This window comes from Anomalospiza imberbis, chromosome 3 (assembly GCF_031753505.1).
Source record: "Anomalospiza imberbis isolate Cuckoo-Finch-1a 21T00152 chromosome 3, ASM3175350v1, whole genome shotgun sequence".
Lineage (NCBI taxonomy): Eukaryota > Metazoa > Chordata > Aves > Passeriformes > Viduidae > Anomalospiza > Anomalospiza imberbis.
Window position 1 is genome coordinate 59,490,902 of NC_089683.1, and position 72,089 is coordinate 59,562,990.

Consider the following 72,089-nt stretch of genomic DNA (forward strand, 5'->3'; position numbering starts at 1 on the left):
AATATAAGATTAACATGAACTTCTTACTGATTAATTTTTTTTGGTTTCTTAATAAGATGCAGTATATTTTCTCAGTGTATGTCTATATTTTTCTTCTGTCTTATTGCTTTTTTAAATTGACTAAGATGGTTGACAGGATTATCTTTCAGATTACAAAATTTGACATTAACTGAAGAAAAAAAGGAAAACCCCACAAGATAAAAGTTTTCAAGCCACTAGAGGTTATTTTTGTTTAATAGGCAAACCCTTCATATATTTCACTAGTTGAAGATAGATTAGGTAAACATAAATTAAAAGGAAAACACAGAGGGCCAAATTGCTCTACTGAATCTTAAACTTTTTAGTAGGGTTGTACTGAGCTTATATATCTGTAAAGTTTACATGTATTAACCTTCACTGACTGTGCTGTACTGCAGAGCAGAATAATTGCAGACTTAAATTTCTTTAGTAAAGAACCTGGGACCGGATCTGACACCAAAGCTGTATACTTGTTTTTAGAATCTGTACATTGTTGTGAATCTGCACAGTATCCCACTGTCTTCCCTTTTCTCCTCTCATATAGATGCCAAAACTTATCTTCGGCTTTAATTATAAACTTCTGTCTTTGTTTGTATTCTATTTTATCTAATAGTGATTTATTTACAAGAATCTGTTGTAAGTGGTTAGCAGCAGATTATGATGCACACTCTAATGATAGTACATACCTTCATCTGGCCAAGACGAGTTAAATTCAAGAGGGTTCATCCATAAAAATTTTCCAGGTTGGGTGGCAGATATATGTGCTTTTGAGTAGATTATGAGCCTACACTTCTAATAGCTGCCTTTTTGTTTTGAAGTTATAAGAGACATTTAAAGATAGAGTCTCAAGGACTGAATGTAATTTTTGAACTTGTTTTGCACATATGTGTATGTAATAACAGAAGGTATGATTAATTGCTTGTCTGTGCATTTGATATTTGAGCACGACTTGGCTAGAAGAAACTGAAAGAACCCTTCTGGATGTAGCAGTTACTCTGAGGTGGAAAACACAGTTCAATGACGATCTCAATCCATTGTCAAGAAAGTGCAGTAGTTTTTCAAGGAAGTACAGCAGCATTTATGATGTTTAAGGGGTCTCTCAGTTTAAGGATTAGAGGCTACAGTTTCATGTGGAATCACTCTAAAGCAGAATTTGTATGGAGTTTATAACTGTAGTCACGTGAATGGTAGTAGGAAAATCATAGAAGAATATAATTTTGTCTGACCAGTGTCTTGACATATTATACTGTTGAAGTTGCTCAAAATTAAATGCCTCATTTGACTAGATGGTGATAAATAGTGTGCTGGTTGCTGCCACAACTATATTTTGCTAAATGATTCTTTTTCTACTCTCGGGCACTCTGTTATCACTTAAACATCAATTATTTTTCACAGGAGAACATCTGCTGTCTATATTAAAATTCTGAAAAATAACCAAACAACAAGAACAATAAAAACAAACAAACAAAAAACCAAACATAAAAAACCCCAACCAAACAAAAAAACCCAAACAACCGACAACAAAGAAAAAGGAAACCCACAAAAATTTCAGGACTCCCAGGCTCTTCACATTCCAAGAAAGCCAGATCTGTGGGCTTCACATTCAAGACTGATGCAAAAGAAGTTTAATGGGCAGTGAGACATCCACACCCACCAAGATGCAAAACCTACAATATTACAAAGAGAAACAACTGAATCAGTTCTAAGCACCATGGAAAACTATTACCATCTCTGAGTAATGGATAGTATGCCTCTGGTACACTGATTTCATAATCTGAATAGCAGCAGTGATAACTTTGAGTGTCTGATACAAGAGGCTATACTGTCAGTATACTTTCTAAGATGAAAAATATTTACTAGGAGGTCACCTCTGAAGTTTTCATCAGATGATGCTGATGACTATTATTTTATTGGCAGAAACTTAGTGCTGACAAGTAAAAAGGAACTGTGATTGTGGGGTTAGATTAAATTTAATTCTTTATTTGAGAACTGAAGAGAAAATTTTTCTAAATTTGTAATACTATTTTTGCAATTTCCACATTTTGTAATGTTACTAATAGGACAGCCACACTTGGAGGGAAGTGTTCAGACAAATTTTGAACCCTCATAATTGTCAGCTTTCCTGGAAATACAGAAACATATTAAATGGAAGAAGGATTACCTCCTTTTCTAGATATTTTCTTTAAAGGATTTTTCAAAAAAAAAAAGTATTTTCCTCATCTTTCTGTCAAATTAATAATCCAAGAACTGTTTTGTACCACACTGACAGATTTTTGTTGATGAGTTGAATGTGCTCTGAGACATGAAAAAAACCTCCAAAAGTAATAAGAAATCAATATTTAAATGAATAATTGTTTTGGGGGAGGGGGGTTGTTTATTTTTTTTCTTCTTCTCTGTTTAAAAATTAGATGGAAGAATAGTGCAATTAGTGCAATAGTGTAATATCTTTACAATTTCAAAGATATTAGGAGGCAAGTTTGAAATGGTTCTATGTCTTTTTTTAATTTAGCTGATTATATCTTAGAAAACTGACACTTTTCACTTTCACATAATATTGACTCTGAAGCAACAACATCTAAAATGGTTATATTTAATAAAATGAATTATCAGAATTATAAATTAGGCTGCACCATGCTCAAGTTTGCATATTCAGGACTACAGGCTATGAGTGACAAAACCGCCTTTCATTGTTCTGCTTTATCTTGTCATCACCCTGTGATCTTATTTATTACAGCAATTCAATTCTTCTCTTGCTCTTATTGTCTTTTTCTCTCCATCAATATTTTCCAAAGTTTAAAGCCATTCGACTTTAAACATCTAAATTTAAAATAGCAAATTCTTAGACGATCTCAGACATGGACTTATGAAGAATCACTAAAACCTATTCTGGTCCCAAAATCTGCAAATGTACAATAGCTGCAGAGCTGTACAAGCTACACAGTCCAGGGTAGAATTAAAATATTTCATCCTGAGATTAATTTCATCTTCCTAGGAAAAATGGTTTCGTTTTTTAAATAATTCTCTCCTATCATTAGGTGAGGATATCACAAGCAACAACTTTCCTACAGATGAGGCAGCTCATCTGCAGGTGTGCTCTGCCACATGCCTGTGGGAAGTCAGCTTATCAACCTGTTGATACTGAACTGCTTATCTGAGATGTGCACAAAGGCTTAAACTAAACATTTTGCAGACGTTTGTCATTTGACATCTTACATTTCCCAACATTAATATTTTATGTAATATTTTAATGTGATACAACATCTGACACAATACTCAGTTATTCAGTGAACAGGTCAGCTTAATGACATTATACTTTCTGCAAAGGAAGTGAACCAAAGCACTATTACTTTTATTGAGTCCCCAAATATAATTTATGCTGAAATTTGACAGATACTAGTAAAATCAGCTGAATCTATTTTATTACTGAATGTGCTTTTTTCTTACTTCCCCCAAGTAGAAACAATCTCTATTAAATAAATGTTACAATGCAACAAATCTCTGCATTTGAAGATTTAAAAACTAAATCAGGAAAGAATAAATCACATTCCTTGTACTTCACTGTTCTGAAAGGAAACTCTTCTCAAAAAGTGTGCTGCACTGATAGTGATCCTATATTTATTATTTGGATTAAGAATCTTTTTATGCTCCAGACAACTTTCACTTTTAAAAATACAATACAAAGGAAAAGGACTTTTGCATGTTTTTCCCAGCCAAGAATATTATTTGGTAGTACAGTGGCCTAGTAAATTTGAAGGCTTATCTATGAGGCATCTGTTAAAAAATTTTCTTGAATGAAGCATCATGAGCATACAGCAGTCTCTAATAACCTTCATGGTCCTGTTTCTTAAGAAAATACTTCTAAAAATTAATGTACCAGACCCACTGCACTTCCTCAAGCAGCACACCAAAGATAGGCAAAGATCACGACATAATGAGTATGCATGAAGGTTTTAAAAGCTTGAGATAGGAAACATTCTCTTTTTTGACAGTAAAGGGACTGACAAATTATTTACAAAAATCTTCAGTCTGAGGAGCAGACGTAGATAAAGAGAGCAGCAAAACCCACTCTGCACCTTCCCTAAAGCAGCAAAGACAGGCCAAAGCTAGTCTGATCCACATCTGCAACATCATGGTGAAACTTTCAAAGAAAAAAAAATTCAAAAACAATCCAGTGGTTTAGTGAAAATGAATGCTTTTTATGTTCACTTCTCTATTAGGTTTCCTTGGCACTGGGACTGGGAAAACAAATGAGAAATATCTTTTCTCTGTCAGTGATTCACCAGTTCTTACAGCAACTCCATTATCTGCATTTTCTAGAGCTTTTGTAGAAGACCACAGCTATATTGCCTGATGTCCCTGAGCACAGCAGTGAAAAAAGGCTTTGTGAATAGGATTATTTATCCAAGGTGAATTACTGATTGCTCCTATCCAAATGATGGTTTTATGTGGGTTAAGCTTTGCTGCAGGACATCTAGAACTTCTGCATAAGTATCTTTTTTACTCCAAATCAATGGCCTCATTTCCAGAGGGAAAAGTCAGACTAACTATTAATACCTGGTAGTAATTTGTGCAGTAAAACCTAAATAGATCATTTGCTTCAATTTGGTTTAAAAAATAAACATAGGAAATAGGACCTCTCTGGATGGGTTGATAGAACCCAAATGATGAAATAAGTACATTGATTTTTCTCAGAACACTTGTTTTACAGTGGGTGTCATAATTTCAAAAATATGCTGCAATTATTGTGTAGACAGACCCTCCCCAAGCTTTGCAGTAGATTTTACTATTTTCAAGAAGTTACAAGTAATAGGGAAACTTTTTAAATTAAGCCACTGGCAGATTAGCAGCAAATTCTATGTCTTTATTTCATGTTTTTAACCCTTTTTTTGGAAGAGTTTCCCCTAAGGTGTGTCTTTGAAGCCTAAACAAACAAGTCATGAATGGTGAAGAATTCAGACAGGTTACAGGATTTGATCACTCTTTTAACAACATGATGATATCTGGGATACCTGGGCTGCATTAAGACATTTCTTGAAGGAAGAAAATGCTGTTCAGACACAACTTTTGGCCTAATACTACTTGTACATTTACAAATTTGTGACTATCCTCAGTTTTCCCTCACCTGAAGACACATAGCAGAGTGGAAAGGCTATAAGGGTCCTAATGCACCTAAAGCCCTGTAGGTGGCTGATTGACTGCTGTTATGCCTCACTGTTGTTTAACAGTACATTTTCCTGGATAAATAATTTCAAAAGATGGCTTTCAGCTGGCACTAAAATCCACCTGGCACATTCTGAACAACAGACTGGGAAAATGCTGATAAAAACAAATATGCCATCCGTGAGATGAATGGCATAGTAGGAAGAACATATATATCTCTGGTCAGGGTGTTCAAAAATTACATAATCTTGCATTATTATAAATACTGAAATATTGTTCAAAGGAGAGGGATAAAAATAGAACAACATTTTATAAAAATATTTTTAAGGGGAAAAAAAGGAAAACCCTTCGTTCTGTTTAAATCTTATGTTTTTCTGAACACTCACTAGTTCCAACGGCAAATAGCCTTGAAATCCATGAAAAATTCCTTCTGCTAGGATACCTAAAAAGCTGTTGATAACAGATAAGTAGTGCTCTCTGCACACTGAACTGCATGAGCAATAACTGCCTCAGTTATTCATCTGCTGTTGCCTGTTTCTTGTCTTGTGACTGGACTGCAAACTTTCTGGAGCAGGGCTAATTTATATGTTGTGCCTCAATTTAATGCTAACAATTTCTGTTGCTGGCCTAGACCTAATGTCTCTAGTTTGCTGGACTAACATAAATAATAATTGTCTAATTAATAATTAAGAAATAATCAAAGAAAATATTCCTTTTTCCTGTGCCACTGGGAGAGATGCATCTCAATAAAAGTAAAAACAGAGAGTCAGAAGAGTCACAGAGAAGTAGTAACTCAATATGCAGTGTTAATGCAACAATAAAAACCAGAATTGCATGGACAAGTCTGTTTTTAAATATCAAGTATTTCAAACTCAAATACATAGAATTTTTCTGAATATACCTCCTCCTTTCACTCTCTCAGTTACTCTGTCCCCATTCCCAGTTAAAGGAGAGGGTAAAAAGCAAAAGAAATATTCATGTAATTAACATTAAATCCCTACCTCTTTTTCCATATCCAAAAAGTTGTGTATTTAAGTACTTTAAATAAAGCAAGACCACATTTTGTTCAGTTATTATGTAACCTTACTTTGGGGAGGCATTCTTCTGCCTGCATCCAAAAAAGACATGGAGACTGAGTCATCCTGTTTCTTTTTTCATCTGTTAAGCCCAAATAGAGCAGGATAGATTTCATTGCCCTCAGCATACCCTCATTACACTTCAGCTTTACATTAGGACTGTGATTATAATCAGATCTCATTCTTCAAGGCTTCAGCTGATCAGCTGTAGGAGTCAGGGCCATAATTTGACTTTTAAATTCTCCTCTTCCTCTACACATGCATCTTTTCTTTTGAAGGACTTGCAATTGACTGCAGCTGGCTGTTGAGCGAGGGGTATCCATATTTGGGGTGGCACTGTGCTTGAAGGTGCTTGACTGATGTGTCTGATTAGGCACTCAAAATCATTTTGATAACACAGTTATCAAAAGGAAGGAACTGTTAAAAAACAAAAACCAAACCAACACAAAACCTCCATGGGGCTATTTATTCAAGATTGATTAAATAGATTTATTTTGGCAGATTAAAATGTCACTAGATGAACATTTATATAATTTATATGATGCCACAGCATTTGTGGAAGAAATTGATTAGAGGTTTTCTGGTTTAGCTTTGCTTTTTCATGAAATATTCAGTTTATATTCTTAAATAACACTGAAATTGACAGCATCTAAACTTTTTATTATTTGCTTTGTACTCAAATTTCCTGAGTACTGTGTGACCAGGCTACCCACTGAATTGTGCTTCATGAAATATGCTCATGCTTATCTTGATGAGGTACTCAGCTGTGCTTCTCTGCTGGTGCTCTGAAATGCAGCAACTGTTCTGGGGCTGGTGTTAAGGTCTCTCTTTTTAACAGTAGATACAGATGGATTTCTGAGTGAGGGACATAAATTAAGTGATCACATAAATTAAGTATTTTTTACTAATCTACAATGCTGAGTGAGCAGTAATGAGTATTTAACATGGTCTGTTGTATTTTTCAGTGTTGTGGTCTCAGAAACAATTGCACAGCAGCTCTTCCAATTTTTCTGAGAATGAAGATGGTGAAAATAAGTCTTCCGCTTTAGTTACTGTATTTAGCTACACAGTTATCTTTGGTGTAGAAATCTTTTTCATCCTTATGTCCTGTTAGAATTTCCAATGAGGTGTTTCTGCTACGGAAGCTCCAAATCATTCCTCTCTATTTGCTTCCACTAGCACTTTACCAAAGTGCACCAGAAAACATATAGAACTGATTGTCTTCTTTCCATGGAGGAAGGAAAAAAAAACAAGGGGAAAGGGGCGAGGATATAAATTTCCTATAATTGTTAGCTTTCCACAACTGTAGATACTTTAAAAAGAAATGCAAAAAAGATACCAAAATCACAAACATTTGTTGTGAATTTTTCCTATTTATTTAATTAGATTACTAACCCAAAATTTATCTGTGCAACTGAAAATGAAGGGGAAGAGAAGGTAGCTGTCCTTTATGAAGAAACTAGGTTTGAAGAAGAAAGCTTCTGGTCTTGCTAAAGGCAAAATGAGACCGTGTAGAAAGGGCAGTGAGGGGTTTGGATCCTGTTGGTAGCTACGAACTCATAAATGCATGCTGAAAGCGGAGCAGCACTTGAAGCTAAAATGAAGTCAGGACACAGGAAAGGACAGTTCATTGAAATGCCCAGAGACACAGCACATGAAGAGGTACCATGGCGATCCACAAGTAGCTGAATACACAAGAAATGGAGATAGGACTGGTCAATGAAGTGCTGTTCTGTCCAGGATGATCATGTATATTTTATTTTTAGTAAGGTGTCTAGATCTCTTAGCCTTACTTATCTTACGGATGGTGTGCAAAGGCAGAAAAGATTCTCAACTAAGTTAGAGTACAGCAAAATAAAATTTATTCACCAACAGAAATGGTAACATCCACATCAAATACATTTGGTAGACCGTGCTTTTCTTATCATCAAATATAAAACTCTAGTGGAATCCATGGAAGTCAACCACATAAAGAATTTCCCAGATAAGAAAACCTAGAAATACAGATAATTACTACAAATAATTAGGCTGAAAGACCATTATTGCCAATTGATGAGAACAGCAGTAGAAGAAAACCTAAACATGTCTTTTCCATCTTAAGAAAATTTTTCTACTGCCTAGAGTATCCAGCCAAATTTATAATAATGTTTGCAGTTAATGGAAAAACAATATTACAAAAGCACTTGGAATTTTAAATAGGAAAAATAAAATGCAATGTGATTTCTAACAGATCTGGGCTTATTAGGGCTCTTAACCTATTTATGTGGGCTTTCTTTCAATGCACTTTTTTTTTTCACTGATGAAAACAATTGTCAAAGCACTTTTATTGTGTTAGAAATCCTGACAAATATATCTGATGTAGAATTCCTAATTTTAAAGTAGCTGTTCTATTCTGAATGGTAATTATATGTCTCACAATATGTCTTCTAATCTGTAGTTATGGTCCTTTATAGAAATAATTGCATCTGTTTAGCTATCTAAAAGCTGCTATATTAATAATTTTCCATTTTTCTTTCTTATCTTTAATATTCTTCTCTTAAATTTTCAGTTTAGGTGAACCCCAAGCAGCAAAACTTCAAGTCATTGCTCACACCTGGCAGGCAATTCTCTCAAGACTGTCCACTGAGGGCTCTGCAGGGTCGGCACCAATCAGCAGAGCTCTCAAGACGCAGGATGGCTATGCTGCATTTGTCCCAGTCATACTGATTTAATGAGATTGCAGAATGATCCCAAAGCCTTGTAAACTTGTCTTTCATATTAGTTGTGTATGTGGGCTTCATGTTACAGTTTGTTTTAGAAATTTCTGTTAAATTCTGAGTGTTTCTGCTATTGCATTTAAATCAGGGACAATGCCTTAAAATTTTCTTCTATAAAAGTTAAATGAACAAAATATCCCACATTTGGCACTGGCTTTACCCAAGTGAAATCTGTGAAGAGTGGTATTTAGGAAAGCCTCTTTGGATACAATGTATGGTGCATTTTTTTCCATAAATAAATGAGCTGCTGTGAAGAATGTGCATGGGTTTTGAGTCATGAACCAGACCTTTATGTGTATGCTCCAAAGGACTGCAAACTCTGTTCCCCTGCTGCATTTTCCAAGCTCATGTTTTTATCTTAAAACAGCAGATTAGGTTCTTGTCATCACAGAATCCATTACAGCTTTTAGACTGAGATGACTTTCCTTATGAGTTCTCTAATTAATATTGCCAAGACTATATTCAGGTAAATAAACAGAATTTTGGGCTTTCCATTTTTCACCTTGTTTACTTCCTATCAGTGCTCAGTAGATGAGTGCATCCATCTGCTCAAGCTATGGATACTTCCATCTCAATTATTCTATCCTCCTATTACAGCTCTTATCTTTCTACAGCTCTGTTGCAATCTAGGCTGCTGTGTCAGACCTGGGCATCAGATCCATCCTTGGAGAGGAGGGGAGAAATCTATAACAGGAGTTAGAGACTGCTATATGATGCTGAGCAACAGAGATATTCCAGGGCATTCAAAAGGCACAGGATATATGGTCAATTGATTCATATGCCAGGTGTTTCTTTATAAAACCAAAACACTTTCAGAGTGTCTGGGAGAAATGAAGCAAGTCATCGACTGTTCTCTTCAAGTATAAAATCCTTCTCTTTATTTCTTCAGAAAAAACCCACAAAACACTCTCACCAAATACATATATCTATATATCTATATATCTATATATATATATATATATATATATATATATATCTAATAAATTTCTATGTAATTTGCAGTAGATTTTACCTTTGAATGTTTGTGGTTGAGATGGGGGTTGTTAAATTCATTTTACCTGTAACTTTTTTTCTGCATGTTGTTACAAAGCATATTTGTATGTTCTAAATGCAAGACTTTCCAACCCCAAAAGAAACAAAACCCCCCAAATAGCTCCTTGTATTTATTTTTTCAGAAATGTAGTCTTAAAAATCACTAAATAATGCCTTACTCTGATTATGTATTTTGCTGTAATGTAACATATACTTAAGTGATTTATTTCTGTCTTTTAGACATAATATTTTGCAGACTTCTTGTGAGCTTTTTTTCTGACACTGCACATCTTAAATGAACTAGTCAGGTGTTTTTTTCCAAATTTATTAAGTAAATTCCCACCATTTACTAAATTGCATGTTTATCTCTTTTTTCCCTAATTCAGAAAGTCTTGTCAAAACCGATTATCAGAATGATGAGCAGTGTCTATGCCACAAGTTACTAACAGAATTCACAAGTCATCTCACAGACCTTTTTTTCTAGAAGCAATTTTATGTTTATTCCTTTGAAGAAGTGTGAATAATGTCTGTTGTGTTTAGCATGCAGAACAATGAAATGTCACTTCCTTTGGGCTAATGCCTGAGTAACCACTTGCAGGCACAAATAGTCTCCATCTCACAATGCACTCAGGAACATTATGGTGCTGGAAATCTCTACATTTCCTCTGCATGGAGTAGTATCAGTGTCTTTATTGGTGCTTACAAAATACTATCATTGGTAACTAGAAAAAATGTATCTGATTGCACACATTGAATTATTATGATTTATTAATACAAGGTTGTTTTCTGTATTACCTTTTAAATCCAGCTAGTCTGAGTGACCTTTATATCATGTTCTCTGCAAAATGCTTAACAGTAATGACAAGCTGAGTGTAAGCCAGTTGAGTAAATATAACCCATATGGCATTGCTCACAAAGTTGATAGCACTTGAATGTTTTCCATTTCTTTAGCAGATGTGTTACTGTATTGCCCAACAGTCATAGGCATCAGTAAACAACAGTGAGAAGTGCAAATTTTGCTACTAATCTTGCTAATCTTCAGCTGGAAAATGGAACAATGGAAATTTTCATATATTTTCATATTGGCTGAATGCCTGGTTATGCTAATTCTATGTCAAATAGTTCAGACACAGCCTACGAACTATTAGTTTTAAATACTGTTTTGATGATCACATGGACTCTGCAAAAATATCCTTAAAATGGTTGTAAGCTTATCTGTATGAGTCCAGCTGCCATGGTCTCCCAAGGAGTGCCTGAAACACTGTATTACCTGAGGAAAAAGCATGTAAACAGTCCCAGGATCCCACTCTTCCTACATGCTGTTCTCATCTTGGCTTTTCTGAAACCCCCAGTGGCCTTGGCCACCAAAGACACTTAAACACAGGGCATGGCCTATATCAGATTCAAACTCTGTTCTTAAAAGCAGTATAGATGTCATGACACTATACTAGATTAGAGTGACTTGAACCAAATCCCCAAAAATGTCTCAGGAGCTGTGAGAGCCCCCAGCCCATATCGCTGCTCTTTCTTGCACGCCCATCTCCAGCAGTGAGCAGCCTCAGAAACTGCCTGTGCCAGCTTGGTCAGCTGTAAACCATGTGTTCTGCATCAACGGGATCTCCCCACCCCCTGCCTGCTCGGAGGGCACTCCAGAAGGCACCTTGATCTCATTTAAATTCTTTGGATAATCCTCTTTTTTGTGGGAAGCTCCTTTGGACATCTCTAAGGTATACAGCACTCACCACACCAGAGACTTATGCTGCAGGAGACTTCTCCAGCCAGACTCAGGAAGGAAGGACTCTTCCTAGAAAAAAAAGCAAAAACCTTTTACAGTCTGCTTGAACCCTTTCTTTCTTATCCATTATCTTCCTTAGCTCCATGGATTTTTTTTTCCCTGTTGCCCAGGACCAGGATTGCTACTAAAATAGGACAGCAGAGAGAAACGGGACTACACATCTTGAAATATGATCTTTCCCCACAGCTCACAAGCATGTTCAAAGTCCTGCCTGTGAGATTTATACCTGTATCATTTTTATAGCTATCTAATTCTAGGCACTCAAGAAATTTGCTGTACAGTAAAAGAAGCCCAGCCCTAATTTTGCATTCACTACTGAGAAGTTTTATGAAATGTGCTTCCTCATAAATAAGTTAATATTTTGGGGCAAATATCATGCACAGATGCTTCAAAGATAGCAAGATGTCCACTAGCATGAAAAATAACAGCAATAGCAAGTTTCCTTCATGTATTTAATATGAATTCCTGTTTAAATTATGTGAAACCCTTACATTATGCAATATTCCTGGTAAATGCAACAAACTGGGATTAGGCAGGCTCATCCCCACCATCTGCCACTATCTCTTCAGCTCCTTCGTACTCTGAAATAAGTTTTAATGTTTCAGCCAGGATGAACCCTGATCCTGTTGAAGTAAGCAGGAGTTTTTCCACCGATTTCAGCCAAAATTAAGTAGGGCTGCCACTGACAGAAAAAACATGAAGAGTCCTGGACTCTCAGTCAACCGCTGCTTTACATAAAAGCAGAGACAAGCATCACTGGGGCATGGTTGTAAATGACAGAGGCAAAGAGTCTGACCTGAGTATGCCACAGGGAGAGACGAGGGAAGCTAATAATTGCATTTCCCTGTGACACACTGAATAATTCAAATTAGCAAATAACCTCCACTTCTCTGGTCATGAGTTACTGAAAGACTGACCACATTCCACTATAGTACACTGAAGAGTGCAAAAGAGTCTTTTGTTAAATCCCAGGGTTATGCCTCTTTAGTTCTTTATATTCTTTACTACTGCTCCACTACTGTGACAAAAGACTGTTTTCCTAATTTTTAAAAATTATTTTTCTGCTCTAGATTGGGCTCAGAGTTGGCACAAGAGGCCTGGTAGCAAAGCAGACCAGGGAATCCAAGTGTCAACCTTCACCCCTCATGCCATTAGCCCTCTGATAGCATTTCAATATGTGGAAGTGTACTAAAGTAGTAAAAAAAAGTTCTGTCCAAGTGTTTAGGTTTCAGAAGTTTTTGTCTTATGTTCTCGATATCTAAATTTCAAATCTTACTTTTTAAAGTGAAAAATTATATATTTCTTTATGAAGATCATGGTATTATTAGAACTGCTCCTACAAAAAACCTGGTTGGAAGGAGTACATTGTCTGAGTTGTGTCAAGTGTCTAATAGCAGGCAGTTAACCTGAACACACATGGAATTCAAATTAAAGCAGTAGAATAATTTGTTTATCTCTTCTTCCTGGTCCCAACATTTCCTTGAAAGAGTAACTATTTTAACTATTTTAAAGGTATTTCAAACCAAATTCTTTCTTAAACCCTTTTTATTGGAGGAAGCCACTACAACAAGTTCTGAGAAACATTATAACACACCATTGCAATACAACAACAGAATTGTGAGTTTATGTAATTTACCTCAGTAAAACAAATCTTCTTTTCTAGTCTCCTTTTAGTTATAATACTCTTGATCATATTATTAGCAGAGCTGCTAGCACTGCCTAGTCTCATTTCTCCCTCATTACTTGAGAAAGATCCTGTTTTCAGTAGGATAGGTCTTTTCTAAAATTGAACAATTTGTACTGAAATGTTCTATGCCAGAAGACTGTCTCAGCATGAATTGGTAATTATCATAAAGTAGTGTTGATGACAGTAATTTCAACCAATATTCTTCAGAAGGGAGATGGAAAAAGTTTATTTGCATTTTAAAATTTCAGTCATTTGGGTTTTTTTTTTTTGCTGTGAAGCCTGCCCAGAACCTTTTCTTTTCCAGGCTGAACAACTTCAGCTGTCTCAGCCTGTCTTCATAGGAGAGGTGCTCCAATTCTCTGATTAGCTTAGTGATCCTCCTCTGGACTCATTCCTACAGGTGCACATCTCTCTTATGCTGGGGACCCCAGCGTTGGATGAAGCACTCCAAATGGGATCTCATGAGAGCAAAGGGGGAGAATCACCTTCCTCAACCTGTTGGCCACACTGCTTTTGGTGCAGCCCAGGGCACATTTGTTCTTCTGGGCTGCAAGTTGTTGATGCATATAATCTCCAAATGTCATTAAATGAGTCAGTATTTATATTTAATATGGAATAAAAATGAGCTGAAATAAAGAGCCCCTTTTTTAAAAAGGGAAAACATTGTATATAAATATATTATATGTGCAGGAAGATACAAGTCTTAGAATATCCAATGAAAATTTCCAATTTTCTTTCAGAATTGTTTTTTGTCCAGTTGTACAGTTTTACATACTGGGATTCACATACACTCATAGTATTTTGAATGAATACAAGTGCTTTTATGAACACAGGGAACAGCTCCAAAACATGAACTTGATCCAATTCATAAATAGACTTTGAATGATCTTGAGAAATAAACAAGCATTTCGTAGAAAATTCTTCCATTAATTTTAAACAGTTAGGACACATATTTGTAAATTGGAAATCTGCAAGTTATAAATAGCAGACAGATTGATAAGGTCAGGAAGACATAATGTGGAGGGAAAAGTCCAAAAGTCAAGAGAAATTTGATACCAAAGTTACTTGTGGAATTTTCAAGAAGCCTTTTCAGAGAAAAAATATTATGTACTGCTCTCATAAATGTTATCATAAATAAATATTAATTTTTGTTCTGAGAAAAACTATGGAGCTTTTATCATTATAAAACAGCTCAGTGCAATGCTATAAATGACAAGAGTTTAATTATTCTTTTTATTCTCATCTCTTCCATTGGATGCCTCAGAGATTTTTCAATCCAGTAAATTAATGAAAATAAAGTGAGTCAACAAACATGCAATAACACAGCTTGGATTTACACATTTTGAAACTAAGTAGATTTATATGAGAAAATAGCTTCACAATAAATTCAATTAACAAGCCCATTCATGTTCTGTATTATTATTAAATGTAAGGCACTCTATCCATACTGTATGAAAGAGGAGTCTTGCATTATGCAAAACCCATACTTAGAAAACATTTCCATACAAAACTTTTTAGGCAATTCTACACATCGCTGACTGCTGGAACTGTGGGGTAAAAATTATAAAAACAGGTGTTAGGATGATTTGCAGTAGAATATTTTATTTCTAGGGCTGTCCCTAAACAAATCAGTACAACTATCTGCCCTTCATAAGAAAGGTGTAATCAAGGAACAGATGAGCTTTCATGTGTTATTATGTTTCAACAGGTATTTTTATTGAACTTTGGTGAAGGAAAGTATCTTGACATGAAAAATTAACTCAAATTTTAATTTTAAATTCAGAAGTTGAATCAAACCTTTTTCCATTTTTGATCATTATAGGTGCATTTTACCAATGACAGACTCTACTAGGCTTCATGTAAATTGTGAAGCTGGCCTGTTTGCTCTTAACACATACTGTGCTTTAACTCCCTTTGTTTCTATCAAAGACTGACAGTGTCATCTGATGAGTCAAGTGAAATGACATGCCACTTCAGACAGACTTAGCCTGCAGTGTTTCAACAAATTGAGAGCTGGACTATTCTGTGTGTTTCAGTGCCTCTCTTCTTCAACTCCCTTGAGGAGCATGGTGGGTTGAAACATCTCAGCACTCACTTCAACTGCTCTATTTCTCTCATGTGACTGAAAAATAAGTTAGAGAAAGAAAGCCAGGGCTGTTTCCTGAGTACCAGAGAAACTGAAAGATGCAATAACTTTATTTCTGATATACATAATTTACTATAAGTAGGATTTGTGCTAAACCCACTGTTCATGTCCAAAGGTGCATCAGAAAGACAGCAAGTCAAAACAAAATGTTTGAGTTTCCCACAGAAATTGGTCTAAGCACCATGTCATCAACCAGAGTAATATAAAAACTTTTGGTCTGGCAGGAAATATCACTGCCTTCCAACCTCACCACATGATGGGACATTGCAGTGTATTTTGGTCTAGTCCCTGAAGGGTCTGCAGTTCTTGGCATTTTGCCATTAGAACTAGGAAGGCAACATCTTCTGACATCAGAAGTCATCTTCCAATGGCTTAGTAGCTAATTGTGACAGCACTTACCCTACTCTGCAGTGTCCCTAAGCTAGGGATGCACACTCAGCACTGCTGCATCACTGCTGCCCTGTGCTATACACTCTGCTGTATGAAAAGGTCATGGTACACTTGTACCTGCCCAGTTCTGGTACACCACCATAGTCTGCAGAGCTCCACCAGTGGATATGAAGACTTTGTCAAACAGACCTCACAAATAATGGTCCTTGTCTGTGCTTGATTTCTTCTCTGCCTTTAAAAGGAACCCTACTGTGACAGCCCTGGGTGAATATCAGAATATTCAGAGTTCAGCTACATCTCTAACTCAAGACAATGCCATGAGAGTGAACCATCAGGTTTTTTTGTTGCCTTCAAATGGACAGGCACACAGACCACTATAGATTTCTGCATTCTGGGCTATAGCTTGATTCATGGCCTTTGTATGGATTTGATTTTCTTTTCCTTTATAAGTTTGAATTTCTATGAGAAAAACAACATATAGCCTTGTGCTGCAACACAGTCCTAAAGATTCAATCAATTTACACAAATTGAGGACAAATTCAGAAATTATGGTAAAATTGTAACAAACTGTCACATGGACCAACTCCCCACATTCTTTGGTGACATAATTCCACAGACTTAAGAAAAGACTGGCTTAAGTGAAGTATCAATGTCTTGATCATGTTCTTCCACTCAGAGCAAGCAAATGACTCACAGCAGTTAGCTTAACAAACAAAATCACGTTTTGCAGTCACGAATAATTAGTGATTAAGCTTTGGTGATACATTTTTTATCATCTTGATTCAAGGTATGGTTTGTGCCTGTAGAGCTTAGCCTGGCATTCGTTCATGTAGTGCCTCTCTCACAGATAATTTTTTAAATGTGTACATAGTAATTTGTTATTTATGCTGTGTGGTACTTAATTTACATTGTGTTATTTCTGCTCTCCGCTTCACTACATTGGGAAAAGATTAAGACTAGAAACACAAATACCAATGCAAACTGAGGCTAGAACAAACATTTCTGACATTTTCTCTTACAAGAGAGAGTCTCCTGATCAAAAATCATGATTCATATTGTGTGAATAAATTTACTCCTAAAGAATATTAGAACAAAGATTGTTTTGCTTGAGCAGATGTTCATGAGTAGTTTCTCTCTGTTCTCTCTTCACAGAATTTTAGCTAAAACGCTACTCTATGGAGGTGAAAATATTTTTGTTTTTATGGAACATGTGATATGTACTTCAAGACAATTTCAAGAGGTAAATTTAGATTTTCTTCATTTTAATATTTTTTAAGAGAATCCAATCTCTCCTACTTCTTACTTATCACTATTTTAGGGACATACAAATGAAATTTGAATATTTATGTATTGTTACTCGAAATTAGCTCTTCTCAGTTATTACTTCACAGTCATAATGAGGTGATAATGTGTCTTTGTATAATTCAAGAGCCAGCTGGATGATTCTTGTCCTTCCTGCAGTAGCCTGATGTTAATTCAGCCAATGATTTTTGATGTGAGGAGAGCTGTATTTGATGTTTGTTAATTTATTCTGTGTGACTTGCCTATTATGGCATAGTGAGTTTGGATAACTGCTACTTCAGAATTAATGTAGCGCATTCTTGTATCATTTGCTCCATCTAAATCATGTCTTACTAAATCCTATTTAAGTAATCATAATGATTTCCTTTTCATTAGACATATATATTCATATATATTACCCAACTGCTTTTTCTCTTTCTCTCCAATTTATGAAATCTCAAACTAATAAAGTCAGCAAACAGGAAGGTATGCAAACAAGGTTTCTAAAAACTGTAATTGTAATTAAAGGAAATAATGAAGTGTACCAGACATAGATGATCTGAAATGCAAAGGGAAAGGAGAAAAATAATGCTTCCTGACATCAGGGTAATTAAGCATATCGTAGCCCGAAGAGATGAAGACTGGAGTTAATAGCATACCATGGCTGTTCCTTCAGCTTTATGTTTTTACTAGCAGCCTCATTTTACCTTCTTGCCTCATAGTCAGTGAAGTCTTAATATGCTGATGTATTACTGATGGTGTCTCTGACATGAAGAACTTTTAAATAGGATGGAAGTGGTATAATGTGAGGAGACAACAAAATAAATTCTCTTGTCTGGTATATGTGCTTGAGTTGGGTTTAGAGATGGGATTTTTAAAATCTTTGCTCTATTACCAAGTAGGCTTTTTTTTTTTTTTTTTTCCCAGCCTGTGGTCTGAATTGGTGCTGTGAATTGGTCAGAAGAAGGAAATAAAAGGAAATGTCTAAACTGTGAGGTTTGAAAGAGTGTGAAATTCCTGCAGCAATTTTTAAATTTTATTCTTAGGATATTTGCCTGATTTTCTTAATTTATCTCTTTTATCTTTTCTCTCATCTTCTCTTTCTTTTTCAACTTTAAAGTTTCTTTTGCAAATGAAGGAGGATGATACAAAATTTAGGGGGAAAGAATGTTACATCAAAAATACTTTAAATTGCTTTTCTAGTGGTTTATAATGAAAAAGAAAACATTTCAAATTTTTAATGCCTTTGAGTGTTCATTTAAAAAAATATACTTTCTCTTTATTCTTCTATGTGACCATTGTATTCCTGGATTTGTGGACTCTGTAGTGGTCCTAATCCATGGCTGTCATTTTCTTTGATATCTATTTTCCTGAAATCCTCCTCAAAAGTTTCTTAGCTTTCAGATGGTGTATGGCAGGTGAATTGGTGGGGCAGAACTGCCAGAAACCTGATAGTGGAATTCTGAATACAAAGTTTAATAAGCATGGAAACACAAAGCTGTCAAGTGCAATATTTTACCAGAATTTGTAACATCTCATTTTAGTGCAGCAACATTATCACGTGTGTATCTTTTCCTTACATTCACCCTTCTATGCAAGACAAGTAAAAAAGTGAGGTTTTTAAAAGTGGTTTTGAACAGAAGAAGGTATCACATGTTCAAACTTTTGAAAAAGAAGCAAAATAACCATGGCTGCATCTATTTTACTAAATAAAATATAGCCAGGGATCACTCTTTGGCCTTGAAGCCAAGAGCCACAAACAGACCAACACTGAGCCTCCCATGGGTTCTACATATCACTCACCTAGGCCAAATATACTGTCATTTTTTGAGAGTAGTTTTGTCAATTTAGAGCTTCTGAGGTAAATGTGACTAACTTGTCATGATTTCTACCATGAACCTGGGACATGAGTTTCATTGATGCTTGGCATGTAGATTAATCTGGGTATTAATGGGTATAAATTCTGATGTTGGAAGAGAGTGGAAAGAGACCATTTGGGTAATGTCTTGGTAGTGAATAGCTGTGTAGGGTATTTGCTCTGACTCAGGCCTGTGCACCAAGACAGTGGAGTTAGTCCCAAACTGTGTAGAGAGCTTGAACAATCAGCCAGACAGTGCTTGAGCCTTCTGTCCTTCCCTTTTTATTCAGCAGTTGTTGTGTAGACTGTAAGACAGTCTAAAAATACTTCCCAAGATCTATGTGAATGTAATGGGGTAAAAGTTTGACTTGTCTGATAGCACAAAACACAGTGCTGAATGTCTTAGTGATCTGCTGAACAGTCCCAGGAAGAGGTTCTTCACTTAAAAATCCACTTTCCCATATTCTGGGCCTGCTCAGTTTTCATCACTGCATATGGTTGTACCAAAATCTAATGATGGCTTTAAGGCAATGCTACATACCTCAGCACTGAGCTCTCAGGTGTTGTTTCATTTGCAGGGACTATTCACTGGGCACTGCCTTTAGATGGAATTTGAATCTTTGCTCATTTGATACTGAACACTTTATGAATATTTCTAAATGAAGAGCTGTGGACTCATAAATTTGAAATAAACATATTTTCTTGCCATTTAAATGGCATCAGTAGATAATTTTAATATCTTTTGAAAATTTGCTTTATGATTTAAAACAACTCAGAAAAATGTATTTGCTTTAAATTCTTTTGGGGTTTATTACAAGCTTTATTCAACTCTGTCCCAATGTATTTTTTACCTAACAGGTTAGGGGCTTTTTCCCCAAATTACCAAACCAGATGCATTTTTTTTCATCTAAAGGGTTTAATTCTCTTAGCATGACAATTAGGTTGATTAGTTCTAAGTGTAGACAGATCCAGCCATGCTAATAGAGCTAATTACTTCTGTTGCATTAAAATGGTTTGGAGAGATTTGCCTAGGCACTAGCTATGCCATTTGCCACAGCTGTCTGTGGGCTGGGAAGTGTTGGACAGTCTGATTAGAACAATGATTAATGTCTAGAAGAACCCTGTCAGACACACAAAAGCCTTTGTATATCGAGATATTTGGATAAAATTACACAATCTGGCATATTTGTCTTTTAGAAAACAATTGTCTCCAAGATGTCCTGAAACAGGTTAACACTCAACAGGGGATGTTCCAGTCTGTTTGGCAGAAGCTTGCTGAATATCTTAGAGTGGTCAAAAAAGCATCTAAAGAAAATTTAGGATGTGCTAGAGTTAATAATTATTTTTCATTTGTTTACCCACTTGGGTAAATAGGAGATTTAGAGAAGAATTGAAAAGTTCCATAAAATCAGCAGGGATAAACAGAAAGGTTGTTCTGTGGACTGACAATCTTGATGGCAGCAAGACTGATGCAGTAATATAAGACTGAAGGGTAACAAAGGCTGAGACTCTTGGAGGACACTGCTGGAAATTCTGCCTCTGACTTTTGTTGCTTGAGTTCATGATATTCTGTGGTTGGAATTCATAGATGTTCCTTTCTGGAATGAGTCTTTCCAGGAGGAGGCAGCTCCAAATTCAGTGTAATCCATTGTGGAACCTGAACATACTCCAAACTACCCTTGGGGAAAAAAAATGTACAGAAAGTTAAAAGAAACAGTCTATCATGGTTGAAGACGCCAATAAACCAAAATTGGCTTGAAATAGTTCAGAAAACAAATCTCTGTTTTGAGTCAACACCATAGTTACCCATAAAAGAGTTCAGGCAGAAAATATTGAAGAACAGATATTGTAGGAAAATGCAGCAGACCTTGGATACAGGGAAGAAATGATGATGTTTTACTATAGATCAGAAGGTTGAAGGATCTGCTTTATTAAAACTCTACTATATTACATTAATATACTCTTTAAAGAGATACTTACTATATCTTACCTACTTACTTACTTACTTAGTTACCTATCTAACAAACTAACTTGTGACTCTCTGCTGAGAGTCCGAGACACAGCTGGATCCAATTGCTCATTGAACACAAACAACCTTCACCAGAATCCAATCAAGTAATCACTTCAGGTAAACAGTCTCCATACCACATTCCACATGGGGAAAACAAAAGGAGCAGAGATAAAGATTGTTTTCTCTTCTTCTCTCTGTGCTTCTCCTGAGAGACAGACTTATGTTTCTCTGTCCAGAGAATGTGAATGTCACAAACAGAAGATTTGGGACAAATAATTGATTTGATGGAGAAAAGAAACTGGGAGGGAAATCTTTGAAGGTGCCTTATTTATGCATGTGTAGTCTGCAGTTTTTAGAATTCACATACAAGGGTACACGCAGTATAACAAAAAGGACACTATTTGAAAACATATCTTTGGTGGCTCATGAAATATCAAAATATCAGTCTTATGTTTTCCTTGCAATGTTTAAATATATTACAATTGACTCATCCAATTTCTAAGCACTGACATCAAAAGCAAAAAAACAAAACCCCTAGAAAACCAAGTTAATATGGATGTCAGGAAGAACCATTCTCCATGGTGGTCTAGGAGAATGCCACAAATAAGCTGACAGTCTAGAAAATAGATATGTAGAAACATAACAGGTACAGAAAAAGAATGACACTATAACAATATTTAGAATCAGTCAGTGTGCTTTGTCCTCAAGGAAAAAGAAATGCATTCACAAATATTATTTTCACAAGGGATCATTGAAATTACCATCTGACCTCCTTCATGTTTTAAACGTAACTCCTTGTTTTGTAAATTATATCTTTCTACTTTAAAAAAACTGATTATTTACAATAATCATTTTCAAAGAACATAATTTTTTTTTCTTTTTTCCCCCAAAGTTATTCATATACATCAGGAAAAACTCAAAAACCTCTATGGTTAATATATAAGACTTGCCTTCTCATCCAAGGGATGACCTTTCCAAATGCTTTCCAACCTGGGAGGAATGCCAATACTGCTGGATCTTAATTCTCAAAAAGAAAGTGAGAGTGGCAAATTTACTAGAAATGAACCAAATTGTGATCTTAATTATTAATGGAGAAATATTACAACAATATTCTAAAATATTTTAGTGCAGAAAAGGCTATTGCTGGAGACTGAAGGACTGTCTTTGGGTAGGTGTGACAATCCATAGTCCCAAAAACACCTACAAGGTGGGGAGACAGTGCCATCCAAAGGAAAAAGTAGCCTGAAAGGCTCTGTTTGCTGCAGGGTGTCCAGGTGCAGCACAGATAGGGGCCTTGATATTATGTGGTCTACAAGAATCACTAGAAGCAGAGCATGAGGCAGAGTTCTGCCATTTACTGCCTGCTGAGGTTAATCTTAGAATGAACCCTGCTGCTTCTCACCTTCAGATGTCTCAATCACCACATTGTATGTGTCTCACTTATATTTTCCATTCTTTCAAAATGCTAATGTGTAATTGTTAAAATTATTGGTGTTAAAATTGCTGCAAAGTGTAGTTTTCAAAGGCTCAAAATTCAGATGACTCAAACTTGGTGCTTCTTCTTAAAAACCTTATTTTCATTGAGGCAACTGCTTATATTATCTGTTTTCTCCATTTCCTTTTTATGGTGTTTTAAATTAAGATTTTTAAAATATATGAAAAATTAATCTCTTTCCTACATATGAAGCTGCCAAGCAATTTTATTCTCCTTTTCAATCACTCCCTTTTATTAATCACACTGAGATTTCCGCTGTACCTGACATGAAAATTAGTGTTATTCTGCATCTACTCTGAATTTTATGCAGCACAATTATGTATGTATTTCTCGATGAAATGTTCAAATTGAGCATTCCTCTTCTCCCTTAACTCCCACTTTTCTCCTTTTCTGCTTCCATAAGAGACAGATCCTGTAGTGACTAACTCCCTTTCAATGAATTTTTTAGCACCTGTAGATTGCTTTAAAATCAATGGATGTTAAGCATTCAATATATTGGTTTTTAATGACTAGAATATTAGAGTTTTTTTCCCTACAGTGTCAACTCTAAGGGCAATGTGCACATTAAAATAAAAATACCTTAAAATAACAGGTATCATGTGCCTAAATTCATGAAAATGGCAGCATGAAATCTTTTGTGATTACGTTAATTTGGCTTCCTTTATTTTCATAAAGTAGCCTCAATGTCTTGTTTTAGGAGAAAATTTTTAAATGTGTCTAAAGACAGGTGATAATATAATTATTCTTTCACTTGTCTGTGCTGGTTGTGGCTAGGATAGAGTAAATTTTCTTCATAGTAGCTGGCATGAGGCTGTGTTTTGGATTTTTGTGCTGAAAACACAATTTTTGTGTTGATAACACAAGGATATTTTCATTAATGCTGAGCAGCACTTACAACGTGAAGGCCTTTTTTGCTTCCCATCTCACCCCAGCAAACAGGCTGGGGATGCCCAAGAAGATAGGAAAGGACACAGCCCGGACAACTGACCTCAACTGACCAAAGGGATATCCCACACCATATGGCATCAGCTGGGGGAAGCTGGGGGAAGAAGAGGAGGACATTCAGAGTAATGCCATTTGTCTTTCCAAGTAGCTGCTATGCTGTGGAAAGCAAGTTGCTTACAAATTGAAGCACTTTGTTGGTGTCAAGTCTTTTTTTTTTCTGGAAATACAAAACTGAGCAAGGATCTAAGTTTGTTGAATGAGGGAGGAGTGAAAGGACAAAAGGAATTCAGTATGCAATAGGTGAAATGGGTGAAAATAGAAGGAAATATCCCTGCTGTCCAGGGATGTGTCCTGCCAGTGTTCCACTTCATTTCATTCCTTATCAGGAAAGTCTTCAGAGATCTGATCCTGACCTAAGGGTCACTTGTACGACTGTGTTGGTTTGTGTAGTTATTGGGCTGTGAGAAAGACATGTGCCTAGAAATGCCTTTTCTAGCACCAACCAGATACAGCTGGGTATCTAAAGGTGATTTTCTGGGGAAACAGCTGTGCCCACCAGTCTAGAAATGCTTCCCATGGTGACATGCTATGGCATTCTTCTTAATGAAAGCTGCCACCAGACCTCAGAATTTCTTATTTTCTCCAGCGGTATGAGTATTGTTTGGAGCCCTATCATATAGGAATGGTAGAGAAATATAAAACTAAGAGAATAGATGAAAAGGACTTTTCAAGTTGAGGAATGCTCTTTAGAGCCATTCAAGATTCACCAACAAAATGAGGCAGACATAAAAAGAGAATTTTACCATATCCTCATTGGGCTACATTTCCACAGAGAAGTTGCAGAGACCAGAACTTCAATGTGCTGGACTTTTTAATTTCTTCATATTACCTGGATAACTGGGAATAAAATAAGTGGTTTGATTTATTGGAAGACAAGCTGACCGGCACAAACCAGTCAAAATTCCCTGTATCCATTTCCATTTGGAACAAACTAATTGCTGTTATCTTAACTATTTTCCCTTTAAACACTTTATAATTTCAATAGCTGTAAATGCAATTATAGCAGAATAAAGTAACATTAGCTTCTGATTTTTAAGAAAATAGTTCTTAAATTATGTATTCCAATTATTCCCTTTGGCTTTTTGAAAATTCCTTAAGTTACTCTTAAGAAAAAATCTTTCAACTCATGAAAACATAAAATAATTTAAGAAAAAAAAGTCTTTGTTTAAACATGAATAACCATGTCATTATCTATCCCCTGCAGTCTAGAGCCAGTAATACCAAATCAAACCAAACCATAATCAAAAGAAAATAAAGCCCCCAAATTAACAACAAAAAATGGTTTTTACAATAATTTTCACCAAAAGCTATCCCGTATTCTATGGTACATTTTCAAAATCAGAATCATATTGACTACCTCTGTTTCTAAATTCTCTGAAGGACTTCAATTTTATAGGGTAGAGTAAAAATTAAACAACTGCTACTGGTCATTCTGTTTTTCTGTTAGCACACAGCTGTTCACCAACAGCAGGGAATGTGACTTAGGGTGTCTGATTATGACCATGTGATATTTTGCAAACTGAAATATTTTTCATCATAAAAACAAGTAGAGGTAGTAGCTGGACCTATGGAGTGAATATTGGTACATGCTTTATCACCTCATCGTTTTTCTGTCAGTTTTCAAAGCTATAGTTCATGTTGGTTTTTACTTTTCAGTCTTCAAATCACAGAAACATGGTGACCATAAGGAGACTTTCTGTTTACCGCTAAAGAAAAATTAATGGGGTCTGGAGAAAATTCTTTGGTTTAAGAGTAAGCTCAAAATTCTCTGACTAAAAGTTAATACCAGTACAGTTTATCCATCACATAGAATTTGTCAAGACCCAGACCCTCAATTTATGTTATTTGCTAGATATTTTGCTCAAAAATAATCTGCAAATTGCAGAAAAAGCACAAGTTGCTTCAATAGGAAACTTCCATAGGAGGGAAGTTTGTTATTAAAAGAGGAAGTGTCTCTGGAACACACAAAACTATGCCTTTACCATTTATGCCTTTAGCAGTTGTCCTAAGAACTTGAGGGAGATAGGTGAAATTCCATAAATAAGTGCCTAAACATGGAGTCCATTCATTCTACCTTCACAGACTATATTTTCCAATTTGGGATCTTTTTATCTCTCCCTCATTGTCTTCAGTCAGCCTATGCCCTTCCTGGAAAGGCTTTCCTAAACTCCAGACTGCACGATACCCTAAATAAATCCATCCAATGAAGTGAGAGGTTATTCCCTAAATAAAACAAGAGCTTTTTTGAAGCATTGCAGAATTGTGCTTGTAGTGAAAGAGCATCACCATTTTAGATTCATCTTCAGCTTCTAATTCATGTTACCAACAGCTCTAATTATGAAGAGGAGCTGCCTAACTTCTCCAGTTCATGTTGCTGTATGCTTTGTTACCTAAGTGTAGAAATTCACATTTGTCCTTTTTGAATACCCTGTGTTTTTTCAGCCCACTTTTGAATTTGCTAAGGTAACTCTGAAATCTGTCAGTGTCTTGGTAGTGCCTTTCTCCCAACTTGGTGCCTCTTGCAAATGTAATGAACATCCATTAGCTCATCAAACATAAATATACACAGAACATCAATAAATCAAATTCAACAGAAAACTATTAATAATTACAGCACAATTCAGTAACTTCTGTACTCCTTTTTCTCTACCCAGTTACTACACATTAACAGTTCTTCAGCTTGGGCTGAGTTGCTCTCCTTCCCTTACAAGAATATAATTTGAAGCATAGTACAATTCATCATGTTACAATTTCAATGTCTTTAGTGCAGATATTTATTCACTTCATGTTGCCTTTATTGTTGGCAGAGAGCAGGTATTTTAAATGCACAACTCCTTTGGTCAGTTCTGAATAACTTAAGATTATGCGTGTTGCTCTCAAGATTTTTTTTCCTGTATTTACTCTAAGAAGGAGCATTAAACTGAATGTGGACCTCTAGACTGTGAGTGTCTTCATATAGTTGTATGTATTTTGCCAACAGTCTCACAAGTGTAACCAAAGTCCGATCACATCTATCACCCACCTGACTTACAGAGCATCTCACGAAAATAATTTTTTGATTAAATTGATTTTATTTACTTAACAACCGGGATCTTCCAAAACCTGTTAAAACAGAATTAGTAGACTCAAAACCACTTATAAAGTCAAAAATTATCTTAGGGATGTTCCTGTAAATATTTAGATAACTAAGGGTGTGAACATGTATTCAGGACTCTTACAGATATGTCTTGGTTCTTAAAAATAAATAGATTTTAAATTCTATTTAGCATGGCATACAGAATTAAATACAAAAGAATAAAGGAGTCAAGTAGAATTTTCAAACTTAAATATTCTATCCTTCAGCAATGTAGAAAACAAAATTCTGCATGAATATTTGTTTCTCCTGCATTAGTCTCTCCTTTTTGGCCTATTTGTTTCTTGCCGATGAAATATATTTTTTCCTTTATAGGGAAGAGGGGGAAAAAGGAGTGAGGGCTTAATCCATTAATTAATCCATAACAGTGTTTTTTCATAAAAACCAGTATTAACCTTTCATGGGATATCTTGCACTTCCAAAAGAAAATATTTTCTGTTGACTAACAGAAAACCTTTACGTGGTCGAAGTTCTGGGTCCACTTTAGCTACATCAGTTAACATTTGAGAAAAATGTGTATTACCCCGGTGTTTTGATGGCCTCAATATACAAGAAGGGCAAGGTTTCTATATGAAGTAACATGATCTATTAAGCTCTATAATTTATCTAGTTAAAACAGACAAGCTTTCAGAAAGTTTTACTTCTCACAGATTGTTATTATTAATATCATCAGCAACAGCATCATCATCATTATTATTGAAGATATCATCATTAGTTGTATCCATACAAGCAACAGGTAAACTTCATGTGGTCTTGAGAAATATAGCTCTGAAAACTATGCACTCTTCACAAGAGATTAGTTCTATAAATCTTTAAAAAATCATTGCAGTGAATAGTACATAATACATAGTACATAAAAATGTGGTGATAAATAAGACATTTAATACATATTTCATGTTATAAATCACTTAGAGAAAGCTATATTTTATTTTTAGAGAGAGGAATATATCTGAAAAGTGCTATGAAAAATTAATGTCCATGGAATAAAACATGCCACTAATTATAAATGCCTTTTAATACAAGAAATACTGAAAGTTTTCTTTTCTGTTTTAACAAGTTGTAATGGAATTTTTGAATCAATTCCTGCAGTCATAGGTAAAGCTGTGAAATTATTTTCCGAGTGCTGTTACTAGTAGCAATTAAGCTGCCTATAATTAGACTGCATAGATTTTTTACAGGTTTATGAACATAAATTTTCATTGATTTGAATGAGAGTCCTACACAATGAACATCATTGAGATTGCTTGATTAAACTAATATTTCTTTATTTTAATAGACTTTTTCAAATGGTACATATTTTTCCTCATCCTAACATTTGTACCCTTTAGAATATACATAATAACAAAGAAAAATTAAAAAACCTACATGAAAGCAAAACTATCAAAGTAAAATGATGGTAAATCACTGAAAATCAGATTCATTGTATAGTTACGCTCCATGGGTAATGGCATTTCTGTACTGGGGTAAAGCATCCCTTCTCCATTCATCACTGAGAATAAAAAAGGGCATTTAAAAACAGCTGAGTCTAGATATCCATTTGTTGGTTAAAACTGGGGGAGGTTAATTCCACCATGGCTTTTCTGTGTCTAAATTCCCCTAAAATAGGAGAAAATTCAATTTCCTACTGCCTCAATATTTGTACAGATGAGAAATGGATATGTCTCAGCTCAGCATGGCACACTATTCTTCTGGAAGCAAAGAGGTACTTCAGGGATCTTCAGGGAGCTCAGGGTTCTCACTTTGTTTTCCTGAGGTAGTAATTAGCATCTGCTAGAATTCTCCATCTTTTCTTACTTCTCTGAGCTTCCACTCAGGGAGAAAAGACAGATTCATCTTTCTTATCATTCTCTCCACAAACTGGTCTTCTCTCCAAATCCAACTCTGCAGATTTCAGTACATAATCTGCTGCTTTACAAAAATTAAGTAAGACTTTGTTAAAAAAAAATCTACATGATCTTTTCCCCATTTCTGTCTCTTTCTGGTCTTGTGGGCTTGGGGGTTTTTTTTTGTTTAATTGGTTGGGGTTTTTTGTTTGGTTTGGTTTTGGTTTTGGTTTTGGGGTTTTTTTGGTGTTCAGAAACATGACATAGCAAGTACAGAAATTGTCACATACCCATCTTGTGAAGTAATTTTCAATGTTTGAGCCTGCAGGAATGCTGCCAGTCACCAGTGCCTTGTGCTCTCCTAGGTGGATGCACACTCTGCACATGGGGATCCATCTGGGAGTGCAGCAGATGTTACTGAGAGGAGGATGCTCCAGTTTGAAGAGTTACACCATCTCTGTGTTGTCAGCCTTGACTCCTGCAGCTGTCAAGAGAGTAAAAATTTGATAATGAAAGAACAGGGTTCTTGTTTCTGAACAATATGATCTTTTGAATATTTTGCATATCCATTAGTTTCAGAATTGAAAATATTTCCTGCATTTTATTCTTCTTTTAATATTTTTTCTTGCATATTAATGCTGTTCAAGGCATTCACATATTGCCAGGTATCAGTTACCTACAAAACAAAAAGATAATTTCTCTTGAATACAGCTCTTTATGTTTTCCTCAGCAAGTAACAGATTATTACTGCATCTGCAACAGACATGGGAGTGACAAGGCACCAAATTACTTCACTGCTTATCTTTTCTGACTGAAATTGGATTCATATCAAGCAGAACAGAGAATATAACCTGGCTTTGAAGTTCAATCCATCCATTCACATAGTCAAACAACCACATGGTAAAAAACAATTATCTTCACTAATAATTAATTCCTAGAATCAAAAGACCAGATTCTCACAGTAATCAGGGCAATCTCCAGCACAGACAGAATACTTGCATATGAGTAAGAATAACTGAGTGTATTTAATAAAATGCATGGATTCACCTTTTTTCTGTAGAGAGCTCACAGCTTTTCCTGTCATCCGTTTCTCATAGGAAAAATAGACTTCCCTATGAGAAAGAGGACTTGTACAAGGAAATTGGTTTAAGACAGTTTTTTAATTAATTTAAGCAAATTTTTAATTAAAAGAGACAAAATATTTCATCAGAGGGTAGCTCTAGCATATGAGAAAGGTGCCAAGTTATTCCTCCATGAATATTTTAATTTTGGTTTGAGATTAAAACTGGATTTCCTCAAGAGAGCCATAAGCCCAGTTAAATACAACAGAGGTGACCAACCTTCTGCAGGCAGCTGTGGTTGGTGCCACATTTGGTCTGGGCAATCTCCAGGACCCCTCCCACCTCAGCCATTCTATGCTGTCTGCAGTACCATCATTTTGGACATTACAACAGTAACTCATCTAAAATGATTCATGAAGAGCAGCCTTTTTAGCCATAGTACAACATGGTTGAAAGAACTGAAGATGTAAAATACTACAGGCTTGGAGCAGAATGGCTGGAAAGCTGCTCAGCAGAAAAGGATGTTGGACTGAACCAGCAGTGTGCCCAGGTGGCCAATAAGGTGAATGGCATCCTGGCCTGCATTAGAAATAATGTGGCCAGCAGGACCAGGGCAGTGATCATTTCCCTCTGCTTAGCACTGGTGAGGCTGCACATTGAATCCTGTGCTCACTTTTGGATCCCTCACTGCAAGAAGGACATCAAGGTGCTGGAGCTTGTCCAGGGAAGGAGAACAGAGCTGGTGAAGACTTTAGAGAACAAGTCCCATGTTAAGCTGAGGAAGATGGGGTTGTTTATTCTGAAGCAAAAGGAGGCTCATAGGAAAACTTACCACGCTCTAAAGCTACCTGAAAGGTAGCCAGGTGGGGATCAGCTTCTTCTCCCATGTAAGAAGTAATAGGACAAGAGGAAGCATCCTCAGGTTGCGCCAGGAGAGTTTTAAATTGGATATTATTAAAAATTTCTTCACTGAAAGCGAGATCAAGAACTGGAAGAGGTTCAAGAAGTGGTGGAATCACCACCCCTGGAAGTGTTCAGTAAACATGTAGATGTGGCACTTAGAGACACGATTTAGGTGTAGACCTGGCAGTGCTGGGTCAATGGTTGGACCCAATGGTCTTTTAATGGTTCTATGATTCTATATTTTCTGACAACGAAAGCAACAGTAAAAAGCAAATGCTTGGTAATGCTGACTTCTTATCTTTACTTGTTCAGACAGACAAATAGACAACTACTTCCAGATCATAAATTATTCCTTGTGAACAGAATTCTTGGGAAGACCCTTGAGGATATGTCCTGGACTGTACATCTTTTCAATAGCAACCAAAATCTTGAATCTTCATTGCACCCAAAATAAGATTGGAATAATGTTCTCAGAATAGGAATATTATCAAAATCTTTGCATCTTCAGAAAACACTCAAAGACACCATTTTGTTTTGTATTTGCACTTCAGCCCCAGGACTATCTTAGCAGGGGAGCAAGAGTCTGGTCTTGGTTTTATCTAGTAAAATGCTATGAAGTGATAATATTATAGCCAGTGAAGAGTAGCAAAACAAAAAAAGACTGCTGTCTAAAGAGCTAATTCATATAATTCTCTTTAAAATTAACATTTGATGGATTTTTGGTTTTACCTTACAGACCATATTTAGAGCAGCAGGAAAGTTTGAAAGGAAAGGAACTAAGAAAATAATTCTGGATTCAAGATATCCTTCAGAATCAGAAGGATTCTGATCACATCACAAATTTCAGATTATTATGCTCAGAATTAACCAGCTAATTATATGAAAACTAATAAAAGCAGAAATTATTAATGGCAGAGTCCACGGTGACTTCTCACTGGCTGACTGCCTCGTGGGAAGAGTAATGCCTGGAATGTCTCACCATAATGAATAATTCAACAAAGACACATTTACATATTTTGACCAAACTGAATTAGTAAAATTAACTGGACAATGACAGCAAGTGTTTCTTAATTTCACTATAGTATTAGCAGGGAAATGCTTATTTGTAACTAGCAGAAGACAGATTCTCTCTTCTATCATCTGTCATGAAACTTGAGCAAGATATTTGTATAAATCAGGCATCGACCTAGCAGCATCCTTAGACTTTAAAGAGTTAACTAGTCACTGTTTTCTCAGTATTTCCAGACACTCATTATTTGCCTTGTTCATCATCTTGATTTAGCTTGTAAATTCTTTGTACCGAAGATAATCTTTCTGCTTATATTTTTTCTTTTCTTCTTTTTATAAATGGATCATTCCAAATCTTAAAATACCATAATAATGTAAAACACAGTTAAAGTCATCACAATAGAGACTAAATTAAAAAAAAAAAATTCATTCTGTATCATTTGCTACAAGAAATTAGAAAGAAAATCAATAACCAGACATGGTTCCATATCCATTTCCTTCTCTAAGAGCTTTTAATATATGCTTTCTGAATAGCACATTGATAGGCTCTGGGATATTTGTATTGGATTTGCACAGCCATAAAGTCATATGTAGACAACATGCATTGTATATTGTATTTCTCTCACTCAAACTCCAGCAAAGTAAACTGAGTGCATTAACAGTTCTCCTTTCCAGTTCTGACAGTAAAATCTGTACTAGAAATATTAAGCAATGCAACCAGGATCAGAGGATGAGAGAGTCAGAAAGAGAAACAAGAAAAAGGATATACTGTTAGTCTGCCCTAACCATCAGAACTTTCTCTGTCCTTTTATTTTGAGTTAGTGTACCTGAAGTGTACTATTAGACAGAGTTAGACTGAAGAGGTATAATTTCAGTATAATAAAGGTATTCTTATTGGTTATTTAAATTATTTTTTAACAATGACAGGGCAATAAAACCTGGGGTCTTCATTTATTTTCTGTGTTGAGGACCAGTGTAAATTATATGCCTCAATCTGGATTACCGTAATTTCACCAGAATCTTGTGAGTTACACTGTCAAAAGGCAGTGTAACTGCCATGATACTTTTCATGACATTCAGTAAATGTAGCAAGCTTGGAATGTGGCTTTAGTTCAGTACATTCAATAATTGACTAAATCACTGATTTTGTGCAGGTTATTTTGGCTTGTGAAATTACCAGGAAAGGTAAGCACATTCATAACTGAAAGAGAGCTATATAAAGTAAGGGGAAAAATAGTCAATAATAAAAGTAACAATGCTTTGTCTTGAGTGACAGCTTTGAGTTATCAAAATTAATTACATAATAACAACTCACTTCATAAATCATAAAGTTGACAAGAAAATCAGACCAATGGACATTGAGCAGCACTAATTTCTAAATAAATTTGCCACAAAATAAACATTTAAAATTCCACAGAAGGATAATGACTCTTACGGTTTCACTGTTTTCCTTTTTGGTTTTCAAAAGACTTGGTGGATGTTTCCTATATCTAGTCATGTGCGAAAAATGGTAGCAACAACATTTTGTATAACTAGATTTTCTTTTTAGGACTACTTGGTATCAACATTTCAATATTTTAAATACCATTTGTAAAACACAGTTAACCACTTTTATTTATATGACTAATGAGTTTTTATATCAAAGGAGTAATATATTATTTCCTCATGTTGTTTGCTCCAAATATGTTGGAGGAGTATGGAATTTGAAGCAAAATTGTGTAAAAGACTTTGGAAAAGTCCTTGGTTCTGGTTATGGTAAATCAGAATGATTCAGAAAATATGGTTTTACACTACTTAGACTACTTTCTAGTCTGCTATTTTAGTCTTAAGAAACAGAATTCAAGTGGTAAAAGTCAATCAGATGATACGCAATTACTAAATTTTGTTTCACTGGGTAAGTATATTTTAGTCAATACTCTGCAGGAAAAGCTCTGACTGATACTTCTATAGACATGATGGAATAAAACCTGTATCTTTCTTGATTAAAAAAGTCAATGAAATATCAAAAATTTTGCTTGATCCTCCACAGCCTTGTACATTTTTTAGCTTCCTACATTATTCTTATATTCTGATTCAGTAGCACATATCGGTTTAGATAAGTACAAATAACCCCACCAGGCTGATCAAAATCAAGGTCTTTTTATGCACAGAATGCTGAAAAGCCATTTATGAGGAATCTCTGCAGTGAGATCAAAATCAGTTCATCTTTACAATTTCAGAGGAATGACAGTGTACATTGTTAAATTTAAGTAGGCATGGAAATACAGGCAGAAAAATTCTCATTATGGAAGAATACACACGCAGACATACGCATTTTAAGAAACCAGTAACAGTAGCAAAGATAAAAAAAAAGTTAAATGTCTCTGAGTGTGCTACTCACTGCTTAAGAAAGTTATTTCACTTTTCTTATCAGTGTTACTTTAAGCCACTGTTGTTTGCCTGTAGGGGATATTACCAGGAGTAGCCAGAACTTTCTGTTTTAGCAGCAGTGCTGGTATTTGACAAGCATCCTCAGGAGACAACATACAGTGCCAACTCTTCTGTGAGATAGGCATAATTTCACTAATTTTAAGAATAGAGACGCCTTACACATCATAACTAGCTAATACATCAATTAGTTTCTGCTTAGCTTTGATTAGGTCTTGTAGCTGCTGTAACTGACAAATTGTTTGTAGTCCTGGGTTTCAGATCTTAAGTTCAGTTATAAAACATGAGTCAACCAGCAAAGTCTTTAACCTTAAGCCTTTTTGTTCCTAGTTATGTGTTCTAATTTTATGGGTATTAAACAGATATACATCTATAAACTAGATATAAATCTATAACTAGTTTTCTAAAGTAACTGGTATGGTCATGTTCCCTGTATAAAATTAGATTAATTCTAGATTGGGTTCACTCCCTTTCTACTTTTATTCTATCTCCTGCTTCATGGCTTTTTCTCTGCATCTCATTCCACAAACTCTGAAATTATTCCTTATATTTAGATAGTAGAAAGGTTATGTCTTCTCTTCTGTGTTGCAATAAAATCTTGCTGTTTTCTTGGGTTTTTTCCTCCATTCTGAAGTATCAAAGATTAAATACCTTACAGAGTTCCTAATGAGAAATTCATAACAAAAGAAACCCCCTAGAATTCAGTAAAGGGAAGACACTTAAAATCATGGAAGATTTGATCCCTGGTGGTTATAAAAGTAGTCAAGAGTAGTAGGAGTTTTACCAAGCCAGCCTCAATATGGATAACTGTGTGCATATAAGTCTCTAAGTACTACATGACTCAGCTTGCCCTTCCTGTCACCTACTTCATTTCCTTCATTATTTTATTCTCCCAAAAAGCACAGTGTTTCTGTTCAAAGAGGCTTCTTTCACCTTAGTGCTCCTGCAAGGCCTCTTTTCAGGCAGGAACACAAAAAGCATTGACTGATAATTTGCCTGCAGCCTTCCTAGAGCAGACCTGAAAATCTTCCTTATGGCACAGTTCCTCCTTTCCTAGCACCATTGGTCAGGACATATGAGCATTTACCATGTGGGTACATGAGCCATGTATCCCACTCCCCACTATTGCTAATCCCTTTCCAGACATGCTGTAAGCAGAAGCAGCAGAGAGGATGCTACAGATATCTGCTCCTGTCATACAGCTCCCACATTTGGTGTGGGTATTTCTCTCACCAATTTTTACCTTTCCAAAAGTTTGTTCTGGCCTCTCTCCAAAACACAGGATCTTCTTTACCAAGGGCTTTAAAGCTTACTATTTTTATTCTCAATCATTCTTTTTCTTTTTCAAAAGCTTTAAAAAATAACTCATGTAAAACAAGTTCTCACATGCAACCTAGACCCTCAGTCTGAATTCATATGACTTCTCTAGCCCTATTTGCAGACCTGTCCAAATATTTTCATGTGTTTTTCAGCTGGTTTCAAGGTTTCAAGATTTGATGTAGGTGAAGAAAATTTATTCATTGTTTCAAATTCTGCAGTTTCAGTACACCAAGGACCCGAAAAATGGATTCTTTCATGTCACTAATGAATTTTTTATCTTCCTCTCTAACCTAGACTAAATGCATGAAAACAGGCTGTACTTTGAGCAAGAGAGAACCATTAACCTGGAACAAGAGTACAGGCAAAAGAAAGAAGAGAAACCACTTCAAAATAGGATTAATATCCATTGCTACGAAGAATGGATACATTGCCTTTGAAAGAGATTTCTTCCTAGTCAGTTCTGTCAGCATTTCATCTTGTTTTCTCCTTATACCTACATAATTCCTCTTCTTTAAAGTGCAGTGTATGCCCATGTTCTGCTATAGTTGCAGCACAATTTCCCATTTTTAAATTTTTGTTAAAAGGTTTCATTTTTTCTAAATGTTCCTTTTTGATGAAAATGTGTTCATGTTCATTGAACAGAATCAGAGCAGATTCAGTAAAAAAGGAAAAGGAAGAAACAAATTAATATAAAATACCTATACATAGGCTATAAAGTCATGTTAAGATTCCATCTCTAATACTGAATTCTTTATTATGGGGTTTTCTCTCTTTTAACTTATTTAGAATTCCAGAGCCCTGAAAAAGAGTTGTCTCACTTTCTCAGTGGGTAGCTGATTTGAGAAGTGAGGTATATTGGTGTTTCCATTTGTTTGTGGCTCTCACATAACTAAATATTTTTTGGAAGTAGATGCTTGATTTATGATAATCATATAATGTGGGTTGGCCTGGAGAGTTCCTTTAAAAGTTACATCACAAGGGAATTTTACCAGTGCTTCTAACATATTTCGAACAACACATTATCAGAAATGTCAGTTTTGCTGAAGGAAGAGACAGATGAGAACATCCTATCATCTAGTCTGACCTTCTACACACCACAGGTCAATAAGTTTCACACAAATATTTCATAATATCTAAAGATTTATTTAAGCCAGATGTCTCAGTTCTCAAATTGCTGTAGATAGAGTCAATGGCAGACCTACGCACAATGAATGCCTTAGGCTTCTTCATTGTTATGGTGAGATGATCCCAGCAGGCAAATCATGTCTGGCACAGCAATGTTTCTTCCTTCTCTCCTTCTTCACAAAATGCTTACCAAACTTGAGAGAAAATGCTCATTTATGCATAATCAACACCCAGTGTTAGTCTGGGTAAGTGAACTATGCATCACGGAGATTTTCTGTTACAGAATTGACCCACACTACTCATTATCCACTTCGATTTTATATATAAATTAAAAAAGAAAAAACATCAATTGCTTATTTTTGTTCACTACTTTGACAGGTCAATTCAAAAATAATATTGATTGTGCTGGAAGCACTGTGACTGGAGATAGAGATTGCCCTGGATGCTGCTCATTAGGGGAGGGGTGGCTAAGGCTTAGAGATTCTGCAGAGACTTCAGAGTATCTGGTGAGATTAAGCCTATGCTGATGTTTGCCATACCTTTCTCTGGCACTGCATTCAGCTGGCATGAAGCAGCCCTTGTCTGCACTATGAGACCCTCTGACCTTCTGAAATGTGATGACTGGGTCCAGTGCATCTTTTGGGAAAGGTCTTCAGTTGTGCTGGCTCTGGAAGTACACCCAGGTTTTTTCAGGGATGGCCTTCATTGACACCAAGCAGAGTCAGTGACTGGTCTGAAAGTTTGGCTATGCAAATTAGTGACTTACAGGGGTCAGGAATATTTCCAAGAGTTTTTTGATATGTCTATGTAAGCTCAATCTCAGGGAGTGGAAAGGATGACAGTGTGAAAGACATTCTCTAGGTAGCAGTTTGCTGCCATGTGGGAGTTTTGGTGTAACTCCCTGGAGGCAAGGACATGCACTGTGGTCTGGGATGGAGATGTTTAATAGTATTTTCCATGGCATGAAGTTCAATAACTTTAATTTTCATTTTACCTTCCTTGCTTTGAGCTTTTGCTATGTGAAAAGTGTGCTGTTGCTCAGGTAATATAATTTGGCTATTTGTAGATAAAGGCCTTTAGACTTTCTCTAGAAACCGTGGTAGGAGAGGCAGATTCACATCAAAGCCCTGGCCAGTTAGTCTCACTCTATCAGTTGAGAAAGACATGGACTAAAAGTCACTAGAAGTGCCACAGACTACATATATACAGGAGAAAATAAGATTCTTCCTTATTCTAGACAATATAGTTGCATCCCAAAGGGTAAGATTTAAGTGTTTGCCTAAAAATGAAGCTTCCTGTTCTTTTCCAGCAACATAACTTATTTTTAGAAACAAAGGGGTGCAGGATGGTATTGAAGATTTTTGCATTGGTGGGGTTAATCTGGGATTAAACTTCTACATCCTCCTCTTTTGGAAAAAAATAGGTGAAATTAGGCTGGACTTATAATCAAACAGATTAGTTTGTGGCATACGAAGCAATACCAACCCCATGTTCCATTCCTTGCACTAAAAGTAGAGCTTTACAAATGGCCAAATCATTTCCATTTGAGGCACAGCACTTTGGAGCTTTGTCTTTTTTTTTTTTTTTTTGAAAAATAATGGGCTGTGCACTTTTGAATTGCTTTGTGCCACAGCTTCAAGTGACTCTGAAAAGAGAAACCCATGATTTTAAAATCGTTTGTCATATCACTGTTTTGAGACCTAAAACCTAGCTGGAAAACATAGTGAATTGATTGGACTACTTTTCCTGGCAGGAAAGGCTTTGATTAGGCTGGTTTTTAGTCAATTTGAAATGTTTGGGAAAATAAGTCTTAAAATGCTCTAAAACACTTTTTCTTGCATTTCAGGTAGACTTTTTTCCTAATGTAAGTGGCAAGGAATGAGAAATGTCTTCTGAAGATAGATTAAAATTTGAGGGAGCAGAGCTTAAGAGCATGTCAAACTCAGAGATGTGAATAAAAGTGTACCACATAATCTCATCTCAGGTTCACATCTCTCCTAAACACACAGTGGAGACTGGTATACAGAGGCATCTCAACAATCCATCTGCTCTAAGAGAAAATGGTCAAATTCCTGCAGCAAAGGACAAAAAGATCAAATTAAAATTTCTTTCTTTAATTTTTGAGTACTCAAAAGTCAGTGCTTTATTTAGTTTATGAGACATGCTGAGAAGGAAGCTTATCTTAGCTGGGTTTTGGTTTCATACCATTGCTGACAGGACAGCTAGTTCCCTTTGTCTCTTTCAAAAATTAATATCACCATTCTTCCACAAAATGAAGAATGATCTTGCTTCTGGCCAATGTGATTTGTTTTTCTGTCAGAAGTAGGCCCTGTGTACTTTAAACCCAAACTGTGTTGCTCTGTGTAACTGTTCAGAGATTGAATGTCTGCTGTGCTGAGCATTTCTGTGTCTTCAGTCTCCCAGGGCTTCCTATTTTCATCATCCTTGCCACTTGGTCCCATCTGTCATTGAAGAGATAACTTCAAGAGAAAGAAAAAAATAGGTTGTTGTCTGAAAGTGCCTCAAGTCTTTCCTTGATAAGGTCCAAATACTTCTCTGACAGAACTACAGCAGCCAAGGAGCCTCAGGTATCTCTGCAGTTCAGAGATTTCTAGGCAACATCTGAGAGAGGCATGACAACCACATACCCCAGTGTTATGGTTTAGGAATGGTATTCCCCTATTTAGGGTTCCCACTGAAACAATGCACTGCTTGCTTGCTCTCTCCTCATCCCCACCCAGCAGCTGGATGGAGAAGAGAATTGGAGGTGTAAAAAGTAAAGATCACAGGCTGAGATAAGCACAATTTACTGGAAACAGCAATGAGATAAGAAAATGAACAGTAACAGCTACAATATCAATTCCAAAGTGTACAAGATAGGCAAACAATTCACTTGTGATTGCTCAGAACCCACGTTACCCAACCACGACTGGAAGTATTCCATTCTCCCTGGAGAAGAGTCCCTTCCTTCTGCCCTTGGCAATGACATGAGCTGGTATAGGATAAGCTCCACGGCCTGGCTAAGATCATCCTGGCTGCTGTAAAAATTGACCCTGCTGTCGTGTTTTGACATGGAAGTGGTTTTTTCAGGAAGTTGGGTCAAACCAATCAGTGGTCGGGTTTGGATATTGGCACCTGAAGTGACCACTGAAGGTATGGATACGCCTCTGAGAACACAGGGGGTTAAAAGCAGGAACTCCCAAGAGCTCGCTCTCTTTGGTTCCAGTCAGGGTGCTGTGCAGATCTCCCCTGCCCAGCCATGGGGCTGGTTGGGGGAGGGGGAGCCATGCGGCCTGGTCGAGGTGAGCTGAGGGGTAGAAGGACTGGAACCAAGCCAGCTCCTGTGGACGGAAGGGTGGAGAGAAGCGGAGATACTTTTGTTGTCCCACCCCCCAGAGGGAAGAGACAGAGAGTCCGGACGGCACCTGTAACTTTGCCTGTGCGGAGGAGAAGGGAGGGGGGAAGTTGCCCAGCCTTGGCCTTGGGAATCGGCTGCTGGGCAGAGATATCAGCCATCCAGGGAATCTGAGCTTTTAACCCTTTCCTGAGAAATGAAGGCTTTGTAAACTATTACTCCTCCTTGATTTGAAGTAGAAGAGAGACAGTCTGGGATCCGAGATGATGGAAGAAGAAATTCTTGAGTTAGAAGGAGATGATGGAGTGGCTTGTGGCTGGACTTTTCTTGTTAGCCATAGACTGAACCAAATTCTCCTGACAGAAGCTGCACTTAGAGGGGTGCATTGGTGAACTAAGAGACCTGTTTCAGTGATTACCAGCAGAGGAGTAGAGAGAACAGAGGTGAGTTAAAGAAGGTGTGGAGAAGCCCTCTGCCTTTGAAGAAGAAGAAGAGGAGAAGAAGACCTCTGTTCTTGGACCCTCAGCCCCAGGGGAAAATGGGGGGGACTGTAGTCCCAAGATGAGAAACTGAACTGTTGTCTCTTTTGGTCCATGGCGAAGCATCCTTAATGGAGCCCTATGAGCAGTCTGTCCATGCACGGTGGTGAGAGCACTGTGACATGGAAAAGGAGAGTGTCACCATGGCAGATTTTCTCCGGGTGGTTGCCATGTGTGACATGGAAACACAAGGGTGGCAATTGTGTTTCCTGGGGGGTCTGTGGCACAGGAGAGACTCCTGTCACCCTTGAAAGATTGAGTATTTGATTATCTGAAGGGTAGCAACTTGATCAGGATCCTAGGTGGTGTCTCACTGTTGAGTTTGTTTGGAAATTAGGTGGGAAGAGGAGGGGTGTTTTGCAAGGTCTTCATCCAGGATTTAGTGTTTGCAGGTTTCATAGTAGTAATAGTTTAATAAAGTTCTTTTCTTTGTTATTAAGCTTGGGCCTGCTCTGCTCTATTCCTGATCACATCTCACAGCAATTATTTAGAAAAGTACATTTTCATGGGGGCGCTGGCATCGCGCCAGTGTCAAACCGTGACACCTGCCCTGGCTGGAACCAGGACACCCAGATCAGAAACTCCAGTTATTTTCTACTGCCACTTCAACAGGGAAAGTTTTAAACTCCAGGGCTTCCTTCACATAATTCTTTTGGTATAAACCAATGTAAATATGGCACAATCTTATGTATAGGTGTAGTTCTGCTTGGATGTATTTTTATTTAAGCAATACTAATTCCATAAGCAACTTTCATCATTCATGTCAGTGTTAGAGAACAGGAATGAGGTTTGTATTTCTACTAACCTCACCAAACTTTCATCCAGCAAGGAATAGAATACATACTAGGAAACAACTCAGAAAATATCATCTCAATGTCAATGAAGTGATTAAAGACAATCAAAGATAAATTTGCTGTACATTTGAAAGAGATAGAACTGTGAACACCCAGTTGGACTGATTTTGTTGACTGCAACATATTTTAATTATGATTTACAGTTGCATAGGAATTCTGATCCACTGGAAAAAGAGTAGTTTTTCAAGATGGAAGTATGAAATGAAAAAAAAAAAGATTTGAACATTTACTATGATAGAAAGGAATTTTCAGACTACTTATAAAGGAATAGAAATAATATAGAATATTTGTACATAAGGTTTTTTAGGGACTTATACTTTTAGAGCATCACTTGAGTCATGTTACTTTCTTGGCATTAACTGAGCAATAAAGACATGAAGCAGGTGGTGGTGCGGTCCTTTATTATTTCTTTTTTTAAATTAAAGTAAAAATACTTCTTCCTAAATCTATGCCAGTATCTTAGGATCTTGGGGGCTTATAAGTAAGTCTTTTTTCAGTCAGATTTTTATTTTCAATGTTAAAAATATTTTCAGGCTTGTTCCACACACCACTTACTCCTAAAAATCCTTTAATATCTACTTATTCTGTGACTTAGTTTTACAACTCTAGAAAATTAATAACTGTTAATAATTTTTCTTAGTGCTAGTGCAAAATGTAAATATTGTAAATATTGCTGCCAAATCTCTACAATTGTCAAAGAGGGAACTGTCCGAATTCACCTGAAGCTAATACAAGTCTTTCTGTTAACTTGATCAAAAAATGGTCTGAGCACTGACAGAGTAAATTAATTTGGCTCATTTCAGACTGAAGTTGACGACTCCTTCTTTGTACCTGATGTGACAATGCAGTGATAACCAGTGCTAACTCCACGGTGCTGCAGATTTAGGAGAAATGCTTTATTATCAGGGCTTGTCACTGCAGAGTTTAGGCTCTCTCACTGGTCATATGCAAGTGATAGCATGGAAAGAGACTTGTCCATTCTTTTCTCCCCTCTGTATTAATGCTGCACAAAGTCTGCTACCTGTTGAGTCCTGCAGAGCTCTTACAGTTCCCAAACAGAAATTTAATTTGTATTCAAAACCTCATTTCTATGCAGTACTTTCTATAGCAATTAAACCATGAAATAAAACCGTATCAAATGCCAGTTCCCACTAAAGTTGCATGCAAACAAATCTCACTCTGCCTAGACCATGATTTCTACGAAGTGGGTTGCATCTCAGCCCTGTGAAACCATGCAGCCCTGTAACAGGATACTGCCATTACCAGTAACTGGCCACAAGCTTTGAAATGAATTCACAAGGTCTCAGGACTAAGGCTTGAGAGCCGTGCTCAGTTCAAACTTTTCTTCACCTGTTGCAGCTTTGTCATACTTGTTCTAGCTGTGACAATAATTTCTGTAATTAACATCATGTATAGGTCTAATTTATTTTGGTTTTATCATCTTTGTGTATCACAATCACAGTTTTACATAGGTAGCAGCAAGCAGAATGAGATATTTATGACTCTGACATAATGATGTAATGTAGAGAAATATATGTCTGACACAACAACAGTTGGTTATTGAGTAGTGAAGCTACAGGATGTGGCACAGACATGGGAGACATGCTTGGTAATGGAAATCCCATAGCTATAAATACATCACCGATACTCTTAAAAAAAGGTAGAGTTGCACAAAATTAGTTTCAAATGTCACAAAGATAAAGAAGAAGTAGTATATAGCATGTATAAAATGCACCATATATAGACCATTCAGCTATAACATAGAAAGCAGATCAAACAAGAAAGAAAAAAAGGCTTAAAAGTGTAGTAGTAAACACATAAAGATGAATCTAGGAAGATTAAAGAAAAGTAAAAGTAAAATATCAGAAAAGTAAAGAAACTAACATAATGAACATTACATTCCTCCCAGAAAATGACTCCAGTTGCTGGCAACCTGAGTGTGTACAAAAATTGTATCTGTATTATTACTGGGTTTTTTCTCTACTATTCAGAATCTGGACTAATATTTACTAGATTCTGAAGATTTCCACTACAATTGGGTTACTATAGTAGAAGTACATTATAGACTTTGTGTATACACATGTGTATTTCTACTTTGCCCATAAACAATATTTTGAGCGTAATACATGCTCACATCAATTGCACAAGGCAGTGATTTCAGTGGGTTTAGGACTTTGCACAGCAGATCAGTTTTATTCTGCCTCAGCCTTTAAATCCTATTAAGTAACGGGTCAATGCATGTCAGCCCAAACTTTCTTTCGATGCTGTCTAAAACCTGGAAGGCCTTTTTTCCTTGTGGCAGCACTTCTGTAGCAGCTTTTAGTGGCTGCTGCCCCCAAGGCCAGCCCCTGCTCTCTTGGCAACCCGTGTCATTTCCCTGCTATAATGGCACACCTTAAAGCATGCTGAGCTCAAACCTTGACATTTCGGTAGAAATCTTCTGTGCTTTTGGAATGGCACACACGCTCCCAGGCATCCAGCAGAAAATTACAGGCTGATGCCTTATGCACATATGAAACTGAATCTTTATTGGTATTAGGTAAGGCCAGTGAGTTTCATAGGATGTTAGGAACTGCTTCTCAGAAATAGTTTTTCTACATGATAAGTATCAGTTCTTACTTCTCTAATTTATTTTATTTCTACTTTACTACTTTCCATAATATAATATATTTCTGGTTTATGGTAAAGTTTCAGAGTGTGGGTAATTTAACATTGTTTTTAACCTTAATTTTTTGAGAAGATGGCAGAAGTCTAGTCTTTGAGCTACATTTCAAATATGATTGTTTATAAACCATCTGTTTTATTGAAATAGGAAGCCCAGAGAATGACATCACAAAATCTAATATTTCCTTTCTTCTTTATTTCCCCAGTGAAAGGAATATCTTTTTCCACTTCAATTAGTTTCCAGTCTCCCTTCTGCAATGCAATCAAGATGTTTCATGCTGGCCAAATTATTAGTGACAACTGACTGGCATATGGAGACCTGTATCTAAAATGTGATTTAACAAACTGATTGAGTACTAAATGCAGAGCAGTCTGACTTTCAATGTACCAGACCAAATTTATTCCCGGTACTATGGGAAATTCCAATGTTTTTTCAACTACTGTTGACAGGATATTCAAAAAGCTATTTTTTTCTGTCTTCTGAATACTTCCCCTAAATGATTGTTTCAATGCCTATTATAAAACTTGCTCTACTGAGCAGTAAGTTAGTAAAAGTATCAGTTCTTGTCAGCCAACCCTGAGCAGCTTCCTAGTTAGTGAGCCCAGATCTTTGGGTCACATTGCAATATAGATTTTTATTGTGTTACAAACCATCTGGGTAGATATTCTGGCGGTTCTTGCAAAAATTTGTCCTTAGTATATGACATTGAAGACAAGTTGTGCTAAGATAAGGACAGTGCAGGTCAGATGATGGAATTCAAATATCAAATAATTTCTTAAATGTTAAATTATGTGCTAATTAATGGAGAGTGAGTTTTACAATTCTATTTCTGAGACTGTTTAACTAGGAAAATTTACTGGCTAAGACACATCCTATAATAATACAGAATCACAGAATCATTTAGTTTGGAAAATACTTCTGAGATCATCCTTTGAGTTGAACCTTGAGCATGGCACTAAGTGCTACATCCAGTTTTTTCTTTAACACCTCCAGGGATGGTGACTTTACCACCCTCCTGCACATCTTAATCTAATGCCTGAAAACCCTTTTAGTGAAGAAATTACTCCTGATGTCTAGGCTAAACCTCTTCTAGCACAGCTTGAGGCTATTTCCTCTTGTTCTGTCACTTGTTGCCCAGGAGAAGAGGCTGACCCCCACCCGACTACAACCTCCTTCCAGGTCGTTGTAGAGAGTGATAAGGTCTCCTGTGAGCCCCCTTTTCTCCAGGCCAAGCAACTCCAACTCCCTTGGCTGCTTCCCACTGGACTTACTCTCTAAAATCTTCACCAGCTCTGTTGCCCTTTTCTGGACTTGTTCCAGCACCTCAATGTCATTCTTGGAGTGAGGGGCCCAAAACTGGAGACAGCACTTGGGGTGTGGCCTCAAGAGTGCCAAGTACAGGGGAACAATCCCTGCCCTGCTCCTGCTGGCCACACTATTGCTGATCCAGGCCAGGATGCCATTGGCCTTCTTGGCCACCTGGGCACAGCTGGCTCATGCTCAGCTGCTGTTGACCAGCACTCCCAGGTCCTTTTCTGCTGAGACACTTTTCTGATTTCAATTTTTGTTGCCTTTGATGAGAGCATTCAGGAGTAGAAAAACTCCTGCCCCAAACAAGAAGTCAGTCATAGGCTGTATCTCATTATTGTCAGCAGCAAAATGGATGCCTGTAGAAAGTGTAAGATTGAAGACTAGTAGGAAGTAAAGCTTTCTGCTGTGGAAAGTGTTGGCTAGTTTCTAATAATTACTTTTTGTACTTTTTCTTTAGCATTAACTCAGGGTTATTTTGACATTGTTAGTTAACTGCCTGCCTTGACCAGCCCTTCCTTAGCAGAACAATTATTTTAGTGCTATTAGTGTTTAATGTTCAATTAGGACTGATTTTTCTCATTTACAGTATTTTCTAGTGTACTTGATGGTTTCTATAATTTCATTGTCAGCTTACTTAGCAGGATCTTCTCCTCTTCTAAGACGGATTTATTTGTAATATTCTCAAATATTAACAGTAATGTTTTTTTTTCTTTCTCTATCTACATTCTTTTAATCAGTTACATATGCATTGAAAAGCATAGATCTCTGAAGTTCTTCTAACATCTTTTTATTGGTAAACTTGGCCTTTTGATGTTCCTTCCCATCACTTCATAAATTATGACTCTACCAAAATTATGATTTTCTCCTACAGTATCTTGATTTTTTCAATAATCTCTGATGACAGAAGCTGCCAAAAATACATTTAGAACTTAAAATACTATTTATCTGTTGAAACACCTTTACAAGAAAGGTGACATCTCTCATATGCTGTTTTCCTTCATAAGGTAAGGATCCTCTTGGCTGCATATCAATACTGACAATATTCTTGCTTTAATAATTACTCATCTAGCAATCAGCTAGAAATTACTTCACGAAAGGCTTTCAGTCTGTATTATAAAGCCAGATAAAATGGAAAAATCACAGTGAGTGCTTCTGCAGTGACAGCTTTTGAATTAAGAGAAGTGATATGTGTGATGAAGTCAGGAGTTACTCTGTATGAGGGAAGTCATTTACACATCCAGAGTGAATCCAACGTGATCATGAAGCTCAATTTAACAATTCCTATGAATGTAGTGATATTTCTAAGAGTTCAGACAAAAGTTGAGCCTCTCATTTTTTGCATTTACCATATATGAATGGAAAAGAGAAGGGTATTTTTCCGTTGTGTTCATTATTTTAAGTGATGCCATTGTATAATTCAGACATTTTCCCATCTCTTTTATTTTTGAATAATCAGTGAAACACAAAAAATTAATTTATTGTGATAAAACTAGATTCCTCTTCAATATAAGTTTTCTGCCTGCTTTATTCTTTACTATGCACTGTAAGTCACAGCAGCACTTGCTGCAAGAAAATCTAATTTTTTTTTTTGTGCAGAACAATTCATTTAGCCCAATATGTCACAGATAGGAAAGTAACTCAAGGACACAGTAAATGGGAGAGAAAAAAATGACTGGGATAAAAGCTGCCAAAACAAGAATTTTAATTCAGTGGAGGTCAGTCGAGATGGAAGGCTATACATTATACTAATAGTATTATTTTCTACTTTTTTTTAAAGAACGTAGCTAAGATGCTAAAAGCTTTGCATTTTCCTGTTGTACAATAAACAGTGGATTGCATGTGGTCCAGAGCAGGTAAAGACCAGGAACTTAGAATTTTCAAGGTTTCTTGAATAGAAAAACCTAGCTTTCAAGAATTTTCAAAAAATCCTTCGGATTTCTGTGCCAGAGAGTAAACCTACTCATGCAGTCTATTGCTGGAAGTTATTTTCTCACAAAATACAGAAGTAATAACAGATATGAGAGTGAGATTTAGGTTTTAGATGTATTATAGATACAAATGGAGGATTAGAAACAGGGGATAATTATCTGGAAGCAAACTGGAGCTTACACCAGTAATCTTTTAACATAGTTCCCTTAGTAACATACCATATAGTTAGAAATTAGGAGAATGTTTCCAAGTCCCATTCTGCAATCCCTTGCAGAAAACTTAATTTCCTGAAAAGCTGAGGTACACAATTATTATTCTTAGAAATGTTCTGTGGTGTCTGATTTTCTAAAGGCCTTGAGTTGGAGAGAAGTATATGAGCAGGTTTCAAAGGTGTCTTTTCTTGGTGTGCATATATACATATATATATATATATATACAAATATATATATATACATACACACACAGAAACACACACACCCACTGTACCATGGAAGAGCTCTTGTTTTGCTTGCCCAACTGCAGACTGAAGGGCTTCCTCACTTAACCCTTCTCAAGTAATTTGCTTCAAGGTTTCCTTTGAACAGGATCCTGTGAGAATAGGATGGAGTCACAGAATTGTTGGTCAAAGAGTGTGCTAGTGAATAGTCAACTTTGTTCAAGATAAAGATGAGTTGAATTCTAAGACATATGTCCTTCTAGGCACTTACAAGAGGCCTCTTCTAAAGGCAAATACTGGCAACAGTTCTCTTCTGCTGCCTTTTACACTGACAGTAAATAAGAAACAATCTAACATTATATTAACCCTTTTGTAAACGCTTTGAGAAATAAATTTCAGTAATACCTCACACTTTTCACACCTTTCACATCTACCTCATAAAGATATTAGCAAGAAATTTTAAAGAGAGTTTTATTTTTCATAATGTTTTAAACAGATTTATTGGGAAAGGTATCGCCAGTTCCACAGAATCCTGCAGCTGGTCTTTAGTCTTCACTGCCCAGAACCTTGCTTCAGAGGGAAATTAAATCAGAGATGCTAAGGAGTAAGTAGATTACTGAGTTGCCTTTATAATGCCTACTGAAGATTATTAAAAATTATCTAAGGCATACTCTGATTTTCCTCAATTTTGTCTTTACCCAGTAAATCATTTTATGTGCAGTTGCCCTGGATTCTCAGCAAAGAGAAATAACATTTAAACAGACATTTTTATTTTATACTTCACATAGGCATCCTCATTTGACAATAAGAAATTAATGTCATCAAGGTACACTTTCATTAACAAAGAAGAAAGCAGTTAGTATTTCACTCTGATTCCTTATGTAATCATCCATTTTAATATAGCAGAGCATTCATTATTCTTTGGAGAGCGTTCTCCCAGTGCTTGTGATAGTTCCTTGGATACAACATTTATCTTTTATCTATTCATAATAAAAATGATTCTAGGTCAAAACAAAATTAAATTAAATAGAAATTATGTCAAAAGAATTTTTTCAGGCAATTTTAAACCATTATTTTGATTTTTGCTTTTAAAGATTTCCACTACAATTAAATATGAATAAAGCATAATTAGTTTACATTTAAATAAAATACTTTGAGTTGAAATACAAGACAGATGGGTTAGAAAGATGAAGCCCTGTCAAAATATTGATGTGAAAAGTATGCAATGGATTTTTTTCTCGTTACAAGAACTGTTTCCATAAAGTGATATTTTCTGATGAAATTAATATTTTCTCCTGAAAAGAGGATCTTGCTAGGTCTAATTTCTTCTGAAATTACTTCTGCTGTAGAAATCTGGTCCAACTTCAATAAAATTATCTTTTTATTGTCTCTCACAAAACAGAGGACAGATGGTATTATTATCATCTCTGTAGAGACAAGTTTCAAACTTTGCAGCATCTTTATTAAAAAATAGTAATTAATTTCTCTATAAAATTTTCCAAGACCCAGTTAAAGAACTATTACTCTGAGCTGAAAAAATTTAAAATATATGCAGGATATGATTTAAGTGTAAAAAATATTTCATTTTATCTGTTTCCTTTAAGTTTGTAGAGAAAGATGATATAATGCCATTTTGTAAGATAGAATCAAGTACCATAAAAATGTTAAAATATCAGTGACCAAGAATAGAAGCCATTCACAGGATATAAAACCAGGAAAATGAAATGTTCAAATTGACTTTTTATATTTATATCAAGCAGCCTGTTTACAAGCCTATATTAAGCTTGTAAACACAGATTAATGGAGACTTTAATTTCATCTTTTTTACAAATACCAAACAATCAGGGCACATTTAAAATGTTATAAACTTGACTGAATGTTAGAAATATAGCTGTCATTTTTGTCATATATATTCTGTTCTGGGCTGAATGTACTTTTGGATTTGGACTTGTCTATAAGCTTAATAAGTCTTGGGAAGAATTTGCTACCATTATGAAAGCAGCAGTTGCCCTCTGTGCTTTGCTGCAGAGCTGCTACCACAAGAGAAACCCCTGCATTTCTGAAGAGCAATCATCTCTCCCTCTTATGCCCAATGCTAGCCAGGCTAGTTGATGGACTTAATGTGGGCTATTATGATTGCCATGAGCATATGTCCTGCTAAATATTGGCTCCAGATGTTCTTAAAAAGCAGCTACAAACAGCTTTTTGTTATGCACAAACTCTCCAGGTCTTTTATCAGCAGGAATTATTCTTATGCAGCAGTCCTCTATTTCCTATCAAAACTTCTTTTGAAGATTGATGTTGCTCCTCTCTCTAGTCCTGGTTTAATATCTGTGTTGGGGTCATATAACTCCCACCTTCATTTCAGATTTAACTGAAGGGGAAAAGAATCTGTCAAGAGCAGGTTTACATTATTATCATGTGGATGACAAAGGCTGCAAGAAGAAAATGCAGAAGGTAAATAAGTAGGAACATGTCTGACAGCTGAATTCAGGCAGGCTGGCATGTTCAGTGTGCTCAGTGACACACAGAGGTTCTGTGGGGGTTAGCAGGTGCATCTGTTAGCAGAAATTTGGGGCTTGATGAAGAAAAATCTCTGGTTTTCTTTATTGTAACAAAACACCAAGCTCTTTTCCTTGGGCAACCAGCCACGGGAGACATGACAACCCCACCTCCTTCACATCAGTCTGATTCTTTTCCCCAGTATACTGACAGTTTTCCCAGTTTTATGAAAGATCCACACTACTTTGGGGACTGCAGCCCCAGGAATCATATGACAATGATGGAGCATTAATTTTCATTCTCTAATAAACTTGTAAGTAAAGTAGGGACACATTAAGGGACTTCTACATTCTTTACATGTTTGGGATTGCAACAATTTAGGACATGTTTGATTAATGCATAGCAACAACATTATAGTCAGTTCAAGCTTTCTTTGTGGTTTTTTATATCACAGTTAAGGCTCTGTGTCTTTATTGAGCATAACACTGAGGAAATGCGAATATTTATTCTTTCAGGTCTTCTCCAGTGTATTCTAGTTTTTAAGTCAAAAAGCTAACTTTTCATTTGGTATAAAGTCACAGTATGTTTTACAAATGCCATTCCAGCTGAAGGTTCAGCCAATTAACATTGCAGTTCATTAAAAAGATTGATTATTTTTGGAGTGGGAGAAGACTGCTAAGTACTAGTTTCAAGCTACCTTTAATAGCTTCATATCTGTAACAGATGCTGGTTGTCAATTCTCCTGGGAAATGCACAAAAAATATTCAACAAAACAAATGGCCCTTTACATAGTGTACTGTCCATCTTCTGAAAATCAATACTCTGGAAATTTTTTAATTGAGAATTTTCATTTGTTTTGTCAATTACAGCTGATGCCTGTGCCTCACTTTAAAAAAAATAGTGCTTGCATGTAAGATTTAGATATGGCAAAAAAAAAAATATTTTCTTCTTTTCTGGTTGCTATAACATTCAGCTCTAAAACTTGGAAAATACAGAGAAGGGCAGAGCACAGAAGATATTATTTAGAAAAAGCACTTTACACTGGAAGATTATAGTTTATGCTATTATTCTACAATGTATCCCAGAAGACCCAATAGTGAACTAATGGGTGTGGAGTGATACAAGGCATTTACAAGGTATTCTTCTCAGATGTGGGATTTATAAAGTATACTAGCAGTCTTACAAATTAAATAATGATCAGATGTTCTGCTCAAGTTGCATAGGAAGAACAAATGAAGGTATAAAAGAAAAGCATCAATTTGGAGATCTCTGAAGGACACATTTTGCTCATTATTATGAGTACAATTATTATTCTTTCTTATAATTTTCCCAGAAGACCAAATGCACAAAAGGGAGGAGGGTTAAAAGCAGAGTCCTCAAACACTAGCTATTAGTCAAAACATCCTGAATAAATGAAAGCAGGGGGATCTGGGGATGACTGACAAAATAGCAAGGTACAACACTAAAGAGGAAGAAGGGAATAAACAATGGAAGGATGAGTATTTAAAGCAGCAGTGAGAGACCCCAGTGTGCAAGAGGAGCAGCTCCCCAGGCTGGTGAGGCAGCCCGCGGTGGGAACTGCAGAGCTGCTGAACAACTCCTGCCAGTGCAGTGATGCACAGACCTAATGGAGAGCCTGAAAAGTCATTAATTTCAGACCATGTCATCTGCCTGATTTTAAAGTATTAATTCTGATTTTCACTTCTGTGGTTGAATGATTGGCTTCTGCATTACCAAGGCCCTGGATTTCCAGGCTCTCTGGTGCTTTTGTGACTTGGATTAAAACATGCCCATGAAGGCCCTGGCTTGCAGATGCTGTAATGGTCCCTGCAAGGCTCTCCTGGGAACCTGGGGCTAATATTACTCTTACTAAAGCTGTCTGAAGGCAGGCAGGCTGCATGCTTTGGAAAGGATTAGGCAGCCCCCAGCATCCACTGCCCTTGCTGGCTCTGTAAAGGACCCTTTCAGTGTTACCCATCAAATCAATTCAAATACAAACACAAATGAGAACTTAAGCTTTTCAACTTTTATTTCTTTTTAGTTTTATTTAACTGAAACTAATTACTGATTTTTTTTAAAGTAAGAGAACATTTACACCTTTAGAAGTGTTTAATGTCCAAGTGTTTTTTTCTTTCTCCAATTCTACCACAATTTCCATGCAGGTGAGAACCCCCAAAATCTTGTCTCAAAAAATTCAGAATTATTTTTAGGTCTCTGAAAGCCACCAAAGCATGAAACCTGTGGCTCAGCTTTCTTAATTGTTACACTATGCACTTTGACATTTTAAAATATTTTATTGGTATTTACAAGTTGTTTTACTCATAATATTTCCAAAGTTATTTTGCTTACATTGGCTCTTATATTACAACTTACTTCCTATAGTCTTTTACTTAATATTCAGTATATTGTTTTGGAGAGAAAAAATATTTTTACATTTATAAATGCTTATAGAAAATAATTTATACATTCATGAAAATGTATTTTTGGTATTATTTCATTATGTTACTTGTCTCTTTTTCCTTGCTTTCTATTATTCCCCTTCTTCTCTCTTTATACTGTGATTTCTTACCCCTGTTTCACCTCCAGTACTCCTTTCTCCTTCCCTGCCTCATTTATTTCCACTTCTTCATCCTTTTTTTTTTTTTTGCTGAACAGCACAAAACTTCAACTATTTCATTAATGAAGAAAATGGTTGGACTGTTGTGAAGTTCATTATGGACAAGTTGACTTTAAAATACTTCATACTCTTATGAAGTTTAGATTTAATACAGTTATAGATCAGATATCTGCTCCAACATTTCTGGAGACACAGACTGGGAGACATCCTGTTCTCTGAACAAGATTGTATAATTTTCCAGAACACATTCACATGTAAACAATGGGCTGCTTGCATAGCAAGATAAATGATGTTTCTGCACACCAGAGCCATAAGCTCTCACCCCTGAAGGTGAAATGCAGTGAAATCATCCACTCAGCCACAGCCTTTGCTGGGACACAGGAAATCTTCATCCAGATTCTATACTTTTACATTTGTCTGCTTACATTCCAGCATGTTCCTGCTCAAAAAAAAGATTATGATGAGTTCAGGATGAGCTGTAGTGCATGCAGCAGACACTAAGACCAGTTGATTGCAAGAAGTCGTTTCATCAGTCTGTATATCATTTGTGAAATGCCTTAGTGTTGATCACCACCTTTCATCATTTCTTCAGCTGGGAAGAGAATTATGAAGTGACTCATTTTAAAACAATTAGCTGATAAGTGTTTTGGGCTAATTAATTGTGAAAAATAGTCCTGGCAAATGCAAACAAAGCTAATGATTCAGTCTGGTATTTTTTGAGCAACCTATACAGTGGAATAAGAGGCAAGGCTTGTAGTCCTGTTTACAATTATGGCTATTCTAGCCCCTTTTTGGCCTCTTGCCTAAAAAGCTACATGAAAAAACAGCCAAATTATAAATATTTGAGAGGTAAAATCCTTTTACGAGTGAGTCAGGGAAGGGACAGTAAGCTTGGACAAAGAATTTGTATTAAACAAGATGGATTTCCTTCCAGCCTCCAGCTCTCCATCATTCTACCTGAGGTTGTGAAATGTGAACACACATATGTAAGGGTGCATAAAATAATTATTAGCTTGACTATATTCTGTACCTTTCAGTGAGCAAGGGGTATCAGACAAAACTTCATTCAGGTTCAAAATAAACAATAGTAAAACACCATATTTTCAAATTCTATCTATGGATAGAAAACAATGTTTCCTAGATGAGTGAGTAATACACAATTAGAGATTCTTTTATAGGGTGGTGACTACTTCAGAAGGCTGAAGAAAATTCCTTTTTCAGTCCTTTACAAACCACTTCTTTGGACCTGACATCTCAAAATTATTTGTTCAATAAAACCACAAAAACGGTGCTCGTAGGAGACTTCAAGAGACTCCATTCTCTAGCTGATAAATAAGATCAACTTCTAATATCTCCTGTATAACTTACATGGTTATAAACCCCATAAAAACACAATATGTACCTCACTCTTCTTTACTACTGCAAAATACAGACACAACTCCAAACAAATTACTTTTATTACTAAATAGGATATTTATGGAAATATCTGAACTGCAGTTGACCAGAGATTGTTTCCTAAATTCAACTCCATTTTTAAAAAACTAACTTATAGCTTCAGTTTTACTAAAAAAATAAATAAATTGTGTCAGCAAGCTTTCGTTGTGCTAAACTTGCATGTACCGAGAACTTAGATGTCTGGAGGTACATAGAAATTTAAACTTAAAAGGTAACTGGAATGTTGATCAAATATTTTAGTGAAGGATTTGATTCAAGTGAATATTAAAAAAAACTCAGTCACTCAATATTTGACCTGTGAAGTTCAGAAAATTTGGAGTTTGGGGAATCAATATTGATATGTTTGAACATTTTAAACCCTAAGAATCTGTGTGAAGGTGAAAATGATGAGTTTCTGATAAAACAGGGAGTTTCTAATAAAACAGGGAATTACCTCATCTATGAAAGAATGGGTTTTACCCTTTGGACCTTAAAAGACAATCACTGAAAGCCTGTTGATTTTATAATTCCAGGGAAGATAGGCAAACCCTCATAAAATTATATAGAATATTATAAATTGCATGGATGTATATGTATTGTGTGGATGTATATGTATGTAATAACATTTCCTATCAGTTCAACCACAGCTCTACTGTTTTAAGAATACCAGTTATTTACTCTGAGTTATAAAAATAAGTCAATTACATGGGCAGCCTTGGTTTGAAAAATAAGATAAGGAAGCAACTGCCTAAGGCAGTAGGCTGGGAACAAGGACATGCACACCAGCCTTGAAGAGAGGACAGTGGCTCTTCCAGACTGAACTATCACACTCAGTTTCTACCCACCATTACTGTGGGTGTTGCAGTTGTGGGAAGGATTGATCTGTGCAGGACCTACCCTATGGAGGAGAAAGAAGTGACTCCTCTCTGCAGAAGTCAATGGGTCCACTTGCATTAGCATTTTTTGGTAAATCACTTCATGAAGTGAGTCATAGAGTGCATGAACTTCATTTCTTTGGGTGAGACTGAATGGTAAGCTTTGTTCCAAGAGCACAAGTAATGCTCTCCAACTGCTAATGCACAGTTAGTCCATGATATATGACTAGAGTTAATATAGGGGATGTAAACCCAAACACAAGAAGTAAAAAATGAATCCAACATAAAATCAGAGTTCTGACTCAGTCCTCACCACTGTTTACTCCACACTCTCCCTTACACTTGCCAATACAGACATAGCCATAGATCAAAAAATGTGTAAGTTGACTCAGATCTCTGAAGCTGTTCCTTGGTTTCTCCACTCAGAAAGCCATTCTTTCACATTCTTTTAGGTGACTAATAATGAGCTTTCTCCTCACAGTCATTACTTTCTGCTAAAAGAAATTGGGATGCCGTTGGTTATTTAATTTGATTCATATACCAAAGATGTCTATTTTGTAAGTTAAAAGAAACAGCTCTCTGCACATTATACTGAAAATAGAAAGTTCTAGCTTGGGAGAAAGCCAGAAGGAACTGTAACTTGCTTTTGATCCTTCCTTAGATATGACAAAGGTGTAATCTCTTAACAATGACACTTCCTCTTGTTCTGATGTGTCAGTGAAAAAAATATGCTTCAGATGATGAAAGGATTCGTTTCAAGGGGTATTTTTGTTGTCTATGAAGTATATCTTTAAAAGTGAAGAATGGATGATTCATTTTACTGGGAATCCAAAGAACACTGTAACTCTAGTATTTTATTTTACTTCCAGAAGCAGTCAGCTTTGTTGGCTCTTTTTAATGTTGGTGTTCTGCACATCTCCAGGCCTCCCATACATACAAGAAAGTGCTTGTTTAAACCATAATACCTGCAGAAGTCTGAAAAATGAATGCTATTATTATCTCTTTTGAGGTACCTTCTTGTGGAATTTTGATTTGATTGAAAAACTTTGTAAGCAATCAACTTTATGGCTTTACAAATAAAACTCCTTCATGATCTCCAGCTTTCTGAAGGAGATCTGGTCCCTGGATTAAAAAAAAAACATGGCAAATAATCAATCCTACTTAGAGTGGATGCTCAGTTTTCTTAACTAAAGTCAAATGAATAACTCTTGCACCACTTCTTGATGCTCTTTCCTTTGCTGTCTTAAGGCCCAATGATATAATACCATCCACCTGCCAGCAAAGACACTGTCAAAAGATGGGCAGGGCCATTCAGTCAAGGCGTCTGTTTATGTGCATAATGAAGCAAAATGGTACCTCTGCTGAAGCTCTCAGAACTAAGGCATCCACTGTGAGATGCTTGATTGAACTTAGTCACCAGCATCCTCTCATATATTTCCTCTTTGGGGGCTAGCAGTCTGGATGCTGCAAAACAGATTAATTACTGCAGTCAAGACAACATCTTGACAGTCAAGCTCCTTGCAGCCCTTAAAAATCAGGACAGGAGAGGCAGGAAAATAATACCAAAGCACAATAGTGTAATTATGGCCTTCAATATTTCACCAAACAGTTGTTTTGCTGAGTCTCAGACAACAGGAAAAAGCAAAGACTTAGCCAAACACAGATAATTCCACCACTATCTCCTGCACAAGATAGTAATTTTTTTGAAGCAAGTTGCAGTCTCAAAACTGGCAAGTACTTCACAAATCTACAAGCTGACCCGAAGTAAACTCTCAAATCTTCATAGTGACTTTTATTTGCAAACCACCAGTACCACTTCCTGCTCAATACACAACAACAGCTCTACTACTTAGAGTTTTTACTTTTTATCTGTTTTCACCACTTCTGCAATCACCTTCATAGCAAATAAAATCTTGTGCTTTCACCTTGTTTAGCACAGCTTGAGCCCTTCCATTACTGTAGCACCTGGCATGTTCTCTTAGCCTCTGAAAGGTCTCTATTTTAAACCAACATTAAATACAGTTCAGGCTTTACAGCATAGAATCAATGGTGGCAAAAAAGTCCAACTGTTACAATTGAAATTCTCATTAACCTCACCTTTGGTGTCTCTAGCTTGGCCTAGCACAAGCTTTCCTTACTTTGTCCTATGTTCAGAATAGAGATGTTTTAAAAAAGTTATCTTCAGCAATTGTCCAGAGTTCTTTCCCCTGTCTGCTTAGATCCCTTTGTCTGTTACTCTTTCCAGCTTTTAAGAAAAATCTTTTAAAAAGCCAAAAATGAAGTTACCTGGACTGATTTCCATAGAAGCCTCTGACTTTATGCTGGAGTGATTTTCTCAGTGCAACAAAGAACTAACGTGTCTACTGCAATTAGTAGTGACAACCTAATACATCTTGACTGAGGGTGCTTTTTCATTCTTTCATGAATATTTCATATGGGAAGTACAAAACATCTGGGAAAGTTTACCTCAGAAGTACTGTATTACCAGGCTTCAAAATGACTGAGAATCTCTAATGTTTCACAGCAACCACGATTGTTTTTTCCTATTAATAATTTTTGTTTCTGTATTTTTTTTTTTTGCAATTGCTCAATAGCAGGATAAGACTTCACATATTTGGTATATCAAAATAACATTTTTATTTACAACAGCTAAAATTAAATTAATGCCACTACTTGAAAAATAAAAGTGTTTAAGATAGCCTGCAATTAGTACAACTTTCCATACTATGTCAACCTAATACTGAAATCAAGTACATTTTGAAGCACTTGATATTTTATTTTTCTACCTATTTCTTTTGAAAGTTATACATTTTTAAAACTCAATTTAAAATATTGAATGTAAATCTATGTTCATAAGCATGTTTTATTAGAAAAGAATAGCTAATCCTTTTAAAGGAAAAAAGGAGTAGCTGGGGAAATTTGTATACCATACAATGCAACATAGCAAAACTGATTCAGCAAAATGAAACAGGCATTGCCTGAGTACAATCAATATAATAAGTCTCATAAAATATTTTTGCATAAACTATGATGAAGACTTAAAAGATAGTATTGTGATGATCCCAAGTGGGACACTATCATACATGGAAGAGTTAATGATCAGCAAAAAAGTTTATCTGATTACACCCAGTCCCGCGCTGTGCTGTGCTGCACATCCAGAGTGGACTTCAAGCCTGTGTTGGGCTGCACAAAACCCTTACCTGAAGGATCACACCAGCTGGCTTATTGCCACAGACTGCTCCTGCTGGGTACTAGCAATTGCAACACCTTCCTGTTCCTGACTTTATCCAGAAGTGCAGCAAAACCTTACATGAGCATCCTTTCTGTCTGAGAGCAGAAATCATGAATGCAGTTATTCAAGAAATTCCTATAGAAAGGGGGGTCACTCTTCCCAGGGGCAGTGTCTGGACAGTGTGTACACAGCATGCATCAGAGGTCTATTAAAAGCTGCACAACTAAGGATTTTTAGCATTTAAATGGATGTAAGATTATCTGTATTCTTTCCTTCTTTACGGTGTTACCTCTAATACATGATATTTTAAAGGATACTTTATAGCGCTTAAGTGAATTTTTTACTGGGATTATAACAGACCTATATGTCCTTGTGCAAAACATCTACTTAAAATTACTATTTGAAAACAGCAGGATTATGTAGACTGTAAATGGAATTCTGAGTTTCTCAAAACAGCTTTATTTCTCTTTTTTTGTATTCACTGAAAGTACAAGTGCAACTATTTGAGTAAAGCGTTGATGCCCAGCATGTGTACAGCTACTGCTGGACTTTTGATTGGCTCTGAAATATAATTTCCCTGCTCTCTCCCCAAGAGCGCTTTCAAGAGGCATTGAGAAAATTATCTTCGACAACCTGCTCATTCCAGTTTTAAGAACCATTTTTGATGCAGTCAAATACACACAAATGACATACAAAAATATCCTTTGTGAATCTTAAACATTCCAGACATTTAGTCCAAAATGCCTCCATAGCAATTAGGTATAGCCATTATGGGACATAATACTGTCCTTAGGGCCCCTCAGTGTTTGCCCCAAAGCTCAAACTGACAATACCAATAGTAAAATTCTTCAAGTACTTGATTAAGTGACCGTAAGATAAGAGTTAGAACTTGTATTGATCTTTTTCTTTCTTTGGCTGTTGCCTATATGCATGCCCATTATGAGAACTGTTCAAATAATTATATTTGCTACAGAGTAAATATACCCTGACTGTTACTGCATCTGTAATATACTCCAAATTAATACACAAACTTACAGCCTTCCAATTCTGTATCACTTGCAAATTGGCTGTGAATACTCTCTGTCACCTCACCAGGAGATTAACAAAGATGTTAACCAGTATTGGTTCCAGAGTCAAGCCTTGCAGAGCACCAATAGCTCCTTGTCTCCAGCTGGACTTTGCATCACTTATCACAACTGAGTGCAGCTGCACATTTTAGACGACCTCATTCCCCATTTAGTCAATGTTTTGTTAGTTTGTCTTTGAGGATGTTGTGGGAGACAAAAAGCCTTGCTAAAGTCCATATAAGGAGCACCCCCTGTTCTCTTTACATCCATCAAGATAGTCATCTTATCATAGGAGGTTTTCAGGTTGGTTATGTTCATTCAACTATTCATCTATCTATGCTATGTCCATTTACTTTCCTAATTTTCATGTATTTGCTAATGTTTCCCAGGCTTATGTGCTTCATAATCTTCCTGTGGGTCAAGGTGAAACTGACTGCCTTGTAACTTTCCAGATCCTCCGTCTCGTCCTTTGTGAAGACAAAAGTGATGTTTGCTTTTTTCCAGTCCTCAGGTGTCTCCCTGATCACCATGATCTTTTAAACATAAGAACAGATAAACAAAGACTCATGAACTTTCAGCCTCTTGTTACAATAAAGCTTTGGAAGTCCCATTGGCTGAGAGTGCACATCTTGAGCAACTGAAGTTCTTTAAGCATTAGTAAAGAATAATGATGCAATATGGTCAAATATCAGCAGAACAAATTTTATCAGCAAACCTGAAAAACTGAATGAAAGCAACTGAATATGGGAAAATGGTTGTGAGGATTATAGCTTTCACATATGTAATTTCAGTGGTTTTCATGAAGAAAAAAGCTCTGCAATGACAGCCCAAATATAAATGGATACAGGAGCACTGAAGAGAATCACTGGGTATCACCGATGTAACAACAAGGTCAAAAACAGTTGTAAGGGTCAAGTCTGAGTTTGCTTCAGAAAAATTTGTATAATAACTGCCTCTTCAATGATGCACTCAAGGTAGGCCTGAGTCCCTCCGCAGCTGTATTTGGTTTACTTGGTAAGGTGTTTGTACTGGGGAGATATAGAGTTGGCTTCTCTGAGAAGCTGCTAGAAGCTTCCCCTAAGTCTGATGGAGCCAATGTCAGCTGGCTCCAGCAGAGATAACCATTAAGAACTGAGTGTGTCAAGCTAAAGCACTTAGCTGAGAGAGCAAGCAGAAGTGCTGGGTCCCAGGCCTTTTACAAATTTTATGGATTACAAATTTTATCCAGAGCATATCTATTGCAATGATCACAGAGATGACCCTCTTAACCTGGAAAGTCGCACTCATTTTGTTATTGTTCCTTTTTCTCTTCCTCGGTGATCTTCAGAAATCTTCTTCCCCAAAGGAGAACCATTTCAACAGGAAGGACAGCTTGCTTTATTGCTTTGTTTTGTTTGAGTTTCTTTTGTTTCTGAAAAAGATGCCTCCATTTTCATCTGAATGCCCACAATTTTCAATTTTTTTTTCTTTTAGGTGAAATTTAAATAGAGAGAGATAGCAAAGCAACTCTCCACACACCTCATCCTTGTAATGCTCCTAAGAAAGTTCTTAGCCTAAGAAAAGACATTAATTATGTCAATGGTGGTGTGATTTACAAACCCAAGGGAAAAGTGGAGCATGACAACTTGATTAATGTCCTTTCTCTCCAGTCATGTTGCTTGAAACCTGAAGAGATAATAAATAAGGAAATATCCTATATGGATGACACAATTTGCTTTCAGCCTAAGGGATAGGATTTGCAATTTTTCCTGTACTAAAGTTCTCTAAATTTTGGAGGAAAGCCTTGATGGAAAGGGAAGAAATTAAGAACTGCACAAGGGGACAGAAAATTGCTATTAACAGAATCAGCTATTTACGCTGCCTGGGTTTATAAAATCCATAAATCCTTGTTTCCAGAAGCCTCAAATGCAATGTCCCTGTTGGGATAATGCAGGCAAAAGTTATTTATGTTGACTACTACTGCTGTCATTTCCATAACAGTCACAGTTAGAGAGGTACCATTATCTCTATGAAGATATTCAATCCTGAAGAACCAGAATTCTAAGGGAGTGGTTCAATTCCCCAAACAGAGGCATTTATTTTTATTTCAGATGACCTGGCCATCAAAGACAGCCGTGAGGGCAGCTGTAAACAGATGCTACATAAGACACTTAGGGAAAGGCTGCTGGAGGATGGCTAAGTTTATATGCTTGAGTTTCTAAAATAATATCTGATTCTTATATTCAGGCAGATGATCAACCCTTTTTCATTTTTAACCATGTTTTTTTTAAAGATGATACCTCAGGAAAATGTGCTCCCCATCTTGACTTAGATTGCATTTTTTGTCCAGTTATAAAAAGTGATGAGATTCAAGAAATAGTACTTTTCATGTGTTTTTATATGCAAACATAATTCTCTGTTTATCCACATTTTCCATTTAGCACCTTTTGGACAATTCCAGCTGATTTGACAGAAGAACAGTAGCTTCAAAGGCATAAACAATGTACAAATGTCATGAAAATAGGCTGGATGAATGACCCTATTAGTGCCCTGGAAAGAAAAAGAGCATGGTATGAATTTTATTATAGACATTGAAGAGCCATATAAGAGAGTGCTAGGATGAGCACTCCAGCAGCATGAAAACTTCATGTGGCATTAGCAGCTCCATAAACAGAAATAATTCTGACCATAGGAAGCCAGGCTTCATCAGTTCCACTGCTCACAGAATAATCATTATCGCAATTCAACAACCATCTACATTAGCATGTGACACCCAAGAAGTTAAACATTGTATAACAAGCAAGAAATACAATTTAAAAAGAAGTAAGAGAGAGAGCTAAACCAAATGCAAAAGCAAAGGTTTGCAGGGGCAAAGAAAGACTAAAAGTTTCATTCTTATACATTCAAGGCAGAAAACTGAAATAACAATAAAGAAAAATAATGTAAGAAATGTATAGCAACACATTTCTATCTGAAATAAAAGAAACTTTCACAAGTACTCATAAATATCTGATGAATACACTACTAACCATGTTGGCACTTCCAAACACTGAGGAAACAATTCTGCCATGTCTAACTGCTTGGCCGACACTTGTTTTTGTGGCTATTGCAAATTCCTTCAGTGCTGAACAAGAAAGCACTTGACACTAACTTATTTTTACAAGTAAATCCCATGAAAATGGAAATTAATGGATCCTTTAGTATTTCTGCTGAGTTTTTTACATTTTTGTTTCTTTGCTTGTGTTATACCAATATAAGCTATCCATGTTTTTGTATATTTTAGGAAGTACTTACATATTTTCTTTGCACAGGAAACAGACGACTACTTGCAGGTCTAGGGAATAAATGGACAAACATTTGTTTAGAGATTAATTGCTAACAGAATCACAGAAGTTAGGAGATGGCAAAATTAGACTGTCTGTGAAATTTTCTTTTTCTCTCTGTGCATTATGGTGCCTTTTTAACAGAATGCTTTAGCTTTTCATTTTATTCCAGTGGAAACCATCTTGCTCACTAACTAGCATTGACTTTGTTTCAGATATCTCTGTGACTGTAGCTTCTTTTGCATCAGCACAGGGATTTTATCACAACTACTTAGACGGTCTGATTAGCAATTTAATGGGATTTAGTTGACCCTAAATGAAAGGACAGACAGCTCTAATGCCTAGAAGACTGTCAGATTTATGTAAGCCTTCTTACTAAATGTGTTGCCTCAAGTATCACAGCAACCATTTCCTGAATTTTGAGCTAAAATGGATACAGACTTCTGCTTATGCTGGAATTTAAAGAGGTGACAGACAGAAGGCTTTAATTGGATTATTCCACCAGTATGGTGTAAAGTTTGTATAGTAGTAAGTTATAGTATCCAATACAAAGATTTCCTTAGGCTTGAAGACTTAGAACTGTCCTCCATGTAACAGCTCCTCTTTAGCTGCAGTGATATAGGATCAGATATAATTAAGGGAACACACTGACTTAGTATGGATAAAGGACTTACATAGCAATGTACATCCTAATTGAGAACAAGCTTTAGCAAAGTGTAGCAAAAGGATGACACATAGAGGGAAAGGAATGCAGTGAGCAGAAGTAATGATGTGATCATTATATTTGATCTTTACCCCATTTTGCCCCTCCATTTGAGGCATGGAGGAGAAGACATGCTGAAAAACTACTTTCTGATGTATTGTCTGATTAGTCATCCATGTATTAGTCTTACTAATAGAGACCCCTCAAAGTAATTCAAAAGAAATTTTGAATGGTTCAAAAGCTATAGGGTACCCAAAGGTACCCCACATGGCTTTTTGCATTTTTTGAATGAATGGGGCAATGAAATGAAGTCTCCTGATGCCCAGAAAAATACCATAAAAATACAATTCCATTTATAAAAATTTATTATTTCAAGCTGATAGAAATTTCATCTGAATTCTTACTCATGTATAAGCAAATGCAGTAAAAATTACCTACATACTATTAAATTACCTGTACATTAGAACTGAAGGACATAATTCTTTATCATCCTACTGTCAATACAGAGCATAGTACATGTAAAAATAGAGGACAAAATACTGATATCTTGGAGAGTTCTCATCAAAGCTTTCAGATAGATGTGAATTATTTTAAAGAGGGCTAGGCAGTAAAGAATGAAGCCTGATTCCTCCTAACCCTTAGCAACATGACATAAGAGCCCATTGAATTCTCATTTAACTGGCCAGGAGTTGAAACTAACCTGGACAAAAAGTATCCTTGGGTGATCTGGTGAAAATGTCGGCTAAAGACTCAGAAATAAACAGTCACACTGAGTTTTCTTCAGGAAGGGCTAAGCCCTTCTGACATTTCATTTTCAGATTCTTTGCATATCACTGCTGAACTGATCAGGTAGAACAAAGAAATTTTTGTCCTCAACTGAAGTATCAGGAATTATCTGAATTATCTGTTTCTGAAAGCATGATCAGAGGCTTAATTGTTCTACCCTGTCATGATAAACCCAGCAGCAAGTCCTTGTAATTAGTCTGACTGACATGTAGGCATAGCTTGCCTACTCTCTTAGTCATCTCTTGAAAAGAAATGGTTGTATCACTTGTGGTTACCTTGACAATCCACAATTTAAGATATTTTTTAATGCAAGTTTAACTCAAAGGTGCATTATGTACATTGCAATCCCATGGCTCCCATAGTCTGGTAGCATAAACTACACTGTCAGTTAAGCAGAGCAGGCAATACATATGCAAAACACTATGGAAATGCTCTTACCATTCAGCAAAATCGTATATAGAAGTTATATTAATATGCACGCATTTCTCTCATGGTTTTAGATTCCTGCTGTCCCTGTGCTCTCATTTGCAACAACCAGTCTCATCAAATCTCACATAATTAAACTGAACAGAATGGCAAGAGTAATTGTTTATATGTTGCCCCTGTGTAATGAGTCACCATAAACTAAAGGATGTGTTAATAAGTTTGCACAGCTGGCATTTTGGGTTGGATTCTGGCTAAATAAGGACAGCTTAACAAAACATTCCAAGAATTATGATGTTTCAAGCCACAAAATATCCTCAAATAGGAAGGAGATTTTTCCACTGCAAAGTTTTATCTTCCCTTGAATTTTTAGAATCAGCAGCTGAGAATTTAAACACTCAGAAGTCTACACTACTGCCAGAATGTGAAACAGGCTCTTCTTCACAAACTTTTAATAATAACATATCTTTGCCTACTATTTCTCATGAGAAAACTGAATATTTCCCCAGTACTGGCTGGGCTCTTCTGAAACCTAACACATTTCATGCACATACCTGTTAGTAGATGGATTTTGGTCAGGCTTATTGACCTGAGAGAACACTCAATCACTGCTTTGCTCTAGCTGCTGCAGTTACTTAAATGATATTTTAATTTTATATAGTAAGTTAACAAAAACATAGCAGGAATGATAAAAAATAAAGCATTTTGTGGTATTGAGATCTTAAATTTATTGTGAAAATCAGCATTGCAAACACCTTGTGTATTGAAAAAATGCTATTTGGAGGAGAGAGGGAAATAAACACAGTAAAACATAGAATATCTGGGAGGATATTTTCTGAAGTTTAGACTAAATACACTGATAATCTTAATATCCTATTTGAAAAAAATACATCTTGAATGGTAACATGGGCATCAGAGGGCACAAAGCTACAGATAGAGCTGAAGAAATGGTACTTTTCAGGAAGACATATTCTCCTTATTAAGTGACATGAAGCACTTTCCCAGATGAGAGTCACAGATGACAGAATTCAGCTGGAAGTGCACTGTTGGGATTTAATAGACAGTTATTTTTGACAATTCAATTTATCTACTGCCTTCTAGAAAAAGCCCATCTGATTAAAGGCGACTTTACAGAATGATTTTAGAAAGTGTTTCAGTCACGACCTGTTTGACATTAATGAAATAACTCATCAGCACCCATAATGTGCAACTGAAATGTCATTCAACAAAAAGCTGAGCCAGTAACTCCCGAGTCTGCAGTCACTAAGTAAAAATTTGTAGCAGCATGTAAAAGTGCAAATGCTGTGGAAAAAATATTGAGAAAAAGAATGACACGAGGCAAATCTTTTGCCATTACAGTGTTCAGGTGAAGAATGGGAAATGATGGATATAAAAGGCTGTCTCCAGTGGCACTGCTGCTCAGCTGGGAGATTGTCACTGTAAAAGGCTTAATCCAGTAGGAAAAATGCAGCTAAGCTTCAACTTAATTCAGAAAAGGAGCGGAATTTAGAAGGAAATGGATAGTGAATATCCAGGTTCTGAAATGGAAGACACTGCATGTAATAAAAGGGCTTACATATAGCTGCAGGATGAACCAAGCATCACACAAAAGCGTAAAGAAAGACTAGACTGATGGGGAATGGGATGTTTCCATATTTTGAGTCCTAGTGATGAGTCATGTGCTGAAGAAAAATATATCCAGCCATGTAATGCTGCAAGAAAACATTTTGAAGTGTCCTTGGTGAAATATTTTAGGCAGCTAATCATATTTGTGATTAGAATAACAGGCTTCTTCCTCTAATATCTGTTGGTTTACCACATCCTTATGAAATACCAGCTTGTGCTAAGTGTTCTGCAACACGCATCTCTTGTGAGCATGAAGATTCCATACACGAAGAAGGTTAATTGCCTGGGATGGCAAGCAGCAAGCAGGGATGCCGTGATGTGGAAGCTGCATAAGGCAGCCAGCTGCCATCAGGTGTGTTGCCTACTTCTGCACTGACCACACCCCCCAACTTTTGACGTTTCCCTGCCAAAAGGCATACATCATCCTAGTGACCTTGAACTCACAGCTGACCCACATCGAAGTAAAGCTGAAAACAAAGAGGTCAGCCAAAACCAAGGCAGGAAAGATTCCTGGACATAGGCAAGACATCTAACTCATACTTTGCTTACCATGTGACCATAGTGCAGCTTATAAGGGACTCTTGATTCACATTAACTCTACAATTAGTGTTTTAAGAGATCAAGTCTGATATTTTTGCTCATTCTGCCCATATTGACAGGTATCTTCAATATATTTTTATACAATGGGTATAATTCAAAGCAGGACCATCAGGATATTTCTATGTCAGCTGATCTGAGAAAAGATGTCATAACTATCTAGAGTGTTGCTATTTTAAACCATAGCTGTCATTCAGCTATAGTGGTCATGGCCACCTGTCTAGACACACAAGCCTCTCTGAGAGCCAACATTCCAATGGCTTTAGGAGGTGTGGGATTTGTCTTCTGACTCCATGAACACATATTGTTATGTAAACTAGAGAAGTTACATGTTTTAACATTTAAGAGCTAAAACAGTTCACTGTCCCCTCTCTGCATAATCTTAGGATGTGCCATGAGGCCTGTGAGTTAGAGATTTGTGGCAGGGATGAGATCATGAGGGAATCAAGAGTATCAGTACATATCCACTGCTTATTGTATCTTCCATCATCCTAAATCCAGCAAATGCTGCACAGCTGATTCAGTCAGACCTTATGTCTCGGCTCTTGAAATCATACTGCTGGTATCTCCCCAGCTGTCTCAATACCCTGTGTACATTGAGGCCCTCTGTGGTCTCTACAGTTCATACAAAACCCAGCAGAGCACAAACTTATGCATATGTTGGAGTTTGAAATGTACTCTACCTGCCAAACTTCATTACAGGAAATGAAGCCAAGTTGACAGCACTCAATGCTAAAACAGCCCTAGGGAAATCCTCAGCACTATCTACTGATATGTCACTATCTTTTTTCTCTGTCTCCACTCTATCTGCTTGTTAAGGCATGAGCCCACACTCAGATTTTAGGAAATATGAAAACATTTACATTTCTTGGTACGTTTTCACCACATTTTCTCCCTCTTTGTATTTCAGTTGGCATGTTGGCCTGCCTGTTCCCCAAAATAATCCATAGGATTGTGGTTTGCATATTTCTCCTCCTTCCTGACGTTCTCTGTCATTGAGATGTGATCCTTTCCTTATAGCAGAGCCAATTTGCTGCTTGTCTGGAATGTGTAGAAAAAGGAAGGAAGACAAAATGAAAACATCCCTCATGGAAGTGACCAGAGGCTTTTTGCACCTTCAGCAAATATTTTACAACCTGATATTAGGGAGACACAAGCAAATGGTCTGAGGAATCGGATTACATAATTTATAAAGTGTCATAAAGAATGTCATAAATCTTATTTCTTTTCAGCCCAGGATCTATCTGCTTAAATAGCTAGAGATTAATTTTTCTTTTCTTTTCTTTTCAGAATACAATTTTAAAGAAAATCCTTATAACTGGGGCACTGTGTCATACTGTAAGAATGGGCCTTATGGATTTCCACACATTTTGACAGCTCTGAGCCCCTTTCTGTTGAGTCTCTCTGTTTATAAGCTACATCAACTGTTCACTTGAAGAGGAACATATGCCCGTATTTTCAACACTTGATGCAAATACAAGACACAGAGAACCAAATGGATTAGACATATTACATGTTATATTTATTATATCTGTGTGTGTTTGTATCTATTCTATGTGTTTATGTTGTTATTTGTGCATATAACACCATTTCTCACATTATACAGATAAATATTATACTGCATACACCTATTTTTTCTCATCATCTTTCAGAGGATGTATTTTTTACTTTATGTTGTACAAGAAAGACGTATCCACAAATATTTGTGGACAACATCATAGTTTTGCAGCACATTGAAGTAAATAATTCTTCTTACATCCTCCAGTCTACACAGTAGACTCCTAACACAAATACTGAAATGAGACATGAAGACATGAGTTTATACAACACGCATAGAACTGGTAGGTGATTGAACTGTATACATACAGGGAGCTCAGCTCATCAAACTATTCTTCCTTCTCCAGCAAGCTTATAATCTTTTCTGTCTTAGAAGTTTGAATTCTGCCTTGTTTAGCTGTGTGCTGCCTCTGGTCAAACCCAAAGAATTACTGCATTTCATCATCAAACTTAAATTATATCTTTTAGACCTCCTTCTCTGCTCACTTTGTGTAGATCTTTGACTAATGCCATAGAAATTCCGTCTGGCTGTGGGTTCTGGTAACAGAACAGCATACTTGCATTCATCCATCATCTTTAGGACATTAAAAATATCTGAAAATTCATTTGCACGGCCAATCTTATACATTGCTCACTATAAATATCACCAACATCCTTCATTCTTACTCTTAGAAGTTAAGCTGCAGCTTCTAGGGCCAGAGTAATTACAGTATCCTGACTAGTAAGATTGTAAGCTTGTATTGTGCACTTTTTGTGTTTCTTTAATTATAACATAATCTGCATTTCCTCTGGGTAGGACATCTCCTTATGAAGATAATTTTCTCATGTGAATTCAGCAGGGACACAATGACCACTTATTTTCTCTGCCGTTACAGCAACCTTTTTTTATACTTTCTAATTTCTGCTTTTCTGCATTCTCCATTTTATACACATGGCCCAGTTCTTCTACATACTTCTATCCCTTTAGATGGTTAGAATTCAGGTTTGTAAAATACTGCACTGCAATGTCAATGAAATCCATTATCATTTCAGACTATGTAGTTTGTCAAACATGAAATCAGTGGTCAAGATATTCTCTTTTTCTTTAAAGACACTATATCCCATCTGAACTAGAGGTTCCCTTTTTTCAAGATGATCTCTTTTTCTTTAAAGACTATGTCCCATCTGAAATAAAGCTTCCCTTTTTTCAGCTGGATACTTTATGTAGATTTACTTCAGTATTTCTCCTGAAAGAACCAGGCACTCATTTGTGATAGCTGGAAGCATTCCAGGAGAATGGAATCAATCACCATCATTTGAGCCAAAAAGGCACTGATATACTAAAATGGTTCTTATCATTTGACATAAAATGTCACCTCTTGAGTTGTACATTAATTATTGCATTCAAGATTATCAGAGGTATTTCTGGCCATGGTCTAACACTGATTGAACACAGAGATCTGCAGTGAGATTTTTGCTTCCTGGCACCTAATTGGATAGAAAATATTCATTTGAGAATCTGCATCTGCAATAATCTTAAATTAAAATTCCATTTAGTCCTGTATTTGAATTTATTTTTTTTTAATATTAGTAATTTTCTGAGCTACTGGGATTAAATGAAAATGAGCTTACAGTTTTCCACTCCCTCTGACAAGGCACCACATGCACCACAAAGCGATAACAGTGGTACTCTGGCTTATCCAGTTCATTTTCCAATGCCTATTTCCTACCTTCTAAGAGGTGCTTCATCAGTAAGTATTATAGACAGACACTAGTAAAAAGTAAGACATAGAATCACAAGAGATTATTTTCATTCTTGCAGACAAAATACTTTTATGAATAAAGAAAATATTTTGAAAAGCTGCTATCTACTTACCCTTCTCCCCATATCTCTATAACTTTTTTCTCTTTTCCTCTCATGATTCCTCTTTGAGTGTTACTCAAGTTTTAAAGGAACAGCACAACAGTACACAGTATATTTAGATTAAAGAAGAAGCTTCCCATAAAAAAAAGAAAGTGCAACAGACTGAGAACAAATGGAAGATTGGGACCCTAAATTTTGGAAGCATATTAGGGAAAAAATGGTACTGTTGAATACAAATTATTGAAGTGATATAAATGATATTATAAAAGTCTTCTTGCTTTATTAGACAATTAGACAGAAAATGAGATGGTATTCTATACTGACAGACAGGAGAATTAATCAGCAAAATACATTTTAATGACATCCAATAGCAAATTGTCAAGTTCCAGTTTATCATACTCTGTAGACCCTGTCTTAGGTGCTCTGACAGAAACAGGAGATATTTCATCCTAAATAAAAATCACTCAAATACATTTGCTCGTCAGCAGAGTAAACTTTATACTGCACTGTAAAACAAAGGCAGTAAGAAACTGTATGTCAAGAGCAGCAGGGACACATTCCACTGGGAATTATGTCAGAGCTGCATCACCAAGCTCCTGATACTCAGCTTTCCAACTGTCACCTCTAGACATTGTGAAGAGCAGATAGCACTTGTGTGGCTGCAACAGCCAGATCCTATTCAGAACAACGGGTATAACCTCTTAAATTACTTTAAAAACACATTATGGCATGGTGCCTTACATAATACAGACGTTATCTACTTTAAGAAGCATATTCCTTGGGAGAGTGTGATCCAAAGTAGATAGCAGAGCTGTAGGCAATCAGCTGAAACTGAACTTCAGTTCTAGTTTATTCAGGTTCTGTTAAATGCAAAAAACTTAATTTCAGTTGGCCTGAATTGAGACAGTATTCAAACTTAGTGACTTTAGTAGCTTTGCCTTCAAGAGAATGCAGCAGAAAGGAGAAAGCTACATGATCTTTGTTGGTTTTCATCTAAATAAAATATTTCCATTGGTTCTAATATCATAGAGCAAGAAAAGAAATGTAACATTCAGAGTCCTGAAAGTTTACAGAAAGAATGAATATAAAGACATTTATAACATTATGTCAGTACTGGTTAGCAGTAAATTAGATAGCATCAGTTTTACTCTGTCTATAAGGCCAAGAAAAATGAAGTCCAGCCTTTTTTGTCAAAATTTGATATTTTTCCTAATAGCCACAACACTAGAACCGAATACTGATCACAAAATTTGTGAAATTGGGATGCTTTGGATGTATGTGTGTGTATATTCATAGACAGATAGATAAGCTACTACAGGGTGTTTTCCATCATCTCTGCATTTTTTATCATTGCACTTAACCTGCTATTTTATCAGACAGGGATTTAAGAAACTTATGCTTCTCTTCATTATCTGCCTCCAATGGACTATCTGAACAAACACTGTATCACCTACAAATGCAGTTATGGCACCCTTCTTTTGCTTTTCAAGACAATTTGAAAATATATTTATAAATAGATTGAATCCTGATTTTAGGGGCTCCAGCTGGTAACCTCTTACCAATGTGAAAACTGTCTTTAATGAGGAGGATAGAAGATATTCTGATGTTCACTCCAGTTTGTACCTTAGTTCCAAGTGCTATAAAGACATTTTTGTACAATCATAAACAAACCAAGATGTGTCATGAGCATGAGCACATGCACAAAGGGGGCATTCACTAAATGAAGGTGCCCCCTGAGGGCCCCTTTTGCCACCCTTATGTTGGCCTACATGGTACAAAGGACGTGCAACACAAGGACAGAAGGGTTCACTGCTTTTTTGGGTACATGACCTATGAAAGTTTCCACAATTGTAATATCAAAACCTGCCAGCTAAAGAGGTTACAGAAAAATGTGGTAGCACTCTTTATCCTGCACTTTTGATACAT

General features: G+C 36.3%; 1 long non-coding RNA gene across 1 annotated transcript; it reads left to right on the forward strand.

The window, feature by feature from the left end:
• The first annotated feature begins 16,599 nt into the window (after positions 1–16,599).
• On the forward strand, positions 16,600–18,580 carry LOC137469922 (uncharacterized). Its single transcript, XR_010996792.1, has 3 exons — positions 16,600–16,847; positions 17,213–17,300; positions 18,269–18,580. It is a non-coding gene; the product is annotated as an uncharacterized lncRNA (long non-coding RNA).
• Positions 18,581–72,089: the final 53,509 nt, after the last annotated feature.